This window comes from Dipodomys spectabilis, unplaced genomic scaffold (genome assembly GCF_019054845.1).
Source record: "Dipodomys spectabilis isolate Male_0828 unplaced genomic scaffold, ASM1905484v1 ptg000128l, whole genome shotgun sequence".
Taxonomy (NCBI): domain Eukaryota; kingdom Metazoa; phylum Chordata; class Mammalia; order Rodentia; family Heteromyidae; genus Dipodomys; species Dipodomys spectabilis.
Genome location: NW_024870805.1, coordinates 1,186,059 through 1,257,807, shown reverse-complemented (window position 1 = coordinate 1,257,807; position 71,749 = coordinate 1,186,059). Strand labels below are relative to the sequence as shown.

General features: G+C 52.9%; 1 protein-coding gene across 1 annotated transcript; it reads left to right on the top strand.

Annotated features, from left to right (window-relative positions):
* Window positions 1-44,136: 44,136 nt before the first annotated feature.
* Window positions 44,137-66,172, top strand: LOC122116224 (basic proline-rich protein-like). Its single transcript, XM_042689887.1, is given in 8 exon segments — window positions 44,137-44,176; window positions 44,462-44,610; window positions 44,894-45,021; window positions 63,118-63,332; window positions 63,493-63,711; window positions 63,783-64,368; window positions 64,370-64,753; window positions 65,470-66,172. Coding segments are annotated over 8 exon segments (2,424 nt in total).
* The last annotated feature ends 5,577 nt before the right edge of the window (window positions 66,173-71,749 follow it).

The following is a 71,749-nucleotide window of genomic DNA, read 5'->3' as shown; positions in this document are numbered from 1 at the left end:
TGTCCTTGGGAGCTGGGCCATGCAGCACATCGCTGCCTGTGCTCAGTCGGCCACGTGCTCTCCACCGGTCCAGTGCGAGGCCCTGCTTCTCGGGAGCTGACACTGTATGGATGGCCCTGCTTTGAAGGTCACTTACATCCTTTCTTAAAAGTAACGCAATGCGAAACGTAAGGGTGAACCCCACCCTAAGACTTCACCACCGAACCTTTGTTTGGGGTTTCTCACCAGGAGGGGACTTGTGAGGGAATTGACTGGTTTGGTTACTTCTCCTCACCATAAACAGAAAGAGGGATTTCAAATTGGTGTGAGAACTACCGCAAGGGTCTGTGTGGTCAAATACAAAACACTACTACTCTGCTCACATCATCCAGTGATCTCAGTCTGCTGAGCTGAGGCTGTAGACGGCCTTGCCGGTGTACTTACCCACTCTACAGGAATGAGGCTCGGTCTTACAGGGATACTAGCAAGCACCACCCACCTGCAGCAGATCCCGCCGGCCGAGCCCTGGCCGCCAGCTTAGTGAGCTACTCCAGGTGAAGATAACATTATTTCATCTTTGAACACAGATGCCTTTCTCTGCTTTGCCCTTGGAAGGATCCTGCAGTGCTTACAGCTCACAGCAAACATGTTACTGCTTCTGGCAATACCAAACTTTAATTCTAGTGATCTGAAAGCAATGGTACACAGTCCAGAGACATTCTGAGACCAGACCCAGTACTGCCTTCCAGATGCTGTGCCTGCATCCAAGATGGTACAGACCAGACCCGGAAGCCCAGCCCAGAGAAGGCCTTAGACACAGCTTGGAAGATCCCCAGACTCCATTGTGACAAAGAAAAGCCAGAGAATTGGCAGGACAATTGTCCTTCTGCTGCACACTGTGGGCAGTGGTACAGAGCTGTGCTGTGTGCTAGGCAGGAGACGCTGGAGACTCACACACTGCTAAGTTGGCTCCTCCCCGCTTTGCTTTCCCCCACTCCTGTCCACCGCCTCACAGTGTCCAGTCTCTGGGCCCCATCCACCGGCAGGCCCCCTTAGATGGAGCAGGGATGGAGCTGAGACTTCAGACAGCATTCTTCCTCTTCCCTGATTTCATGAGCAATGTAAATGTGATTTTCATTCTCAGTGTGTGTCTTATTTATAACTGACACGTGTGCTTTTAAAGCAAAGTATATGATTATTTTGAATATATTCTAGATGGCTAGTAAGCTCACACAGGTATTCAGTAAGGTTTTGTGGCTTTGTGAAAAATTGAATATAGGTTCATCATGCTTGTGTGGAAATGACCTAAGAAAAGTATCCGCAAAGAGTAAATTGGCAGTAAAAAGAATTCCACTATCACATCTACCTCCTTGGCATAGATATAAAAATTAATACTCAGTCTTCAAGTATGAAAGGAATTTAGAAATGGACCATGGAGAGAAGAAAGCCGCTGGGCTGCGCAGCACTGTTGTCTGAGCCTGGAAGGTGTTCTGAGTAATGCAACGCTATTTAAAAGTGGGGTACAGTAATTTCATGAGTACAGGGCAGCCAGGAAGAACGGATCCACCCTGGGTCCGGGGAGTAAAGTGACGCCCTCTCTAACAGGAAAGGGTGGTTGTTAAACTCGAGTGGAAATGATTTATTCTGCAGAGCTCCGCCCGACCCCTTGCCTGGAATACATGTGACCTGGATTAAATGTTTCTTTCTGTGTAGTTAGAGATGAATACTTAAAGCAGAATGAAAGTCACTTCGTAGTTTCTTGTAAGGACTGGGGGACCCTGCGGGCCTGCTTAGACCCCAGAAACTGAGGAGGTATCAGAACTGTCCCCGAGGGAAGAAAACTCAGGTGTACAGCCTCCCCAGGGACTGTCCACCAGCCTCCCCAGGACTGTCCACCAGCCTCCCCAGGAGCTGTCCACCATCCTCCCCAGGACTGTCCACCAGCCTTCCCAGGACTGTCCACCAGCCTCCCCAGGGACTGTCCACCAGCCTCCCCAGGACTGTCCACCAGCCTCCCCAGGACTGTCCACCAGCCTCCCCAGGGGCTGGCCACCATCCTCCCCAGGGACTGTCCACCAGCGTCCCCAGGACTGTCCACCAGCCTCTGCTTCAAGGCCATCCCAGGATCGCTCTGCCACCCTGAAGGTTCAACTGGACGGATCCTGAGCTCTAGAAGGGAAAGTGTGAAAAGGGACCAGGAGGGCAAACCACAATTCCATGGGCATGGTTGGAACTTCCCCTGCACGGCCCTCCTTGCATGCACGGCCCTCCCCTGCATGCATGGCCCTCCCTGCATGCACGGCTTTCCCTGCATGCATGGCCTGCATGCACTGCCCTACCTGCATGCATGGCCCTCCCTGCATGCACTGCCCTCCCTGCATGCACGGCCCTCCCTGCATGCACGGCCCTCCCTGTATGCACGGCCCTCCCTGCATGCATGGCCCTCCTTGCATGCACGGCCCTCCTTACAGGCACTGCCCTCCCTGCATGCACTGCCCTCCCTACATGCATGCATGGCCCTCCCTGCATGCACTGCCCTCCCTGCATGCATGGCCTTCCCTGCATGCACAGCCCTCCCTACATGCATGCACGGCCCTCCCTGCATGCACTGCCCTCCCTGCATGCATGGCTTTCCCTGCATGCATGGCCCTCCCTGCATGCACAGCCCTCCCTACATGCACGGCCCTCCCTGCATACACTGCCTTCCCTGCATTCATTTCCCTGCATGCACTGCCCTCCCTGCATGCACTGCCTTCTCTGCATGCACGGCCCTCCCTGCATGCACAGCCCTCCCCTGCATGACCCTCCCCTGCATGCACAGCCTTCCCTGCATGCACGGCCCTCCCTGCATGCACGGCCCTTCCTGCATGCACTGCCCTCCCTGCATGCACAGCCCTCCCTTGCATGCACTGCCCTCCCTGCGTGCACTGCCCTCCTAGCATGCACGGCTCTCCCTGCATGCACTGCCCTCCCTGCATGCACAGCCCTTCCCGCATGCACTGCCCTCCCTGCATGCACTGCCCTCCCCTGCATGACCCTCTCCTGCATGGCCCTCCCCTGCATGCACTGCCCTCCCTGCATGCATGGCCCTCCCCTGCACGTGTTCTGTGTGTGTTCTGTGTTCAGTGTGTGTGCTCTGTGAGTGTTTGTGGTCTCTGTGTGTAGTGTGTGTCTGTGTTCAGTGTGTATGCTCTGTGTGTGTTTGTGTTCTCTGTGTGTAGTGTGTGTCTGTGTGTAGTGTGTGTGCTCTGTGAGTGTTTGTGTTCTCTGTGTGTAGTGTGTGTCTGTGTGTAGTGTGTGTGCTTTGTGAGTGTTTGTGTTCTCTGTGTGTAGTGTGTGTCTGTGTTCAGTGTGTGTGCTCTGTGAGTGTTTGTGTTCTCTGTGTGTAGTGTGTGTTCTGTGTTCAGTGTGTGTGCTCTGTGAGTGTTTGTGTTCTCTGTATGTAGTGTGTGTCTGTGTTCAGTGTGTGTGCTCTGTGAGTGTTTGTGTTCTCTGTATGTAGTGTGTGTCTGTGTGTAGTGTGTGTGCTCTGTGAGTGTTTGTGTTCTCTGTGTGTAGTGTGTGTCTGTGTGTAGTGTGTGTGCTCTGTGAGTGTTTGTGTTCTCTGTGTGTAGTGTGTGTCTGTGTTCAGTGTGTGTGCTCTGTGAGTGTTTGTGTTCTCTGTGTGTAGTGTGTGTTCTGTGTGTAGTGTGTGTGCTCTGTGAGTGTTTGTGTTCTCTGTGTGTAGTGTGTGTCTGTGTTCAGTGTTTGTGTTCTGTGAGTGTTTGTGGTCTCTGTGTGTAGTGTGTGTTCTGTGTTCAGTGTGTGTGTTCTGTAAGTGTTTGTGGTCTCTGTGTGTAGTGTGTGTTCTGTGTTCAGTGTGTGTGCTCTGTGAGTGTTTGTGTTCTCTGTATGTAGTGTGTGTTCTGTGTTCAGTGTGTGTGCTCTGTGAGTGTTTGTGTTCTCTGTATGTAGTGTGTGTCTGTGTTCAGTGTGTGTGCTCTGTGAGTGTTTGTGTTCTCTGTGTGTAGTGTGTGTTCTGTGTTCAGTGTGTGTGCTCTGTGAGTGTTTGTGTTCTCTGTATGTAGTGTGTGTCTGTGTTCAGTGTGTGTGCTCTGTGAGTGTTTGTGTTCTCTGTGTGTAGTGTGTGTCTGTGTGTAGTGTGTGTGCTCTGTGAGTGTTTGTGTTCTCTGTGTGTAGTGTGTGTCTGTGTTCAGTGTGTGTGCTCTGTGAGTGTTTGTGTTCTCTGTGTGTAGTGTGTGTTCTGTGTTCAGTGTGTGTGCTCTGTGAGTGTTTGTGTTCTCTGTGTGTAGTGTGTTCTGTGTTCAGTGTGTGTGCTCTGTGAGTGTTTGTGGTCTCTGTGTGTAGTGTGTGTGCTCTGTGAGTGTTTGTGTTCTCTGTGTGTAGTGTGTGTCTGTGTTCAGTGTGTGTGCGCTCTGTTAGTGTTTGTGTTCTCTGTGTGTAGTGTGTGTTCTGTGTGTAGTGTGTGTGCTCTGTGAGTGTTTGTGTTCTCTGTGTGTAGTGTGTGTTCTGTGTTCAGTGTGTGTGCTCTGTGAGTGTTTGCGGTCTCTGTGTGTAGTGTGTGTCTGTGTTCAGTGTGTGTGCTCTGTGTGTGTTTGTGGTCTCTGTGTGTAGTGTGTGTCTGTGTGTCAAAGGCATGTGACAACTTAACCACATTAGCTTTCATACTCTTCCAACCCACACTAAATCATCCATTGTTATCCTGCCTTCTTGTTTAGCCAGATTTCGTCTTGACATGTCAAACTTATTAATTGCAGATTGCATCTTCTCTCTTACAATGTGGCCTGTTTTCTCTGTCTTTTCATGAGGTAGTTTCCGTCAAACATGAATGTAGCCTAAGCTGGGGCTGTTGAAATTCTTTTCCTGGGAAAACCACTTGTCTGCCTGCACCTGGGCGTGCGCATTTGGAAGGCATCCCCTACCCCTCCCTCCGCTGTGTTCTAGAAACATTCCTGCACAGCCACACAGCCTCCCTTCTGCAGAGTGGGACCTGCTGCTCCTGGACAGCCTTTGGCTGGCATTTCTGGCATTTTCTGACATCACCAGGGATAGGGAAGGCAGGGGCTCTGGGGTGAGAGGACTGACCGGCTGTGGGTACTGCGACCCAGCACAGAGTCAGGTGACTGTAGACAGCCCCCACATGGCTTGCTCACACACATGACTACACACACACATTCCATGGCTCCCCACACCCCGCCCTGGCCCTAGATGGAGTTGCGTTCCTCACAAGATGACACACGTACGTGTGTCAGAGCAGGGAGGACCACACTCCCGCCCACAGCCTCCTCGGCCTCCTGCCTCCTGGTGTTCGGAGTCAGGGATGGAGCAGCGCTTGCTGGCTCGGCCCCAGGGCTGACACCGGCACCTGGATACAGTCTCTGGGAAGCTTGGGCTGACCGCCAGGGAGACTGGGCTGTGATTACCCTGACTCTCTCTGTAATTTTTCTTTTCCACTCGCATGCTCTAATGCTGGGCCCATGTCTTTGTCTGAACACAGGTCTTTCTCCTTTGGTCTATTGGAAAGATGTCATCTTAGTTTTAACCAGTGTGCGAGTAAGAATCAACTCAGTTCTGCTTTAATTTCCTTTTTTAGGTTTTTTAAGTTTTCATCGAAAAGATCCTTCACTTCTTTGGTTAATTCCTAAGTACTTTATTTTTTGTGGGGCTATTACAAAAGGAGATGCTTTCCTGATTTCAGCTGTGCTCTTCTCATTGTTGGCATACAGAAAAGCCATTGATTTTTGAGGGTTAATTTTATACCCTGCTACTTTGCCGAAGTTTCCACTCAGCTCAAGTAATTTGGGAGTGGAGTCCATAGGATTCTTTAAATACAAGATCATGTCATCTGCAAAGAGGGAGAGTTTTACTTCATCTTTCCCTATTTGGATCCCCTTTATGTTTGCATCTTTCCTTATTGCTGTAGCTAGGCATTCTAACAGTATATGTCTAGGTCAAGCAGAATAGGTAAAGCTATGTACATATGACCGTATAAGATGATATTAAGTGAAATGAACCCCAAGATAGAGACACAACTTTTTTTTCTTGCTTGCTATTGGTTGCAACATATTTTAAAAATGTACTATGTGATTTTTCTTTTTCTTTTTTATGTTCTTCACCCATGGTATGACCCATTTTCATTGTATTTGATTCCAGTGCCTGTATCTTGTATATACATTTTTCTAATTTGGGGAGGGGAAGAGAAATAACAAAATGCTGAAATAAGGATACAGGTTGACCCATTGCAACAACGAGATGTACAAGACACTATGTTGAAAATGAACTTTACAACTTGGTGGGGGAGGAGTTGGGGAGGTGTGGAAAAAATGTTAGGGGAAAAACAAAGGAGGAGTAACAATGCTCAATAGGAAATGGACTCATTACCTTACTCATATAACTGTAACCCCTCTGTACACTATTTCTACAATAAAAACATTTAAAAAGAGAATCAACTCAGTCAACACTGCAATGACTATGCCAGACACAAACCCCTAGAGTGCTGACTGGTGGCTTACTAGACAGAGTAAATACCAACACAGATGAACACTTTCCAAACATCCATTTGTGGGCTGGGTTTGCAACCTGTTATTCATATTTTCCTATCTGGCTATCATTATGGATAGATGAATGATAGACATATAGATACAGATAGATAGATTTAGATAAATTCCTCCTTCCTTCCTCCCTCATTCAGCCAACTTTAGAAGGCATAAACATTATTTCCTTAGACAATTTCTCTTCTCCCTGCATCTCTATTTTTTTCCATTTTAAAATGTTTCAAAACCCTGCCAGTATTCTGCATTTGGGAAACCTGATAGTTCTTCTTGTCTCTATGTCTGTCACCTTTGGACCCTGCCTTTGTACGGTGTACATCACTCACCCACTCTGTTTAGTAGTGGCACTTAAAAATTAGCATGTGTGCTAGAACCAAGCGTGACCCTGGAGCCCCAACAGGCGGGGGGTGGGGCACAGATGCCAGAGTCTGGCTCACAAAGCACTGTCGAACACACTAGACTGCCGCAGGACTGGCTAGTGTCCAGCTTCCTCCAGCACCTGAAAATAAATCCCGAAGGCCCAACACGACTTACACAGAAAAGATGGCCGTGGAGATAATTGTGCAGCCGCTGGGAACTTTGACTGCACTTGGCTGCTTTTTGTTGGCATGTTTAATTTGTGTATCTGGGGACCAGGCAGGGAACCTATCTAGTAGCTAGCATTACAGGCTGAAGTCACCGGTGCCCAGCTTCCTTCTCTTTTCTTATCATGCAGATTGCTTCACTGGGGTCAGGAGCCCCAAGCCTCTGACTGTGCCAGGTGAGAGGAGGAGAGCGGAGGGAGGGAGCATGTGGGACAGGGCAGGGCGGGCACCAGGGCGGGGCAGGCACCAGGGCGGGGCGGGCGGGGTGGGCAGGCCTTCACTCTGGGTGGGACCCGCCCCTCTTTACAGTATAAATGAGGTCCCAGTTGGTGTGGGGGGTCTGTGGGTGTCAGTCCTTTCCCTGTGCCCTGCAGACACCCTTAGCAAACACCACCAGCAACATCTCCAGGCCCTTCCATCACTGACTTCACCCCAAGCCTCCAGGGGGAAGGAGCCAGGCCAGACGGGACGCAGCCACCGCAGGCACAATCGCACAGCATCAGGACCACATGCGCCCACCCACGGCTTAGGGTGGCTGGCAGGTGTTTTCTTCTTCTAAAACCCAATTTTATTATTACTAAGGAGTTGTATGGCAGAGTCACAATTCCACAAGTCAGGGGACAAGTACAGGTCCTCGGGACCACAGCCCTGAGTCCTTGCACAGTGCTCACTGAGTCCCCGTACAGTGCTCACTGAGTCCTTGTGCAGTGCTCACTGATCCCTTGCTCAGTGCTCACTGATCCCTTGCACAGTGCTCACTGATCCCTTGTACAGTGCTCACTGAGTCCCTGTGCAGTGCTCACTGAGTCCTTGTACAGTGCTCACTGAGTCCTTGTACAGTGCTCACTGAGTCCTTGTACAGTGCTCACTGAGTCCCTGTGCAGTGCTCACTGAGTCCCTGTGCAGTGCTCACTGAGTCCTTGTACAGTGCTCACTGAGTCCCCGTACAGTGCTCACTGAGTCCCCGTACAGTGCTCACTGAGTCCCTGTACAGTACTCACTGAGTCCCTGTACAGTGCTCACTGAGTCCTTGTGCAGTGCTCACTGAGTCCTTGTACAGTGCTCACTGAGTCCCTGCGCAGTGCTCACTGAGTCCCTGTACAGTGCTCACTGAGTCCCTGTGCAGTGCTCACTGAGTCCCTGTGCAGTGCTCACTGAGTCCCCGTGCAGTGCTCACTGAGTCCCCGTACAGCGCTCACTGAGTCCCTGTACAGTGCTCACTGAGTCCCTGTACAGTGCTCACTGAGTCCCTGTACTGTGCTCACTGAGTCCCTGTACTGTGCTCACTGAGTCCCCGTACAGTGCTCACTGAGTCCTTGTACAGTGCTCACTGAGTCCCCGTACAGTGCTCACTGAGTCCCTGTGCAGTGCTCACTGAGTCCCTGTACAGTGCTCACTGAGTCCCTGTACTGTGCTCACTGAGTCCCTGTACTGTGCTCACTGAGTCCCCGTACAGTGCTCACTGCATCCTCACTGCGCCTCCATGCTCTGGGGACTTGGGGTATGAACAGGGAAAAATTCTAAGATTTTACTCCAGTGCTTTGCATCGCCTCGAGTTTGGATAAGTCGTTTGTCTTATTCCAGATTTCTGGGTGAGCCGTGTACCATGTTCTTCTAACATTTCTGTTCATACGGCCCTTTACCACGTGTGTACTGCCACGTTTTCACAGAATCCTGAGTGTAGGTTTTTGTATGTATCTTTATCCCCATCATTTTCCTGGCATTTTCTCATTAGTTGGCTGTGTAATCGCTAGAGTTACGATAGTGATATTAATTGGATGATATGCCGATAATGTAATATTCATGCTTCTCTTTGGGAAAGGAATGCTGAATTGTAAACACGCCTCCATTTATTTAAAATGAGACTGTGCACCCAAAATGACTCGGAAAACATTTTGAATAAAGTTATTAAAATTAACTATTGGTTTAATTTCCTTCTGGAAATTAAAAAAAATCTTTTTTGCCAGATGGTCTGGTAATCAGTTGTGGATCGGAGCGTGTGTCTGCCGCTGGCACCGTGTGCCGCGTAGCTGGGACAGTCAAGGTAGGTATTTCCCTCCTTTACGCGGAATGCTTCGGTCAGCGCAGCTTCCCCGGAGCCTGGAGCGCGAGTGTCGTTCCTGACCCCCTGTGTTCAAGTCCATGTGAGTATCGATCCTGACCCCCAGTGTTCAAGTCCGTGTGAGTGTCATTCCTGACTCCCCGTGTTCAAATCCATACCAGTGTCGTTCCTGACCCCCCGTGTTCAAGTCCATGTGAGTGTCATTCCCGACTCCCCATGTTCAAATCCGTGTGTCGTTCCTGACCCCCCGTGTTCAAGTCTGTGTGTCGTTCCTGACTCCCTGTGTTCAAGTCCATGTGAGTGTCATTCCCTACTCCCCGTGTTCAAGTCCGTGTGTCATTCCCGACTCCCCGTGTTCAAGTCCGTGTGAGTGTCATTCCCGACTCCCCGTGTTCAAGTCCGTGTGAGTGTCATTCCTGACCCCCCCGTGTTCAAGTCCGTGTGAGTGTCATTCCCGACTCCCCATGTTCAAGTCCGTGTGTCGTTCCTGATCCCCCCGTGTTCAAGTCCGTGTGTCGTTCCTGACTCCCTGTGTTCAAGTCCATGTGAGTGTCATTCCTGACTCTCCGTGTTCAAGTCCATGTGAGTGTCATTCCTGACCCCCCGTGTTCAAGTCCATGTGAGTGTCATTCCTGACCCCCCGTGTTCAAGTCCGTGTGAGTGTCATTCCTGACTCCCCGTGTTCAAGTCCATGTGAGTGTCATTCCTGACTCTCCGTGTTCAAGTCCATGTGAGTGTCATTCCTGACCCCCCGTGTTCAAGTCCATGTGAGTGTCATTCCTGACCCCCCGTGTTCAAGTCCATGTGAGTGTCATTCCTGACCCCCCGTGTTCAAGTCCGTGTGAGTGTCATTCCTGACTCCCCGTGTTCAAGTCCATGTGAGTGTCATTCCTGACTCTCCGTGTTCAAGTCCATGTGAGTGTCATTCCTGACCCCCCGTGTTCAAGTCCATGTGAGTGTCATTCCTGACCCCCCGTGTTCAAGTCCGTGTGAGTGTCATTCCTGACTCCCTGTGTTCAAGTCCATGTGTCGTTCCTGACTCTCCGTGTTCAAGTCCGGAAGGCAGCCTGGGGAGGGGCGGCCTGGGGAGGGGGCGGCCTGGAGAGGGGGGGCCTGGGGAGGGGGGGCCTGGGGAGGGGTGGCCTGGGGGGCGGCCTGGGGAGGGGCGGCCTGGGGGGCGGCCTGAGGAGAGGCGGCCTGGGGAGGGGTGGCCTGGGTAGGGGTGGCCTTGGGAGGGGCGGCCTGGGGAGGGGGGGCCTGGGGAGGGGCAGCCTGGGGAGGGGGGGCCTGGGGAAGGGGGAGCCTGGGGAGGGGCGGCCTGGGAGAGGGGCGGCCTGGGGAGGGGCGACCTGAGGAGGGGCGGCCTGGGGAGGGGCGGCCTGGGGAGGGGGGGCGTGGGGAGGGGGCACCTGGGGAGGGGTGGCCTGGGAGAGGGGCGGCCTGGGGAGGGGCGGCCTGAGGAGGGGCAGCCTGGGGAGGGGCGGCCTGAGGAGGGGCGGCCTAGGGAGGGGCGGCCTGGGAGAGGGGCGGCCTGGGGAGGGGGGGGCCTGGGGAGGGGCGGCCTGGGGGGGGCGGCTTGGGGAGGGGTGGCCTGGGGGGGCGGCTTGGGGAGGGGTGGCCTGGGGGGGCGGCTTGGGGAGGGGTGGCCTGGGGAGAGGCAGCCTGGGGAGGGGGGGGGCCTGGGTAGGGGCGGCCTGGGTAGGGGCGGCCTGGGGAGGGGGGGCCTGGGGAGGGGGGGCCTGGGTAGGGGCGGCCTGGGGAGGGGCGGCCTGGGGAGGGGCGGCCTGGGGAGGGGGGGCCTGGGGAGGGGCGGCCTGGGGAGGGGCGGCCTGGGGAGGGGCGGCCTGGGGGGGGCCTGGGGGCACCGCACAGACGCCACTGCTGAGTGTCCGTGAGCAGGGAGAGCCGAGGTGGATGGGCACGGAGGACGCGGGGCACTGGCCGCGCAGGCCTTCGGGGAGGGGGAAGGGAGGGAGGTGACATCCGCAGAGCTGCCCGGGAGACAGCAGTGTCCCAGTGTCCGTGTCTACAAGTGATCAGTGCAGGTCAGCGGCCGAGTGTGCCCACGGCGGAACGCGCGAAACACAGGCACACGCTTACACAGCTATTCAAGTAACACCACAGCCATCAACACACACTTGACCTGTCCAAACGGGGGAAACGGGCAGAGGATGCACATGTTTGAGCCTGCAAGTACAAGACTAATAAATAATTTCTCATTGTTTCCCCCGTGTTCCTCTGTACACAACGGAAAATTCAATTTATCAATAGTAGTTCACTTCACATTAGCAAAAAGTTGCTAAACCCTTCTGGGGTTCTGAAAGCTGGTCACTGGGGAATCAGAGCTAGCATTCCTACAAGAATCTAACACAACCACATCTCTCCAATGCGAAGTCTGGACTGCTCCCACTAGCCGACTCCATGAGATGGAAAGGCATAGTCGCTCCGGGCAGCTATAGCGGAAGTGGAGGAGGTCAGGTGAGGCTCGGGCCGAGGGAGGCCAGGGAGAGAAGAGGAGGAGGCCTGGACAGAGGCCTTGCCGATCCAACTGAAGGACTCCTGAATTAGAATAGTGTGGGCCAGATGTTGCAGTGCATGCCTGTAATCACGGGTTCTCCAGAGGCAGAGGTAGAAGTAGGACAATGGGAGGCTGGCGCTAGCCAAAACCCCAAGACCACAGATGACAAACAAAGCACAAAGGACGGAGGGTGTGTCTCCTGGTGGCTGGCTCATCTAGAAATCACAAGGCCAGAGTTCAAAACCCTGGTACTGCCAAACGATGGGATTAAATCGAACTTTTCAGTTCTGCTTCCCTCTAAGAAATATACCCAGAGCAGAGCCCCCTTGGCCCTGGCCCCTGACGGGGGTAAACCCAGGTCCCCGCGGCCAGGGCTGCCCTTTGTCATCCGCCAGGGGTGCAGGGCTGGAAGCCCTGGAAATGCCTGGTGCCTCTCGCTCCCCAACCTGACGCTGAATGTGGAAGGCAGACTTGCCCCATTACACACTGCAGATAAATCCCTTTCCCTCTCATTTCCCCCTGCATGGAGGAATGAGGGTCCCGGGGCCAGGCCCTACGGCCAAACCTGAGGGGAATCGGGAAGCCCGCAAAGGGCTGCCATCCATGCCCCAGACGGGAGGAGACTCAGGAAGGCAGAGCCAGGTGGACGGCAGCCTGAGCTCTGCAGGGGTTGCTTCAAGCCTGTGTGCAATACAAGGCCTGGTCCAAACGCTAGCGGGCTTCGCCCAGGGAAGGCAGGGTCGGGAGCAGGGGGTCGGGAGCAGGGGGTCCTGACCCCACTTCAAAGCAGGCTCGGCCCCGCCCCTCTGCTTCTCTGCCCGAGGTCTCTCTTGTGTCACCATCCCGACAGTGCTAGCTTTGTCATCATCTCCTGCTCTATAAATGACTTTACCAACCTGAGGCTCCAAAACAAAATCCACCATGATTATATTAGAAGAGAACTTACAGCTACACTTTCACAATGAAGACAAAATAATAAAAGAAAAATCTAAGCTCCGGAAGTAGCCATCTTTCCAATCATTCCACACTGTGTCTCTAAGTTTCCAATCATCATTTTTTCCCCTGGACTACTTTAAGTAATCGATAAAGTTCACCTTTCTGACGCGCAAAGATCAATGCAGGAGGCAGAAGGCCCATTGGTTACCTTGATGGATCAATGAGTGGCTGGAAAGGCAGACATGAAAATCATTGAACGCCAGATATTCATTATAAACATTAATAAAACAGCCGCTACCTAACAAGAAAACACAGCCTTGGAGTTTATCTTTCTGAGATATTCTTTACAGAGAGTTCTGATTAGCTTTCATTTGACATACATTTGAATGAGTACGACATTTTGTACATTGTCTTTGTAAAAATAAAGTTTTCCACAGTGATTGGTTTGCCCCCTCCACACCCCCGTTTCTCCACCCTGTTAGTTGTTGGTCCCGGCTCGGACATGTCAGACGCGGAGTTTACTCACAACACGCTGCCAGCACGCTGCCAGCGGGGCTTGGGCCTCCTGCTGTCTTCCTCTACTTCCTGATTTTCTTTCTATTGATGACACAAAGTAAAATAAAACCCATTAAACCCTTTATTTACATGAAATCAGGGCACTTGTTCAGACTCTGCATGTGGTCTGAAGAGAAAGTTACTCAGACGCGCACACATCCATTTTTCCTGATTGCACAAGCAATTTCTTTTGGAGGAACTAGGAAGCTGTTGAAAGCCAGGAAATGGGGGATTTCAGGCAAGGCCCTCTGTGGAAGGGGTGCGGGCGCCGGAGCTCCGGGATGGCGTCCAGTCCGCAACAGGAGCCAACTTCCTTCTTACGTTTCCCAGGTCCCGTGTGTCTCATGCAAGTTAAAAATGAGGCGCTCGCTGCACGGCGTGGATCAAGGAGGAAATGCCCTCCTTGGACATCTCAGAGGAGCCTCCCTGTCAGTCTGGGGAGCTTTGAAGTGGACGTGGCTGTGGAGACCTTTGTGCCAAGTGGTGCTCTGCTGACAGCAGCAGGGAAACCAGGGCTGAGCAGCCAGCCCCGCGCCCAGGCCGCTCTCCAGGGCAGAGGTCAGTCGGGGGCTGTCCAGGGCCACGTGGGGGGAGGGGGCAGCCCAGAGACCTGGGACGCAAGGCCTGAATTTCAGAGGAACAGCACTGAGTGCCGATATGGCGGTTAGAAATTCAGCACATGGATAAATATACCCCCAAAGAGCCATACTCTTTATCTCAAGTTAGTAAAACAAAAATCCTGTCCTATTCAATGCCCACTCACCTATATGTTTGTCAACAATCCTCCTAGGTGAGTTTTGCACATATGTAAGTCCTAGAGTGTCTCCACACAAGTGTGTGAGAGATCGTCACCAAGGATCATCACAGAGAGCATGTTTCCCCACGGTTCAACAACTTTAAATGATAAAGAGAAACTAGCTGAATCAAATTTTGCAACCAACTTCAAGACTTGATTATCCTGTTTTCAACTGATGCCTCCCAGCGTAGTGTGTCTCTGATTTATCTGAGATGCGTTATGTAACTCATGGAATGCCCCAGACCTCACAGTCTGTGTATGGAGAGAAGGATGTTCACCATTCAGGCCCTTGCGGAAGTCTTACCTCTTACCACGGGTGGGGAACTGAACGCAGGAATCGTATTTAAGGTTAGCCTGGCACAGACGCTCAAGCCTGTAACCCTAGCTATAAGGAAGATGGAGATGGCGGTTCAAGGCCAGCCCCAGCCAAAGAGATGTTCTCGAGACTCCAATGTCACATTTCGCAGTAAAAGTCAGCTGGTGATTGGTCAGAGACGCCCCTCGATGTCTCCATCCCCGGATGGAGCACTCACCACCCTGGATGGAGCACTCACCACCTCGATGGAGCACTCACCACCCCCGATGGAGCACTCACCACCCCGATGGAGCACTCACCACCCCGATGGAGCACTCACCACCCTGGATGGAGCACTTGCCACCCCCGATGGAGCACTCGCCACCCTGGATGGAGCACTCACCACCTCGATGGAGCACTCACCACCCCCGATGGAGCACTCACCACCCCCGATGGAGCACTCACCACCCCGATGGAGCACTCACCACAGTGGATGGAGCACTCACCACCCCGATGGAGCACTCACCACCCCGATGGAGCACTCACCACCCTGGATGGAGCACTTGCCATCCCCGATGGAGCACTCGCCACCCTGGATGGAGCACTCACCACCTCGATGGAGCACTCACCACCCCCGATGGAGCACTCACCACCCCCGATGGAGCACTCACCACCCCGATGGAGCACTCGCCACCCCGGATGGAGCACTCGCCACCCCCGATGGAGCACTCGCCACCCCCGATGGAGCACTCGCCACCCTGGATGGAGCACTCACCACCCCCGATGGAGCACTCGCCACCCTGGATGGAGCACTCGCCACCCCCGATGGAGCACTCGCCACCCCCGATGGAGCACTCACCACCCCCGATGGAGCACTCACCACCCCGGATGGAGCACTCACCACCCCCGATGGAGCACTCGCCACCCCCGATGGAGCACTCACCACCCCCGATGGAGCACTCACCACCCCGATGGAGCACTCACCACCCCCGATGGAGCACTCGCCACCCCGGATGGAGCACTCACCACCCCCGATGGAGCACTCACCACCCTGGATGGAGCACTCACCACCCCGATGGAGCACTCACCACCCTGGATGGAGCACTTGCCACCCCCGATGGAGCACTCACCACCCCGATGGAGCACTCACCACCCCCGATGGAGCACTCGCCACCCCAGATGGAGCACTCACCACCCCCGATGGAGCACTCACCACCCTGGATGGAGCACTCACCACCCCGGATGGAGCACTCACCACCCCGATGGAGCACTCACCACCCTGGATGGAGCACTCACCACCCTGGATGGAGCACTCACCACCCCGATGGAGCACTCACCACCCTGGATGGAGCACTTGCCACCCCCGATGGAGCACTCGCCACCCCGGATGGAGCACTCACCACCTCGATGGAGCACTCGCCACCCTGGATGGAGCACTCACCACCCCTGATGGAGCACTCACCACCCTGGATGGAGCACTCACCACCCCGGATGGAGCACTCACCACCCCGATGGAGCACTCACCACCCTGGATGGAGCACTCACCACCCTGGATGGAGCACTTGCCACCCCCGATGGAGCACTCGCCACCCCGGATGGAGCACTCGCCACCCTGGATGGAGCACTCACCACCCCGGATGGAGCACTCACCACCCCGGATGGAGCACTCACCAGAGCTCCTCCTCCAAGCTCACAGGTGCAGTGCTCACACCACAATTCCACTTGGCAACTACTAGAGGAGTGTTGCTTCCCTGTTTCTCCCGTTCCTACCATAAATAAGACTATGCTTCTTTTGTCTCGCAGTGCTAAAGAACCTGAGAAACTAACCTATCACTAAAACATGCACAATTTGGCTACTGAGATTTCCAACAGTTTGCACTTGGAAAATGTAAAGTTCTGATCATGGCCAGACTGTGGTGTTTGGTCCACAAATAGCAATGTTCAGGTTTGTTTCAGTGTCTTTCAGTTCTGTTTCCCAGTGGTCTGTTTGCACCTGGAATGTCCACAGGGGAAGAATCCTGGCTGCCTCCTCTCACCTTCTCGGTCAGTTTTTCCATTTGATTATAAACGTGTCATGTATACAACGAAAGTGTGCACACGTATGTTGTATAAAAATGTGTGGTTTGCTCAAGTAACTTTTTTTTGTTTTCTTCATGTAAAAGAAAGACCCATTACTAGGAAGAAACAAACAGAAAAGAATCTACAATTTAGAAAGTATCAATAAGGCCAGATAGGTCTTTCCATATAAGAAATAACATTAATTCCTTTGGAAACCAAATTCCGAGGCACGCTCTCTATTTCGCATGCTTCACTTAGCCATAAACTTAAAAGACAAAAGGAGACAGGTTTTGAATCAATGCTCAGTCGATGCGCATTAGCTCTTCTCCTGGACATCTGTCCCACTGTTCCCAGCAAGTACCTATTTCAGCAAGGTTAATGGTTTCAAATGGAGTTTTTCACCCAAGTTGCTAGAAATAGAGATTTTTATCAGGAACTGGGAATTTAATTCTGTGTAGAAAGAAAAAGTACGTAAGGTTTATAGATTGCCTTTTCACATAAAACGACAAAGAAGTTCCTTTCTCACTGAATAAGAGTAATAAAACATACTTTTGTACTTTATCTTCTACAGGACGGAGAGTTAGGGCATGCTGCACACTCTTCTGGTTGGTTAATGATGGTACTCTGACATGAAAATTAACACCACTTAGTGTAAATCACTCACAGAGGGCACCACACAGAGTCCAGGACGCAAGCCCCTGAGATGTGTGCGCTGGGCCTGGTGTCCACACTGCCCTTGTCCCCGCTGCCCGCAGGCCCCGGCCTCCGCTTCCCCGGGAGCCTCCCGTGCGGTTCTGGCCGACCCCAAGCACCCGTTCCAAGTCCCAAAGGCCGCGGCTCTGTGAAGCCCACTTGACCATCCTGCTTGGTTCAGGTTGCCACGAAACAAAGGCCCCGGAGCCCGGCAGCAGCACAGGGGACCCCACGCTGTCTCACAGCTCAGAGGCAGACGACACCCCTGCGGTTCAGGGGCCTCCTCTGGCCTGCTCTCCCGAGCACACCACCACCCACGTCTGACGGCCGCCACCGCCTCGGGAGGGACGGAGCAGGAACTGGCAGCAGGGACAGCACCAGCAAGGTCAGCCGAGAGTTCACTGGCGCTGAGCGCCCAGGGAAAGCCGAGCGTGAGGACGGCAGACGAGACCCCTCCATGCCCCCCGTGGGTCTCCTGAGCCAGTGCTTGGCGGGAGGCTGGCGGGCTGGTGACCGGGGCCGGCTTCCGGACCTGCCCGCGCCGCGCCTGCGCTTGCACCGCCACCGCCACGGCCACACAGCCACGGGAACAAAAATGACTTCTCAATGCCGGTGACCGGTCCTTCCACGTCTTGTGTCTTTGTTGCCGCGCAACAGAGCTGGCGCACTTGCTTGCATTTTGGTGACCTTTGTGCTGCTTCTTTATAAAGAACGCTCGATCTCTCCGCACACAACGCCTCGGGTCTTTCCCGGAGCTGCAGAATGTCAGGTGGACGGAGCGGGGTCGGGGCACATGGTCCGATCGTCAGGTGCTGGTCCTCCATGTCTGACTTTTTGTTGTTGTTTGCCAGTCGTGGGGCCTGGACGCTGTCCCTCAGTTCTTCAGCTGAAGATGAACTCTACCACTTGAGCCACAGCGCCACTTCTGTTTTTTTTTCTGTTTATGTGGTGCTGAGGAATCGAACCCAGGGCCTCATGCATGCAAGGCAAGCGCTCTACCACTGAGTCACCTTCCCAGCCCCTCCATGACTGACTTTTGACAAACTCAGCTGAAGTTGCCCAGCGGCTGTTATAGTGGAGACATGCCAGTGAGGATCTTAGCTCAGAACGGCAGCCACAGATCAGTGCTCAGGGAAAGCAGCGAGAGATGGCTTTGCCAGGCACAGAAGCCGGAGCAGAGGACGGGGAGGACGGAGGGCTGCTGTGAGCTTTGAGCGTCATGGGAGTGGGGATGCGGTGGGGCTGGATGCAGACAGAACTAGCACAGGGCTGGGTGAAGCAGTGGGAGATGCGGCCGGGAGGAGGAAGCGGGCGCTGCACCTGCATTCCAGGAGAGATTTGACCCACCAGGAAGAGATTCCCGGGCACACTGGACCCCAGACCTGATGAGTCAGGACTCAGCCACCACCTTCCGGCACCCCGCTCCTCTGCCCTCACCAGAGACACCCCGGCCTCAGAGCCTGACACACTGCCGTCCAACCAGAGACACCCCGGCCTCAGAGCCTGACACACTACTGTCCGACCAGAGACACCCCGGCCTCAGAGCCTGACGCACTACTGTCCGACCAGAGACACCCCGGCCTCAGAGCCTGACACACTGCCATCCAACCAGAGACACCCCGGCCTCAGAGCCTGACACACTGCCATCCAACCAGAGACACCCCGGCCTCAGAGCCTGACACACTGCCGTCCAACCAGAGACACCCCGGCCTCAGAGCCTGACACACTGCCGTCCAACCAGAGACACCCCGGCCTCAGAGCCTGACACACTGCCATCCAACCAGAGACACCCCAGGCCTCAGATCCTGACACACTGCCGTCCAACCAGAGACACCCCGGCCTCAGAGCCTGACACACTGCCGTCCAACCAGAGACACCCCAGGCCTCAGAGCCTGACACACTGCCGTCCAACCAGAGACACCCCGGCCTCAGAGCCTGACACACTGCCGTCCAACCAGAGACACCCCAGGCCTCAGAGCCTGACACACTGCCATCCAACCAGAGACACCCCGGCCTCAGAGCCTGACACACTGCCGTCCAACCAGAGACACCCCGGCCTCAGAGCCTGACACACTGCCGTCCAACCAGAGACACCCCGGCCTCAGAGCCTGACACACTACCATCCAACCAGAGACACCCCGGCCTCAGAGCCTGACACACTGCCGTCCAACCAGAGACACCCCGGCCTCAGAGCCTGACACACTGCCATCCAACCAGAGACACCCCAGGCCTCAGATCCTGACACACTGCCGTCCAACCAGAGACACCCCGGCCTCAGAGCCTGACACACTGCCGTCCAACCAGAGACACCCCGGCCTCAGAGCCTGACACACTGCCGTCCAACCAGAGACACCCCGGCCTCAGAGCCTGACACACTGCCATCCAACCAGAGACACCCCAGGCCTCAGATCCTGACACACTGCCGTCCAACCAGAGACACCCCGGCCTCAGAGCCTGACACACTGCCGTCCAACCAGAGACACCCCAGGCCTCAGAGCCTGACACACTGCCGTCCAACCAGAGACACCCCGGCCTCAGAGCCTGACACACTGCCATCCAACCAGAGACACCCCAGGCCTCAGAGCCTGACACACTGCTGTCCGACCAGGGTTCTGAAGTATCTCTGTTTTGAAAACAAATAAATCTCTCTGCTGCCAGCCTTTAAGTTTTTGCCAAATGCAAACAAGCAACTTGTTTACTGTCATGAGCTCCAAAAAAAACAGCCTCCACGGCTTTCATGTGGCGTCTTGCTACGCCTGTCAGTCTCCTGAAGTTCCCGGAAGCTCACGGCTGAGCCTCTGCTCCTGCCCCCCAGGGTCTCCAAACTTTGGTGAAAGCCTGCCCTCGACCGCTGCCTGCGTGTGCAGTCATTCTTGTGTTCGCCTCTGTGCGGGGCTGAGCCTTGTCCTTGCCCCTGGCTGGTTGCTGCCCTGCGTGCGTCCAGAGAGAGGCTCCGGGGCAAGGAGCGGCCGGTGCACACCCCGGTGTGTCTGGGTGCTGGGAGGAGAGAGGCCCAGGCAGAGCTGAGGGAGGCGACTCTGGGCTGGGGGGTCAGGGGGGCATCATTCTTGGTGGAACCATTCGTGAAATGGCGGGGAGCTGGTGTGCGGGCTCCGCTCTAGGCCAGAATCCCAGGGGTGGGCTCTCAGACCCCATCGCCAGCCGTGACTGTGCCTGGCAAGCCTCCCCGATGTCCCTAGAGTCTCAGAGCCCTGGTGCCTTGCCAGGTGGAGGCTCTGACACCTGGCCTTCGGACTCAGCCCTGCCTGAGGCTCCCCTGTGCTGGAAGCCTTTGCCCACTGGCTCTCCTGCCCTCTTCTGCCCTCTTCTCCTTCCGCGGCCACAGGAAGATGGGAGGCTCTGCAGTTCTGACCTGCGGCGTGCCAGGGCGCCAGCCGTCCCTCTCCTGGAGGGAGCCGCTTCTCTGGCTTTGTCTCTCGGTTCCATGGGGATCATGGTCCTGGAAACCACTGACTCTGCAGCTCAGCGATGCTCCTGGCAGAGGAAGGCGCCAGAAGAGCGGCGGTCACACAGAGGCACTGCCAGAGGGGCGGGAGTCACTGCCTTTCCCAATGCCGTCCTCCATTCCATCAGGAATCGGGCCAGAAAAGAGGAAGAAAAGACGCCGGCACACTTACCTTACAGGCTGTTGGCTTCTTCGTGTTTGAGGACATAACTTTATTTTTTTTTTACTGTCTGCTAAAGTTTTATTTATATTCGCTTTGAGTTTCTTTGTGCCCAGATGGCTGGCCTCCCCTGCCTCCCCTGCCTCCTCGGCCCCCCCCCCGGCCTCCCCAGCCTCCCTGGCCTCCCCGGCCCCTCCGACCTCCCTGGCCTCCCAGGCCCCTCCGGCCTCCCCGGCCTCCCCAACGTCCCCAGCCTCCCCGGCCTCCCCAGCCTCCCCAGCCCCTCTGGCCTCCCTGGCCTCCCCAGCCCCTCTGGCCTCCCCGGCCTCCCCAGCCTCCCCAGCCCCTCTGGCCTCCCTGGCCTCCCCAGCCTCCCCAGCCTCCCCAGCCTCCCAGGCCTCCCCGGCCCCTCCAGCCTCCCTGGCCTCCCCGGCCCCTCTGGCCTCCCCAGCCTCCCTGGCCCCTCCGGCCTCCCCGGCCTCCCTGGCCTCCCCTGGCCCCTCCAGCCTCCCCGGCCTCCCCGGCCTCCCCGGCCCCTCCGGCCTCCCCGGCCTCCCCGGCCTCCCCGGCCTCCCTGGCCTCCCCTTCTCTGCCCCTGTGTGCTGTGTCGTCTCACTGCAGGTGATGCAGCTGTGGCTGAATACCAGGAACTCAGCACTTATTAAGAAGATGCTCCTCACTTATGGAAGCTGGGAAGTCCAAGATTCTAGGGGCCCTCTGTGACTCTTAAATTGTGGGAGAAGATGAAAGAGAGAGACAGTCACCGGAGTGAAGGGGGGAGGAGGTAGGGGGGACAGAGCGGGGACAGAGCGAGGGAGAGAGCGAGGGAGAGAGCGAGGGAGAGAGCGAGGGAGAGAGCGAGGGAGAGAGAGGGAGAGAGCGAGGGAGAGAGCGAGGAGAGAGCGGGGACAGAGCGAGGGAGAGAGCGAGGGAGAGAGCGAGGGAGAGAGCGAGGGAGAGAGCGAGGGAGAGAGAGGGAGAGAGCGAGGGAGAGAGCGAGGGAGAGAGCGAGGGAGAGAGCGAGGGAGAGAGCGAGGGAGAGAGCGAGGAGAGAGCGAGGAGAGAGCGAGGGAGAGAGCGGGGACAGAGCGGGGACAGAGCGGGGACAGAGCGGGGACAGAGCGGGGACAGAGCGGGGGACAGAGCGGGGACAGAGCGGGGGACAGAGCGGGACAGAGCGGGACAGAGGGGGACAGAGCGGGGACAGAGCGGGGACAGAGCGGGACAGAGCGGGACAGAGCGGGGACAGAGCGGGGGACAGAGCGGGAGAGAGCATGACTCTTCCTTGCTTACTTACATGTCAAGCCCCTCTCCTCACAGGAGTTAAATCACCAGCACCCCAACTCCAGGGATGCATCCACACCGCAGCAGCTCAGGAGTTTCGTGGGTGTGGTGTGAGATGTGTGCACCGCCATGTAGCCCACACACACTTCAATATCAGCGCGTGTGAAAGCAATACCCACATCCGTAGCCTTTCGAGCAGAGCCACGTGATCACAAACACGCGTGGAGACAGCCTGTGTGGCTGAGGAATCCGCTGGAAAATTGCCATTATTCTCCAACCCTGTATTAAAATATACAGTTACTGAAAGAAACTCCTGGTTGCTATGGTAACATGAATAGATTTTCCCATTTGTACATCACGCATATTAGAGTTGAGTATACACACTATATTTCTATTTTTATGTATCCAAATTAAAACATTTTCCAGCCAAAAGTCTTCTCCCTTCCTGCCTCTATCATGCAGGAGAAAATGAAACTACTTTTAAAAATTAGAATTAAATGATCCTCTAAATTATCAACAGAAGAAACACAAGTAAGGCGATCACTTCCGGATATTCATTTTCCACGGGAGACCATCACCAGTGCCGCACGTGAACTCGGCTGCCCGCATGCCTGTTGGGAAGGTTATCAACGTGAGCCCTGCGCCCCTAGCCCCCAGCTCCATCTCACCCAGCTCCGATCATTCAGACCGCAGGACAGGGCGCGGGAGCTCAGGTTTCCTGAGCTTCCTAGGTTTCTGATAAAGGTCTGTGATCTGGCAGAAAACAGGATGTTCCGAGCGCTTCTTGATGGAATTTCAAGTCAAAGGAGCACGTGACACCAATAGGTCTGCATTTCAGTCCAAGCTGTGGTCCTTACGTCTGAGTGCGTGCGGATCTGTTTCTTCAGTTGTAAGATGGGATTGCTAACCATACTGAACTCAGAAGGCTGTACAGTGGACTAAAGGAGGAGATGCGTGCCGGTCTCCCAGCCTGCACCACGGCCGGCGGCAAGTGCTCATCAGACTGTGCGCAATGTCCCCTCGATTCGAATATTCAGAAACCACAGGCCAAATTAGTATCCTAATGCCGGGTCATACATGTTCACACGGATACAACAAATCACTTTAGGCCTCTTCTTTGATGCCAACCTGAGGAAACAATGTCTGAAGATGGGAACACGCTCGTAACATGGAAGAATGAACTATGACAGCCCTCTCCACGCATCCGGAGAGTGAGACAATGAACTCCACAGTCGGCCAGAGCAGAGAGCAGGCGTGTTGGTCACAACCTGGCACAGGAGCAGAGATGGCACATCAACCCAGGAGCCTAATTCATCACCCACAGTGCACACAGGACTTTCCTTCACTTCTCCATGCATCAAGTGCCTGTAACAGATTTAAAAGACTCAAGGATGGCAATACCCAGGTGGGCTACAGGATAAATAACACCGGTAGGAAGGAAGAGGGGCCTGGGGCAAGGACCTTTGAACTCAGCATGGACAAATGGTGTAGTGGCACACAGAAGACCATGGGAGAGATCCAGTGAGAGGATCTGACTCCATTCTCATTCCACGCGGCTGCTTTTTCCCAAAAAGTGACGGAGAGGGCTTCCTGAGCAGGGGCCGTCACGGGTGCAGGAATATCTCTTAAACGTAACGGCAAATCTGCACAGTGTGTTTTGCACCATCTCCACTGGTTTATATACTCATAGCTAAACTGTTTTTGCTGTACTCATCCCTTCAAAGTCATTAGATTAGGAATCATAGCTTAAAGAGTGACTGTTGTCTATTTCAATACATACATTGCTTAACATGCACCAGACGCATTTCAATGCTCTAAGGAGTAATTAATGGGAATTGGATGCTGCTATCCTATGGGACATTCGTATAAGGTATTTTGCCCTTGTAACGCCTTGTTAACATGTTCGTTTTTATTTTGAGCTCTGCAAATGTACCAGAAGAATGTGATCTGCACAACTTGAGACCTTTCCTTCACTGGCTTGCAAGTTGTTCACCTTCTGAGCCCAAGTAAAACCCACAGAAGATGAGACTTGAACCCAGACTCTTAACTCCGTGGAAAGAATTATTGTGCTTCAGTTTGCTCTGGCTTTACCAAGCCCCTGGCAACTGGAGCCTAAATGTCTGAGAAGGCGTTATAAAGTGCTCAGAGTCCGTTGGAGTCCGGGTGGTCCACATGGGGCTCACACCCAGCTGCAGAGCTCCCTCCTGCCAGGGCGGTGGGAACCCCCCAGCCCCAGGACCCCACCATGTAGAGCTCCCCCCTGCCAGGGTGGCGGGAACCCCCCAGCCCCTGCACCCCATTGTGCAGAGTCTAAAACAGAAAAATCTGACTTCAAAATGAGCTCTTCAAAGCCTCAAATATTTGTCCTGGACATCTTTTTAAAATCGTGTGTTTCTATCTCCAATTTTCCATAATGGACCATTAAATTCAAATGCTTTAAAACTACCTTGGGCAAATCCATCATTTTCAACCAAAGGAACTCTGTCCATTCTCTACATTATTTCACAGAACAGTCTGTGAAAATTAATCTCAAATGAATATGAATTTTACCCGATAAGACAAGCATTATCAGCAATCAACACTTGGGGGGAAAGATTTAGATGAAATACAAATGCTTCCGGGTGCGGTGGCCCGCAGCTGTAATCCTAGCTACTCAAGAGGGTGAGATCCGAGGATCTTGGCTAAAACAGCCAGGGCAGGAAGGTCCATGAGACTCTTATCTCCAGTTAACCACAGAAAAAGCCAGACATAGTTTCCATAGCTCAAGTGGTAGAGTCTTAGCCTTGAGCCAAAGGAGCCTAGGGGCAGTGCCAGGCCTTGAGTTCAAGGCCCAGGACCAGCAAAAATCAAAAATCAAACAACCACTTCCAGGCCACGCCTGGGGATTCTCTGCTCCCAGCTTCCCCGTCTGTGCTCTCCGCCACAAAGGGTGACTCTGCAGCCGTGGCTGGAAACAACGCCGAGGATTTCTCCATCATCCCACAGGGGAGTGTCGGCTTATCTCGCAGCCCCCAGTGTGGCTGGCTCAGTCTTACACCCAGCGCCATTCCTAACCACAACGCGGTGTAGAGCTGAACGCTGAAGCCCTGTGCCAGCAGTGAAAAGTGACTATTACCCCATTCTTAGGAACAAAATCAAATGGGAACATGAAGGGTTTTGTGGGGGGAGGAGGGGTATTTATTTGTTTTCTTTTCTCCTTGGTTGCTGTTTTTGTTTTCCGCACCTTGTGTCTTGTTTGTACGTTTATCTGTTTGGGGGAAGATAAGGGTGGTGCGCAGAAACGGAGGGACATGGTGAACAAATGCAACACTGGTGCTCACTAGACACCGTGTTGCAAACAAACTGCACGGCTTGGTGGGGGCAGGAGCAGAAGTCTGAGAGAGCGTGAGGGGGGAGGGAGGGGGAGGGAGGGGGAGGGAGGGGGAGGGAGGGGGGAGGGGGGAGGAGGAGGGACGGGGAGGGAGGGGGAGGGAGGGGGAGGGAGGGGGAGGGGGGAGGGGGAGGGACGGGGAGGGAGGGGGAGGGAGGGGGAGGGAGGGGGAGGGAGGGGGAGGGGGGGAGGGGGAGGGAGGGGGAGGGAGGGGGAGGGACGGGGAGGGAGGGGGAGGGACGGGGAGGGAGGGGGAGGGACGGGGAGGGAGGGGGAGGGAGGGGGAGGGAGGAGGGGGACGCGGTTCAGGGAAATGCACACTCCACCTGTTTCATGTAACCTGACCCTGCACATCACCTCTACAATAGCAATGTTTTATAAAACGAACACAAAGTCAAAATCTTTAACAAAGGAACAAGTTGAACCATAAAAGCCATTTCTTGTCACATCTTCCAGCTGCCTCTTCATTGTCTTAATCCCATGAGCATGTGAAGAATTTCAATTCCTAGTCCTTTCAAAACAAAACAACAAAAACACCCAATCCTGCGTGTCGGCTTCCCGTGGGTGATCTCGCTGTGGTCTCCTCTCTCCGTGTGGTTATATTGTATTAAACAAACAGGGAGATGCTTCTCTGAGCAGCAGGAAGATGTGGGACCTCACCAGCGCCGCCTCCTTCTTCGTTTGCTAAGGGGAATCTCGTGTTTCCCAGCAGGAAGGGCTCTGTCACGCACCTCGTGCACCTAGTCTTTTGAAAAGGAAGAAACTTGAAAAAGAACTGGAACCCAGGGTTCCATATCCACTAAAGCTGAGCGAGGGGGGCAGGGCTACCTTCCAGCACCTTGAAGATTGGGACTCTGATATCAACCATCATATTAATAGACTCCGGCTACCTTAAATGTATTGCTATCAATTGAAAGAAATTTACACACTATTTTAGAACAAAATGCCAAGTTCTAAGCAAAAAAACAAGCCTACCAGCCTTGGCCTTTGGTGTAGCAAGCTTGCCATCTACTGATCAGTGTGGGGTGTGCTTTTTGTTGTTTTTTGTTTTGGGTTGTTCCTGCTGCTGGTTTTATATGTGTGTGTGTGTATGTATATATATGTATATATAATATATAAGGAAGTTTTAACTATGATGCATTACATGTAAAAAGCAGATACTAATATTTTTTCAAGTAAGCCTATTCAATGTGCAGCCTCTGTTCCGGAGCCTGGCTGAGCCCTGGGGAAGATACAGAGTGGAGTGGCTCTGTGCTACCTGCAAATTACTATTCTGTGAGGCTACTAAGACACATGCAGAAGTTCGTCAGGAAAACCAGGGAAGACTGGCGGAACACATTAGGGGCAGAAATGGTGCCCTGTCGGCCTCTCCCCTTCATCCGCCAGCCGTGGAAGGCAGCCCGCCCCACTGTGGCTGCCAGAGAGGTGGGGTCCCGTGGCCATGGCGGGGTCCCATGGCCGCGGCTGCTGCACAGTCCCGCCAGCCCCTATCCAGACCCCCTTCCTGCCTCTGAGAGTGGTCTAAGGGTCAATCTACAGGCAGGCGGAGATGGGCTGGCTACTACTCAGTGCTCAGTGCTCTGATGATTGAAACACCAGTGACCGGCACCTCCAAGCCCATGTTCTCAGGAGTGGGACACTGGAGATGAGGAGGTTCGTGGTTTGAGGACAGTCAGACCACAGGTTGCTGAGACTCCATCTCCGTCAATAAGCCAGGCACGGTGGTGAAGGCCTGTTACCCCCGCTGCTTGGAAGCCATCCAGGAGAGGATCACCATGCGAGGCCAACCACAGGGAACGCCACAAAACCATTATCTGAACAGGACAGCACAGGCCAGGAGTATGGGCTCCAGTGGTAGAACAGCCTGGAAGGCACCCAGGCACTGGATTCAAGCTCAGTCCCACCGAACTAGGCCGGCAGACCACACGTCAGAAAATGACAGCCATAACCAGCTGGCTTTCCGAACGTAAAGCTAAACCACTCGCATATGCAGGCTCTTCAGAGACTCAAGCTCTTTGGGAAGTAAGAAGGCACTTTGGTTTGGAATAAAATTCTAAATTAGCAGGTGCTGGTTTAAAAGGAAAAAAATAACATGATTTCCCTTTGAGAGTAAGTTCATTTAATTTGCAAATCATATTTATGATGTTTCTAAAATCATCTTATTTCTATCCAAGATGCCTTGTAGAGAAGAACACGGTGGAAAAATAGGTGAGGTCTAAATCCCCAGGGCTTTTCAAACCCTGGCCTGTGAGGCTCTCGGGGCCGGGCCGGGCCAGGCAGGGGTGTGGAGTCAGGCCTGCTCCACGCCCAGCCTCCTTAGATCCTGCCTACCTGACATCATGCTGTCTAATGCGGAAATCATCTTGTGAAGCTTCATGGAAAACAAAGCAAGCTCTCTCTTGCTCCCTCCCTTCCTCCTTTCTCTTCCCTCCCCCCCCCCACTTCCTTCTTCCTCACCTTCCTCCACACTGCTGGTACCCAGGAGACACTGACCGGGAGGCAGACACCGAGGCCCAACAGCTCTGCCCACAGACCGCCCTGCACACCCGCAGAGAAGTAGTCAGGAACATCAGAACCGATCCTTTTTTAGTGAACACTCCTTCAGGCCGCTGGAAGATCACACCGGGTCCACCTGAACTCTCATCCAAATACACTGTGCGCGTCCGTTCCCCAGTGCTCCGGAGACTCTTCCCAGGGCCCGTGCTTCTCGGAAGACAGCGCTTCGTGCCCCTGTGGGTGGCGCGGCTCACCTTCGGGTGGCCGCTCGGCTGCCCTCCGCTCTGTCGGGGCTGGCAACAAAGATGACCAGCAGCAAAGATGATGTCCAGTGTCCTGGCTGGGTTCCAGGTTTAAGGCCGTCTCAGGCCACGTTTGCTCAAATACCTTCTGTCTCCCGTGAGCTTTGGCCGCTGCCAGATGGTGCTGAGGTTGGAAGTCCTGGGCTGGCGTTGCCTGGCCTGTTCTTCCCTCTGGGGCGGGCCCAGCCCCCGGGGCGTGGCTTACAGGGAGGGCAGGCGCCGTCCTGCACGGAGACAGGACCAGGCCTCGGCCACGCCGCCCACATGCCCTCTCCACACCTGTTGCCCGCAGCCTCGGCCCACGGCCATGATTCCCCAGCTCTGCGCAAAGCCCTGGGCAACCAGCTCTTAGCTCCGACGCCTTTGATGGCTTCTGGGGCTCTCTGAGAGCTGCTTTCTTAACAACTCGAGGCTGGAACTGCAGGAGGGAGCACCCTGCGGGGGGACAGACCGGAGTTAGGAATGCCCAAGCCATCCGAAGTAAGGGAAGGAGGCTGTGGATGCTCTATTCCAGGCAGCCTAAGAGAGAATTCCAGGCAGAAAGAAAAGTCCTTTGGTCAGCAGAGGGAGGTCTCCACTCGCTGCCCGGGACTTGCCAGGGAAGAGAAGGTCCGGTCTCCAGGGCTTCTCGGGGTGAGTAGGAGCCCTCCGCCCAGCCGAGGGAGGAGGGCAGGCCCGAGGGGGCCTCTCCACTCAATGACAAGGACAAGGCGGCCAGGGTGCACGCAGGAGACAAGACGACAAATGGACTTGGCCCAGGGTTGGCAATGGGAAGAGAGTGAGGTAAGAGAAGGAAGAGTAGAACAAGGAACGTGAGAGACAGACAGGCAGAGAGAAAGGGGGGGGGGTCAGGCAGGGAGGGGCTTCCCCCGACCAAAGTGTACGAAAAGACCAAGTGCACAAGGCGACCACGACAGACCGATGGGTTTCACTGGGGAGGAAAGCCTGGGAAAGGCCGGGCTGAAGGGAACGGTGCACCCCTTGCAGCAAGGGCCCCGTTTATCAGGCCGAAGGCGAGGCCTCCGCCGTCTCTTGGCCCAGCTGAAGGCGACTTGATTGTCCTCCCAGGTTTCATTCCTACAAAAAGACCCTATTGGCCGGGTGCTGTTCGTCCTTCTGCTTTCTTCTTACTGAGGTGACCCCAGGCCTTTGGTGCGGGAGAAGCCAGGGCAGGCGGCGCTGTGGAAGACCTCCGCCCGGAGGGGAGAGGGGGCTGAAGTGTGACTGAGCAGTTCTTTCATTCATTGCTTATTTCCTCAGGGCACAAAGGACAGGGCCAAACAAAATAGGTTTGGAACTCTGAACTGCCAAACAAAATAGGTTTGGAACTCTGAACCGCAGAATAGCACCCCACCCCTGGCCAGGAAAGTGCACCAGAGAGGAGGAAGGAAGAGACAGCCCTTCACGTTAAGCTGTGAAACCCCAAGAATAAATTTTAATATCTAATCAAACTTTACTTACATGGCACTTTACTATGTGATAAAGCTTAGGCGGCATTTGCTGTTGCTAAACCTTCCGAGTATTTTGTACATACCGACTGACTGATTTGGATAACCACATTGGATAAAAAAAGAAGATGCAGCTCCAGTGTGGATGGCGTCCCCAGGTGGTGAAATGGTAGACAGGAGGGCAGGAGACGCCCCCGGAACGCTGCCTCTGCCCTCCGGCCTCCCCATTCTCTCAGAAGCCATTCGGCGCTGCAAGCCTTTGCTGAGCCGCCCTGGACAGCGGTGCAAAGGCCGGCTCATTGCCGCTTGTGCATGTCTAGCGTCGTAGCTGCCCACGTGGGCACCCAGACCCAGTGCGTGTGTGTGTGCGCACCCAGCCTCCTGGCGGCGTGAGTGCACCTGCATTACACAGTGCCTCCAGGTGTCCCACGCTGACCCACAGCCACGGTGCAGTGCTCGGGCAGCTGCAGGCTCACGGCGGTGTGGGATTCAGGCGTGGTCATTGGTAATTAAGAAACAGCATCCGTCTTCCTGTTTACCTTTCTGAGAACAAACACTGAATCAGACACTTTTCATTTTTCTCAAAATCAGACTTGAGTTTCTTATTATCTTACGTAGTTGCACAAAGGGATTTCAGTTCAACCTGTCAGGCTGGGAGCACAATGCACCTCCATCGGTGCACCCTTCCACCCTCTCCCAGCCCACAGCCCCTCCCGTCCCTCAGGGGTTTTGCTTCTATTTTCATCCATCTCTATATAAACATATAGACAGACAGACAGACAGACAGACAGACAGACAGACAGACAGATAGATGAACCTTATAGCTACATCTGCCTACTCTTTCTCTCTTCAAAATCAGACTCCAACTTGTTAAAGCTTCAGAGCCCGCGACCCGATGATAAGTTGCCTGTTTGATACTTGGTGCTCGCATTTTATAGAGTGCTTCTTGTACATTTCTAATCCATCTGCACCAGTCACCACACGAGGCCCCAGGAGAGGACGCTTCGTCCTGCGCCCACGCCTGCCGCTGTCCTCCCGCATGACGTCTCCCTGTCCCCACGCCTGCCGCTGTCCTCCGCGTGATGTCACCCTGTCCCCACGCCTGCCGCTGTCCTCCCGCGTGACGTCACCCTGTCCCTGTCCCCACGCCTGCCGCTGTCCTCCGCGTGACGTCACCCTGTCCCCACACCTGCCGCTGTCCTCCCGCATGACGTCACCCTGTCCCCACGCCTGCCGCTGTCCTCCCGCGTGACGTCACCCTGTCCCTGTCCCCACGCCTGCCGCTGTCCTCCCGCGTGACGTCACCCTGTCCCTGTCCCCACGCCTGCCGCTGTCCTCCCGCGTGACGTCACCCTGTCCTGTCCCCATGCCTGCCGCTGTCCTCCCGCGTGACGTCACCCTGTCCCCACGCCTGCCGCTGTCCTCCCGCGTGACGTCACCCTGTCCCCACGCCTGCCGCTGTCCTCCCGCGTGACGTCACCCTGTCCCCACGCCTGCCGCTGTCCTCCAGCGTGATGTCACCCTGTCCCCACGCCTGCCGCTGTCCTCCCGCGTGACGTCACCCTGCGCCCACGCCTGCTGCTGTCCTCCCGCGTGATGTCACCCTGTCCCCACGCCTGCCGCTGTCCTCCCGCGTGACGTCCCCCTCCCTGTCCCCACGCCTGCCGCTGTCCTCCCGCGTGACGTCACCCTGTCCCCACGCCTGCCGCTGTCCTCCCGCGTGACGTCACCCTGTCCTGTCCCCACGCCTGCCGCTGTCCTCCCGCATGACGTCACCCTGTCCCCACGCCTGCCGCTGTCCTCCCGCGTGACGTCCCCCTCCCTGTCCCCACGCCTGCCGCTGTCCTCCCGCGTGACGTCACCCTGTCCCCACGCCTGCCGCTGTCCTCCGCGTGACGTCACCCTGTCCCTGTCCCCACGCCTGCCGCTGTCCTCCCGCGTGACGTCACCCTGTCCCCACGCCTGCCGCTGTCCTCCCGCGTGACGTCACCCTGTCCCCACGCCTGCCGCTGTCCTCCGCGTGATGTCACCCTGTCCCCACGCCTGCTGCTGTCCTCCCGCGTGATGTCACCCTGTCCTGGCCCCAGGCCCAACATGCTTACAGAAAGCAACCCAAACTCTAAACAAAGTACAATACGCTAGAATTCGCTGCAGGAAATTAAAACGTCATGATTATTCAGTCTTCCAGGAAGCTAAAGCAGAACGCATCTTTTAAAAGAATGAAAATATTGGTAACATTTTCTAAGTAAAATATCTGTGAGAAACAGATCAACAAGGGAAATCTTCATCTTAGCCATGTTGGAAATCTGTGTCTAGAAAAAAAAAAAAGACAAGAGTTACTGCTGTCCTCTCAAAGTGGCAAAAGTAACTTTAAATGTTTGACTATCTAAATAGCTGCAACCTGTAAGCCAGGTTTGTTGCAGTATTATTGTGCAATATCCCAATGCTCACGCATTCTTCCGTTAAATTATGTGCAGTTGAATCTACGTGTGGTAGTAGGCAATGTTTAGCAGATTAAATTGGACAAAAGAGAGCTTTAAATAATTGTGAATGCCAGAGGCATTTTGACACAGACAAGGTTGCACACTAATCAGATTTGCCAAAAAGAGCCCTCCCAGATATGTATCTCCTCAATTGTTAGGGGCATACAAAATAGTCACAGACTATCAACGCATACAGTCCCCGAATAGAAAACACACACGGAAAAATTAATGAAGGCAGACCATCAGGCACGCTTGGTTTGTGGGGACAGAGAACTGTTGAACATTGTAATGCCACTTCAACTATTGCTAATTACAAGTCAGGAGCAGGAAGGAAAGTTTCTCATTGTAACACATCAACACCTTGACAGCAAGCTGCAGGCCACCGATGAGCTTCCTCCTGGAGGAAGCCCTCCTCCTCCTTCCGGAAGGCAGACAGACACCCTTGCTCTCTGCCTCGAAGAGGGCGAAACTAGAAAGCCAGAGATGCTGGAAGACACAGACCCAGACAGAGCAGACCCACAATCTCCTGGCAAGACCCACAGACACCAGACACCAGATGCCAGAAAGAGCAAGCACCACAGGAAACGCAGAAAACTGGGAAAATCTCCCAACCGAGTCGCCAAGAGGGAAGCACATGAGAACAAGAGGAGGCTAGGACCAAGGGCAGTCGGCAAAGACGCCCTGGGCCGGGCCTTGGGCAAGCCCAGGAATCTCCTCGTAGTAAGTGATAACACTGCTGTGCGCGGCGTCTGGACTGTATTACACGTATGCACACGACACGGACACGTGTCAGAGCATACGTGCTGCCGAACGGTACTGGGCCCACTCACGGCTCTGAGCCCCACTCTCACGACTAACAATGTGCCTCGTTCTCAGAGCACAGGGACCGGAGCACAAAGATACACTGTCACCTGTGCCAGACACAGAGAGCATCTATCACAGAACATTCTACATAATGATAGGATTAAACTAGAAATTATAAAAGGAAAGACACCTGAAAAAGATCATCCAAACTATAGACTACCCCACAAATATTAAGAAAGTAAACAATCTACTGTTTTCCCAAAAGGAATAAGAAATATTTTCAACTAAATGAAAATGAGAACATAACGTATCACGTTTTATGGAATGCCACTAAAATGTTACATAGAAGAAATTTTATAGCATGACATTCTTAAATTTTATGAAAAGAGAGGTCTCCAATGGGCAATATAATCTTCTATTTAGAAAGCTTAGCAAATTAAATTCATAGCTAGCACAAAGAAATAAACAATAAAATTATGAGCACAAAAACACAAAATGTCAAAAGAGAAAATGAAACCAAATGTTTTTGTTCCTAAAGAACAGTAAAAATGATGAATGTCTAATGATAATAAACAAGAAAATTGCACAAATTGGCAATATTAGAAATTAAAGTAGAGCTGTCACTTTAATATTCCAGGCTGAGAAATAGCTAAGTCCTTTGGTCCAGTCAGGTCTGAGAGAACTCAAAGGTGGACTAAATATACCAGCTCCTTCCAGACCCACTCAGAAAAACGGTCAAAACATGATTCTAATCTCTGGAACAGACTGGATTTGTGCCCACAAACCTCTCCCACACAAAACCTGCGTATGTGGTCATGGTAGTCACATATTTAGAAGAGAAATAATACCAACACTATAGGCTCTCTTGCTCAAATAAAAGGGCAAAGAGCTCATTCTAGGAGGCTCATTGGACCCAGCAATGTGTAAAAGAGAAAAAAAATTATGACTTAGAGTATCAAATCCAGAAAAGCAGGACTCACCTATAATTAATTCTCTAAAGAAAAAAATGGCATGGGTATAAATCCATATGTAAATACATAGTAAAAATGGACAATATCCCACATCTGTACATTATAAAACTCTCTGCCTGGAAACTGGTTAACTACATGTAGAAAACTAAACCTAGATCCTTATATATCACCCTGCACCAGAATCAACTCCAAATGGATCAAAGACCTTGAACTCAAAGCAGACACTCTGAAAACATTACAGGATGGAATAGGAGAAACCCTGGGTCTCCTTGGCTCAGGCCGAAATTTTCTGAATAGAGACCCGGAAACACAACAAATCAAAGAAAGGTTGGACAAATGGGATTGTATAAGGTTGCAGAGCTTCTGCAGGGCAAATGACATAGCTAGCAAGATCAATAGAAAGCCCACGGACTAGGAGAAGATCTTTACTAGCCATACAACGGACAAGGGTCTCATATCTAAAATATACTTGGAACTCAAAAAATTAAACCACCCAACAACAAATCCTCAAAGAAACAACTGCCCAATAAGTAAGTGGGCTAAAGACTTAAAGAGAAGCTTCTCTGAAGAAGAAAGAAGGATGGCCAATAGACACATGAAGAAATGTTCAACATCCCTAGCCATAAAAGAAATGCAAATCAAAACAACATTGAGATATCACCTCACTCCAGTTAGAACGGCAAAAATCAAGAACTCTAACAACAACAGATGCTGGAGGGGATGTGGACAGAAAGGAACCTTACTTCATTGTTGGTGGGAATGTAAACTTGTTCAACCACTTTGGAAAGCAGTATGGAGGTTCCTCAAAAGACTCCACATAGAACTCCCCTATTACCCAGCAATCCCACTTTTGGGCATTTACCCTAATCTTTACAAACAAGACCACACTAAAGCTACCAGCACAACTATGTTTATTGCAGCATTATTTACCATAGCTAAGATATGGAACCAACCCAGATGCCCCTCAGTAGATGAATGGATCAAGAAAATGTGGTATATATACACAATAGAATTCTATGCCTCCATCAGAAAGAATGACATTGCCCCATTTGTTAGGAAATGGAAAGGCTTGGAAAAAATTATATTAAGTGAAGTAAGCCAGGCCCAAAGAAACGTAGGTCCCATGGTTTCCCTTATTTGTAATATCTAGTATATGTATGAGTCAAGCGGAAAAGGTCAGATAATGTGATGTCAGGAAAATGAACCCTTAGATGTGTATTTTAATGTTTTTTTTCTTTCATGCATGTGTTTCTAACACATTTATAAGATTATCTCTTTGTTGCTTTGTATGTCCCTCCTCCACAGTATAACCCCTGCTTTCACTATATTTGATGTCAGTATAACTTGTGGAGGAGATGGGGAAAAACCAGTTGTTTAAGGATACAGGTGGACCTGTTGCAACAATGAGAAGTACAAGTTGTCATGTCCAAAACGAGCTTTACAACGTTGGTGTGTGTGGGGGGGGGGAAGGAGAAGGATTGGGATTAGGGGGGGAGGGGGGAGGCTGGGAAGGGATGTGAAGGATAAACAAAGGAGGAGGCTGCAATGCTTGGTAAGAAATGTACGCATTATCCTGCCCATGTAACTGTAACTCCTCTGTACAGTATGTTCACAAATAAAATTAAATTAAATATAAAAAAAAAAAACTCTCTGCCTGGTAAGTAAGAATAAAACTCCATTTGTGACTTTGTCCAGAGGCACTAAGAACACCTTCATTCCTGGGGAAGACCTGCCCTTCCTCCTAGCACAGTACAGGCTGAAGAAAAGACATTTACCGTCCTCACAGAGAACCCAGCTGCTGAGACAAATCAAGAAAAAGAAAAAGAAAATCCAGATCGGAAAGAAAGAAACTTTCTGTGTACAGACCGCATATTATTGCCAATGTAGAAAAGCCCCAAACATCTACGAAGCTCTCCTAGAAAGAGAGAGCCAACACGATCACATATTGGCAATGAAGACTGGCAGTTAGAATGTGTTGTGTAAATACAAAAACAAACTGTGCAAATCTCCAAGTATGTGCAGGAATTTTATGAACTCCTTCTTATTCGACTAATATATGCTAATAAAAAATACTAAGAAAAGATATGTCCAATACCACATTCCATTCACGTACAAAGATCACAAGAGACTATCAAGAAATTAGACGGAAGAAAGGAGAGAGCAAGACAAAGATATTACGTTGGCTAACTAGGAATAAGGAAGGGAAAATGAGAAAATGATCGTGACATAGAAAGCAGGCATTAGAATGGAGGCTGGGGGGGGGCAGGTGAGTGGTGAGTGGGACCTGGCAGAGCGTCACGGGCCGGGTAAGAAGCTGGTGGCAGGCCTCTCCCAAGTGATGCCGGAGTGCAGTGGTTCATTCACCCTGAGTGTCATGCCGGGGTCAGATGGCAGCATCCGGGCTGGTGCAGGAGACAACGTGAAAGCGGCACTGGAAAACCCATCGCCTCCCAGCTGTGCTTCTTCCCCGGGGAAGCACCGGGCGCAATAACGTTTGCTCTACCACACTTAGTGGAAAGTTGCCGTCTAGCTGCAGGATTTACAGTATCACAAAACGCGGCGTGGGCATAGCCTGGTTATCGTTTACATTATGCTTTGCTCATGACAAATGTATCTCAAAATCACTTCATTGTTGCAGTCACAGATGCCATTTCTCAGGAGAGGGGTGGCACCCCGTCCTCCCACGGAATGAAACGCGGGAACTCTGTTGTGATCACACCGCCGGAGGACAAAGCCTCCCGGTGGAGTCACGCTGTCACTCGGAAGTGCGGCCTCCAGTCTGAGTACAGACCCTCTAATTCAGAAGCCCTGGAACGGTAAACTCATCGCTGACCACAAACAGCCCCCAGGTGAGATCCACTTGTGGTCATACCACAGTGTTCAATCTTTTCTTTCCACACCTTCTGCAAACATGGGGAGTCAATCTGTATTTTTGCCACTATCAATTAGTTAAGATAGTTAAAACCTTCCACAGCCTTGGACAGAATATTTTATGGTGTTACTGTTTTCTTGCAGCTGAATAATACCATATAAAGAGCACCTCCCTACCACACACCAGGCCATTTGGTCACAGCTACATAGCACTTTACCTAGCACAGTGCCTCAGTTGTGCAAATCCTTACTAACCAATTCCTAACCCCAGCAGGATCTGTCTGTCCCTGCGGGTTTTATACCCCAATTAAAAGTGAGAATGGTCAGGTGTGATTCCAGGGTTCAGGAGGTCGGGCTCTCTTCAGACACACACAGCAGGTGGGCAGGGCAGGGGCTCTACCACTTCCTGTGTTGGAAAAGAACAAAAGCTCTTAGGAGTGAGTGACATCTCAGGGCAGGGGTGTTCTCAGGGAGCTCTCCTGAGGGGTAATAACATGTTTCCGTTCTTGGGCTAGCGAGCTCAGGCCGGCCTCACAGCTGCTCCACCCAGGAGCTGGGCTGTGGCCTCACACAGTGGCGTAGGGCTTCCACAGCCACTGAATTAGCAAACAAGATGTGTATGGCTGCCTTCACTGCGGCCCTGGTCAGGGCTCCTCCCAGCCGTACTTGCCTTTCTCTTTCAAAAGAGCCAATGTGGGTGTGCATGGCGGTGCATGGAACACGGTTGAAAACCATGGTGGCTACTCTGGGTGCCAGCGTGGCGTCCTGTGACACCCATCCCAGGGGATGGGCAGCGTGGCGTCCTGTGACACCGTCCAGGAGATGGCCAGCGTGGCGTCCTGTGACACCGTCCAGGGGATGGGCAGCGTGGCATCCTGTGTGACACCGTCCAGGGGATGGGCAGCGTGACGTCCTGTGTGACACCGTCCAGGAGATGGCCAGCGTGGCGTCCTGTGACACCGTCCAGGGGATGGCCAGCGTGACGTCCTGTGACACCGTCCAGGGGATGGCCAGCGTGGCGTCCTGTGACACCGTCCAGGGGATGGGCAGCGTGACGTCCTGTGTAACACCCGTCCAGAGGATGGCCAGCGTGGCGTCCTGTGACACCCGTCCAGGGGATGGGCAGCATGGCGTCCTGTGACACCCGTCCAGGGGATGGTCAGCGTGGCATCCTGTGACACCGTCCAGGGGATGGGCAGCATGACGTCCTGTGTAACACCGTCCAGGGGATGGTCAGCGTGGCGTCCTGTGTGACACCGTCCAGGGGATGAGCAGCATGGCGTCCTGTGTGACACCCGTCCAGGGGATGGCCAGCGTGGCGTCCTGTGACACCGTCCAGGGGATGGCCAGCGTGGCGTCCTGTGACACCGTCCAGGGGATGGGCAGCGTGACGTCCTGTGACACCGTCCAGGGGATGGGCAGCGTGACGTCCTGTGTGACACCCGTCCAGGGGATGGCCAGCGTGGCGTCCTGTGACACCCGTCCAGGGGATGGCCAGCATGGCGTCCTGTGACACCCGTCCAGGGGATGGGCAGCGTGGCGTCCTGTGACACCTGTCCAGAGGATGGCCAGCGTGGCGTCCTGTGACACCCGTCCAGGGGATGGCCAGCGTGGCGTCCTGTGACACCGTCCAGGGGATGGCCAGCGTGGCGTCCTGTGACACCGTCCAGGGGATGGCCAGCGTGAGGTCCTGTGTGACACCCATCCCGGGGGACGGCCAGGCAGTGAGTGCAGGAGGTGCCCGGGTGCCCTGGCCTTCGGGGTGTGGGGCAGGGAAAGCGGACGGTACTGGCCTTGCTGCACACCTGAGAGCCCTAGAGTGTGAAGATCAGCGATGAACAGCAAGGCGCGGAACCCGCTCAGAACCGGGAGGGAAGACAGACAGACCTCCACTTTACTTTTATTCAGGAGCCTCCATACGAGCGCGGCAGTTGCCTGTCACGGTGACTGGCCCAGAGGCGTTGGCTGTCATCGTATTCATAACCCCACCAGCCCGAGAGATCTCGAGAGCGAGGGCTTCCCCGCCAGCGGCCTTCCTTGTAAAAGCTGAAGGCTGCCCACGCCACTCCCCGTCCGGGCCCTGGGAGAGTCTGCTGGAGAAAGTGTCAAGCAGCAAGAGAGGAGCAAGAAAAAGCCTTCAGGAATGGGCAGTTTCTCTTTTCTTGTTGCAGGGAGTTGGTGCATGAATGGTGGACACGGATTGTGGAAAATTGCGTTAGCACTTGGCTCATCTTCCCAACGAAGATGTCCCAGTGAAGGACAAGAGGTCACGAAATGGAGAGAAGACTGTGAGTCCTGCAGCTCTCCTGCCTCCATCCGTCTGTCCAGCTCTCCTGATGAATGGACAAGACCGCCGGAGCTGCTTTTCTGCGTGTGCAATGCTGGAGGTCGTGTGTGTGTTCATGAGTTCCACCTGACACTCCACACCTGCTCACAATGTGCTTTTCAGTGCTTTTCTGCGTGTGCAATGCTGGAGGTCGTGTGTGTTCATGAGTTCCACCTGACACTCCACACCTGCTCACAATGTGCTTTTCAGTGGTTTTTCTGCGTGTGCAATGCTGGAGGTCGTGTGTGTTCATGAGTTCCACCTGACACTCCACACCTGCTCACAATGTGCTTTCTTTATGTTCACACTCTTTCCCTCTTTTGCTCTGGTTTTTCTTGAAAGCTAAGTGACTATCAATCAAAGCATTTCCCCACATAAATTCCACTGCACTCATCTTAGCGAATCTCTCAGAGACAGGTGAGGATACCTTATAAACAGAACAACTAGATCTGGCTAAATGAAACATTACATCTAAACAGAATCACACCTCTTTTTCTCCGCTAGCTCACTTTTCTGTTTGTTTGTTGTTGTTGTTTTAAATTCAGATGTTATGAAGAACCAAACTTTGTGCTTCCAAGTATTTATTAATGGTGACTTGTAAAACCATGTCATAATGATAGTGGGAAAATAAGAATGAAAGTAGGAGAATTTCATCATGGAAGAGGACAAAGCCTTTTATTTCCTCTGGGCACTTTAAACATCCATTTCTTTAAAAAATTCAATTATGTTTTTGTTTTAATTATATTCTTATTATCTTTAAGCAGTCGTATAAAGGAGTTACCATTCAGCAAATCAGTTTATGAATACCGCGCATCTTCACTGATATTGCCCCCTTAGTTTTTTTTGGGGGGGGGTGTCCAGTCGTGGGGCCTGAACTCTGGGCCTGGGCGCTGTCCCTCAGCTCTTCAACTCAAGGCTAGTGCTCTACCACTTGAGCCACAGCACCACTTCCGGCTTTTTTCTTTTTGCTTATGTGGTGCTGAGGAATCGAACCCAGGGCCTCATGCATGCAAGGCAAGCGCTCTACCACTGAGTCATCCTCCCAGCCTCCTTAGTTTCTTATATTAGCAGTCTAGTCCTGTCTGTGCCTCAGTTTCTCAAGGCTAATATGCCTGACAAACAAATAAGCAGCCAGAGGGCCAGAAAGCAAGGAGAGCACTAGCCACCTTACTACAGGCAACCCAAGTCCTACCGGATAGGATACGGTTCTCCCCAATCACTAGTCGCAGCTAAAGAACAACCACCAGAGAGGTGTGGAAGCCAGGTGCCTGAGCCAGACTTGCTTGAATGCTGGAATAATCTCATGTTCTGGGACCTTTGTCACCGCGGCATGGCCCAGGAGCCTCCGCACACAGAATCCGCAGCCCAAGAGACCAGACCCACCCCGGGGCCTCCCAGCCCCAACTCTTTCACTGCAAAACCTCAAGGTTCATGTCCATCCTGGGCTGCGTTTCATTCAATATACTCAAAAATAAAGCAAAGGATTCCAAATGAGTTCCAGATATCACCGATGATCATCAGAGACCAGGCCGGTTTACTGCCCACTGAGCATAGAATTAGCTAGAGGAAATAGCTTCGTTTCTACATCAAATGACCTCACATCCCCCATTACCAAGTGCAATGCAAGCTCTTTTCCATATGTCTAGTTGTATTTGAATCTTGTTTCTTTGCTTGATTTTTGAGGTCAGCAAACTATCTCGATTACAATTCAAGAAAATGTATTATTCTATGATAATATATTCCAACTGGAGGAAACCAATTTCTCTAGATGCAAAACTCAAGCTGGTCTTCCCATAAAGATGTAAGAATTACAGCATCTATGCTATAGACATATTTCCCAAATAACATTACTAGGTATGCTGTAATTGAAGTTGTCAGTATTTTTCCACCATTGAAGCAGCCCATAATTAACTATATAATTAACTACTCTTCTCCACATCACCTAGATTACTGTTAAATATTATTTCTACACTATCATTCCAAAAATCATTGCTATTTGAATCCGTGTGAATGAAGTATTATTACTCAAAACTAATTCTACCTCCAAATGAATGTAGAAAGTCACAGCTGTCCAGAGAACTCCCTGTTCTTACTGGGTGTCCTGTGAGATCCGGGGTGTCTACTGCTCCTCATGAACTGCGTCTGGAGGAGACCAGAGAGCTCCTTTGTCCTGAGCGCTGCCTCCCTGGCAGCACCGAGAAATGACACAGGACAGAAGGGCAGATTCTTATATAAAATCATTCCAACATTAGGAGCATGCATGCTATACTGTGGTAAACACATGAAAGGAGCAATGATCAGGACTCAGTATAGCTAAAGCATGGGTCATTCTCTCGGGAGCCTGATAAGCACAAGAGATTACTTTAGGTAAGACTCGGCTGTCTGCTTTTATCGGCCTCTTGATAGGATGTATGGGGTTCCCTAGAAGCACATATGATGTATTGTAGTGTTTGTTAAATTTCTACAAGTCATCCTCTACTTTTTCTGACTGGTATACCAGCTATTTCTTAGCATATCTCCCCCACTTCCCTTCCCCTACCCGAAGCACATGTGGGCAGAATGAATGCTGTGTGTTTCCACCAGCAGAGACTGAAATTTTGCTCCCACCTAGAAAATCAAAGGAGATCATGATGGGGAAATGCAGAAGAGGGTGGAGGAGAGATCCTGTGATGGCCTGCACTGTGGAAAGCTGTTTTATTGCTTTGGCCACAACCAGCAGAGGCTGATGCATCAGGCAGACCCATCGACCCAATATAAAATTATGCACTATTGATCTATAAAACTTACAGCAGAGAATTAAAAAGCACCATGCAAAGGAATGAAAACTACCAGCAGGTTAAGGAGCCTTACCCATGCATCTACTGTTACATTTCTGAAATATTGCTTGAGCAGGCCAGTTCCTTTTCCCCTGTCTATGTATTTTGTTTTTATTATTATTAATTTTACTGGCATGTATTAGTTGTACAAGGGAAGGGGTTTAACTAAGGCTTTTCTACACGTGCTTATTGTGTATTTAGTTCTTGTTCAGTCTGTGATGCTTTCTTTTTCTCTCCTCCCCTTTCCCACTTCCTCACTTGTAATGTTTCCTTTTACTCTCATAACCCATTTTGCCTTAAATTCACTCGGTGAGAGGAAACATGTGTTTGGCATGCATGTTTCATTTACCATAGCAATCTCCAGTCCCGTCCAATTAAACCTTTAATTCTTTAACCAAAGAATTTAATTCTTCTTTCCAGCTGATAAAACTGCATCGTGAATACACCAGTATTTTTTATTCATTCATATGCTGATGTGCACCTATGCTCATTCTGTAAATTGGCTGTTGTGAACAACTCAGGAATAAACATGCACTTGCAGATTTCTCTGTAGTAAACTTTGATTCTGTGGAAATACACTGAGAAGTGAAACAGATAGATACTATGGAAGCTGTATTTTAAATACTGAGGTTTCTACCATAAAAAGTGCTTGAAATCATAGCAACAGCAATAAGGCCAGGATGAAATAGTGTACACACAGAGAGTGAAATTAATGGCCTTGATAAGAGTAATTAATAAAGCAAAATTACCAAAACCACATGGATTCATTTAAAATCCAGAGATCAAAGGTTTTAGGGCAGACATCAGCTCTTTGGGATTGACGAATAAAAAACAGGAACTGTTTCTGAAATCTCACACAAGTCATGAACAGCAGTTTCTCTCCACAAAAAGGAGCAGGCTTCAGCACGATCTAGTGCAAAGGTGTGATACTGTGAAGAGGTACAGAAAGTGCCCACAGCACTGCTGAGGAAGCATGAGCGTTCGTGGGGACCGCTTAGACGTGACACACTCCCACGATCGCGCAGATCGCATAGGAGTTATCTACGCAAAGCTACCATTCACAGACACTTGGAGGTCAAATCCATCCTGGTGGCAAAAATACTAAAACACAGGCTAGTTGAAATGCGGATCCATTTTTAACTTTGATGAGTGGGGGGGTTAAATATCATCAGGAAGCGAGCTGAAGTGTGTCACGAATACTCGTTCCTACTTGTGAGCATTGGTTGTACACTGCTCTCCAGCGTGTGCCCACCAATCTCTAGACACTAACTGCGTCCACGTGGAAAACCTCATAACACTCAGGACGTGATATTCGCACCCGCACTGAGCTCACCTCCCCCCTGCCTCACAAGAGCAGTGGCGTTTGCCGTCCGTGTGATGCATCCCAAAGACAGTTCATGATAGTTCTCAAACTGTGAAAGGAAACCCGCAAAGCTGGTGCTTATGTCCACGTGCGAAGGGTTATGAGCAACGTCTTCCTCAGCCTGGGCTGCTGGAGCGCAATGCCAATAAGCCGCACAGCTCGGGAATGAAGGGCCATTGTCTGCCAGGCCTGGGGGAATCACGGTGGAACAGCGACACACAACCCACGGCAGCCGGGAGGCAGAGCAGAGCGTGGCAGGAAGGAGCCGGGGCCGGGCCCAGCCCACGGGAACAGAGCCCCAGTGTCTACTCCCTCCTACCGTGCCCGCTGACCACTGCTCTCCCAATGAGTACTCAAAGATCCAATCTATTCTCTGCCCCTGGTTCATCTGTCCATTGGGCCAGAGCCTTCCCGATCTAGTCATCTCTGGAAACTTCTTCACAGACTCGGCCAAAGGTGAAGTTGGCTCATCTCCTCCTCACAATAAAGCTGGTCTTCCGGATTAACCCTTACAGTCACTACACCAACCCTACCCCACGACCACCCCTGATCAGCACGCTCCAGAACTTTCCATCACTGAAACATCAGACAACGTTGACATCTTTGTGAAGGAACTCCACTCTTATAAAAATGACCAGAGATTGGGAGATATCTTCTAACACTTGCATGAATTATTACATACATATTTTTAGAATTACATACATGTATAACGTGATGTGCTACAAATAAAATGACAGATTGCTTCGTCTCACCTGCTCTGTACCCAGACACTGAATACACAGCCAGCCAGCACTGGTCTGGATGCCTCTTCACTGGCTCCTGTCATTTGGAGTGGCTTGTCTTCCGCTGCACTCCTGAGAGTTGCGTGTGCCCGCGGGGCCTCGCGTGCTGCCCGCGCAGAAGACTGTGCGAGGCTTCTCACTTTCCAGGCTGACCGCAGACACCCGTCATGGAGCAGAATCAGCCCTGGGATAAAGCCGCACTCGCAGGTAAGCCTAAGACTCACCTGTAAGACTCCCATACTCCCCCAGCCCGGTTCCCAGCCTGCCCTGTTCCTCCCGCACACCCAGCATGCGGGCTTCTTTCTCTTTGCTCATTTGATCAGAACACGAGCTGCTGTATGAATTAACCTTTAATTAACTTCTCAAATAATAGCTGGGTTTATCTTTCAAAATCTGCCAGGAATATGACAGGGAAGATTAATGAGATGTGTTTTTGATAGCTACCACATTTGGCATTGGATAAAATCCTTTAATTCGTCTATTGCCACAAAGCGACTGACCGCGGGGTCACTCCGGCCGCACACTCTGTGGAGGACAGCGCGGCCACCAGGCTGCAGCTCCACGGCTCCCTCCTGGTCCCACACCACCGGAGTCCTCCAAATGCTCTAACTGGAAAGGAACTAGATAACACTTTACAAAGAGTGCGGCTGAGCACAACGCAGAAATAGCCGCACCTGCTCAGAAAGCAGGTCAAGACCACTGGAGAGGCCTGTCCACCTCTGGGCAGGACCCAAGGCCTCCTCGCCCCTGCTCCCCACAGTGGCCACGGTGACGGGCCTGTGCAGAACCTGCCCCCCAATTCCTCACTCCATTCCAGGCGCGACCATGGCGTTACCCGCGTGGAGACACACGTCCCACGGAGCAGGGTAATGCACATGCAGCCAAGCCGTTCTTCAGTAGACGTGACTTCTCATACACCCATAGCCGCCAAGGCAGCCACCGGCTCCCCACGAGCTCCATGCCGCTGCTCTGCTCATGTCCCTATGTTGCTTCAAACAAGCTATGAAGTTCCACGGGAAACCACCTACTCATCCCAAGGTTGACACCCGCTGGTACGGCCTTGAAATTCCCTCCAATGCTGAATACCTAATGCTACCATCAACTCCTATGATGCTTATGCTGAATTCCAGTCAGTGCCAGTGTATTCTGAATACTTGGGCCTATTCAGTAAGACTGAGATGGTTTTTCTAAGTGGAGGATATCCAAGGCAAACCCAAAGAAGACATCTCTGAAAGTGTGTGTGTGCATGTGTGTGTATGCATGTGTGTGTGCATATGTGCGTATGTGTGTGTGTGTGTGTGTGTGTGTGTGTGTGTGTGTTCTGGTTACTGGAAGTATCCATTTCTGCAATGAGAAGGCTTTGGTCCATAGTCTATAACTGCAATAGGTGTAGAAGGCAGGCTTCGTATTACAAATGCCGTCGACACAGAGTCTCATGCAGCATTAGAAAGCAGACAGCTATGTGAGGTGCTGGCATCACAGCTGCAGTAATAACACTGGCTTCTGCCACACATCTCCGTATGCACCCCTGGTGCATGCCTGCAATCCTAGCTACTCAGGAGACGTGTGCAGTCATGGTGGTTTGAAGCCAGACGTGGCAGAAAAATCTAAGAGGGTCCATTGCTACTTAACCAACAAAATGCCAGGCTGGAGGCATGGCTTGTGGAGTACAGCATCAGCCTTAAACAAGCAAGAGGAAGGAGAACAAACCTGAGACCAAGCCCCAATACTGCCAAAAAACAGAGAAACACAGAGAGAGAGATGAGAGATGAGAAAGAGAGAGAAAGAGAGATATGAGAGACAGAGAGCAAGAGAATATTCTACCGTATTTTCTCCGCCACACTGACCTTTGAAACATGCACGGCCTGCGTCTGGAAGGAATACCGGCTTAGAAGGAAGGACTGTGATGTGATTGCCAGCCACAGCTTGTGCTCACAGCCCGTCACTGCTGCCGGTGGAAGTGGGGAGTGGCCACGTCTCCAGGGTGCGCGTCGTCACCCGGGACGCTATCAGAGCTCTCCCAGGAAGTGAGGTCCCAGGGGCGCTCATGCCCCATTTGCTGAGGGCACAGCCCCCCCCCCAGCGGTCACACTCGCGAACACACAGGGCTCCACTCCAGAGCCCCGCCCACATCACGGTCACACCTGTGAACACCATGAACGTGCGGTAGAGGAATGGATCAAGAGGATGTGGTATATATACACAATGGAGTTCTACACTTCCATCAGAAAGAATGACATTGCCCACGCATAAGGAAACGGAAAGACCTGAAAAAATGATATTAAGTGAAGCAAGCCAGACCCAAGGGAAAGTAGCTTGCATGGTTTCCCTCATTTGTAAGAACTAGAATGTGTCTATAGTATTATTATTATTATTATTATTTTGATCGTGGGGCCTGAACTCTGGGCCTGGGCGCTGTCCCTCAGCTCTTTAGCTCAAGGCAAGCACTTTGCCACTTGAGCCACAGCACCACTTCCCATTTTCTGGTGGTTTATTGGAGATAAGAGTCTCACGGTTTTTCCTGACTGGGCTTTGAACCACGATCCTCAGATCTCAACCCCCTGAGTATCTGGGATTACAGGCATGAGCCACCAGTGCCCAGCGTCTGTGATATTCTTAGCAGGTGATCTCAATAGTCCAATTGCTAAGCACATAGGACCATGTATAATGAAGCATGTCAACATGGACTCCAAGAACTGGAAACAGGAGGGTCTTATTATATATTGTTTGTAGTGCTTTCTATTTTTCTTTTCTGTTTTGGTTCTCTGTACCCTTTGCCTTGTAAGTAAGTTGATCGGATCGGTGGAAGGGAAAGGGAATCACAGAAACAGTAAGACAAGGATGAACTAATGCAACCATGATACTCCCCTGACACTGTGGAACTGAACTATACAACTTGGGAGGAGGCAGGGGAGGGGTAAGTGGGAGAGAGTGAGGGAGAGGGTAGCCATGTTGAAAAGAGATGACCTCATTACCTTACTTATGGAACAATAATCACCCTGTTCATCACCATCACAATAAAGATATTTTTTAAAAAGAAAGAATTTGTCCTTCAAGCAGTGGCTAACCAATTCAGTTTGAGCTCATAGTCTGACATTGATTTGCATGAAGAATATGGTGCTGTGACTGTGTCTAGTAACATCCGAGCTCCCAGCAATCACATCGATGCAGTGTCTTCTCCCACACTCACGAGGTGTAAATGGAAGCTGTGTTCCATTAAGAGAAAGTTGAAGTTGTTGGGAAAATCCATAAATGTCATTTCATATGGCGTATATCATCATAGACTATTATGATGGATGTATAAATAAATCACTAGAGAAAAGATATGAATAAAACATGCTCAATTAACATAAAAGATTCAGCAATGAAGGGAAAAGAAACAAAGGACAGAATATAGAAAAGATCCAGATGGTAGATTTCATTGTAACCATATTATTCTAATCATAATTACATTAAATGTGAATAATCTAAAGTCACTAATTTATAGAGAAACTGCAAAAGAGGATAGCTTTATTTCTTTCTTCTCTTGCTAGGAGTTCCTTTGCCATATTGATTATAGAGGAAATAGTTTTAGGTTTTCACTATTAAGTATAAAGCTGGCTGCAGGTTTATTGTAGACAGCCTTTATTATACTGAGGAATGTTCCATGGATTCCTAGCTTCTCCAAGGCGTTTGTCACGAAGAGGTATTACATCTTGTGAAAAGCTTCTGCTGTGTCTATTGAAATGATCCTGGGGTTCTTGATACATTGTATCATATTTATTGGTTTACATCTATTGAACCAGCTTTGCATCCCTGGGATGAATTCTGTCTGTTCATAACGCATGATGCTTGGGGCCAGCTATAGAATTCAGCTAGCCAGTATTTTATTGGGAGGTTTTGCAACAATATTCATCAAAGAGATAGGTCTATAGTTCTCTTTCCTTTGAAGGGTCCCTATCTGGTGTGGGGATGAGTGTCATGCAGGCTTTATAGAATGAGTTTGGTGGTGATCTTTCCCTTCCTATTTCATTACAGAGTTTGAGGAGTATTGGTGTTCGTTCTCCTTTCAAGGCCTGATAGAATTTGGCTGTAAATCATCAAATCCTGGGCTTTTCTTGGATAGGAGGTCTTTCGTTGCCATGTCAGTGTCCTTGTTTGTTATGGCTCTGTTTAATTGGCTTGTGTCTTCTTGGCCCAGTTTAGGAACGCGGGTGCTCTCTAGAAATGAACGTATCCACGTCTGCCAAATTCTCCAGTTTGTTGGTGTAAACATTTGCAAAGTGTTCCTTTATAATACTCTGAGCAGGTGACACTGATCAAGCACACTCTCCTCATAAGCTGCTTGGGTGAGTGGCAACTTCTTTATACTAAAGATAATAAAAGAATTCTTAAAAATAGAGAAACCATAAGACTGAATAAGGAAGCAAATGCAGCTATATATAGTCTATAAGAAATCCACGTAAGTAGAAGACATATGTAGTTTAAAATAACATGGTGGGAGAAAGCAAACCACGTAAATACAAACCTCAGCTAGAACAGGGCACAGAGAAAGAGTGTTTGGAGAAAGAGGAAGAATACCCCATAACAACCAACCAAGAGTACAGAGCAGCCTCTGAGAGGCTAGTCGGGTTTGTGGTTGAGCCCAAACTGGCAACCACGGGACAGGCACAGATTTATCTCCAATCGCTCCTGGTACAGAGGCTGAGAGCGTGTTCTGTGGTGACGGCTTCGTTACTTCAACAGCCATCATTAGGGAGAAATCGCAGGCTGGTTCCTATGTTTGAAGTTCTCTCCTAATTATTTGTGTGCCATATTCACACACGAATTCACAGCATGAATCTTCTAGGGGCTATTTGAATATCAATGAGTTTGGTTTGCACAACTAGATAACTAGTTAGTTAGAAAAAAAAAATCCCACCTAACTTCCAAGTTTGGGAGGCTCCCTGGGATATGCATTCCTGCGTTGGTTTGCAGATTGTTTTTTCAGAGGTATAAAAGTCACAAAGGCCTGTTAATTTCCCAAGCCAGTAAAAGTTCTATTATTAAATCCATCGTATAGATAACTAGTAGCACTGATAGTAGTAGCAGATTTTTGTTTTATTTAAGTAAGTAGATGATAGTTAAAGTCCACTTGACTTGAGAGAAGTCTTGGAAGTATTATAAATAATTTAAATTGTTCTTTCTCTCTGCAGATAACTTTCTGCCCTCCTTGTCTTCTAGTGGGAGCAACTTGAGACGCTTCTCACATCTCCCAGTGTGCCTGCTGCACAGATCAGTGTCTTCCTGTCTAAGCAAGCCCCAGCAAAACAGGACTTGTCCCAATTTTTCTTAATGGTGAGCTTAAAAAGCACATGACTCGAAGTCTACCGTGTTGACTGTTTTCAAGTGCACAATGCAGCAAAATCGTGAGCTCTAGGATCTGGTGAGAGGAGGAACACGTCTCCAGGGCAGAGCCGTGTGTAGAGCCCTGCACTGATGCTGGTGAGACCCGCAGTTCTGTGTCAGCCCTGCACTTACGCGGGTGAGGCTCCCTCTCTGTGGCTCACACCGGCTCCCTTCGGAGCCATTTCCTGCCCTGCCTGAGCTGGGAAGCCTGGCCGGTGCCAGCTGGAGGAGGAAGTGGCTGGCCACAGCTTTGAAATCACTGCAGGGGCGTGTTTACTTGCACGTCCCAAATTCTAGGGCAATGCACGAGCCACCGTAACGTGTACTAAACATTTGCCACACAATTGGATTTGTCCAGCAGCTGTGAGTAGCTGTTGAATAATAAGGGGCTGGGGAAATGGGAAAAGAGGGTGAGCAAGGGGTCAATCTGATTAAAACACTGAATATGCATGTGTGGCCGTCCACGGTGCAACCCCCTAGAATAATGAACATGCAGGAATGACAGGAAGGTAGCACAGGTGGAGGGCTGGTTCTAATGGGAGGAGTGAGGGTGAGCAGAGAGGGCAAGCCAGAGAGAACAGTCAAAATAATCAGGATTCTGTGATTGGGGAGGGGCGAGGCGAGGGCTGGGCTTCGGAGGGAGAGTCATTGTGCACACACACAGACATGTCCAAACAAAAGCCTCTCCTACAACTGACAGATGCCAGTCCAAAGGTGGACCACACTGACGCGTCCCACAATCGCAGCCTCAGGCCAGGTCGCTGCTGCTCCTGACACCACAACATCTTGGCCAGAGGCAAACAACCTTTCATGTTCCGGAGGGGTTGTGAGGAGGCGCCCTGCTGTGTCCTGGACCCAGGGCTGCCCACATCGCGGACCCCGGGGTCACAAAACAACTTGGAGGTCACCAAAAGCACTGCATTTGTAACACATGAGGAGATGATCAAACCCACTCCTGTCTCCTTCAGCCTACAGCCAACGGCCCACAGCTCACAGTCCAGAACTCACAGCACACAGCTCACAGCTCACAGCTCACAGCTCACAGCTCACAGCACACAGCTCACAGCTCACAGCTCACAGCTCACAGCTCACAGCACACAGCTCACAGCTCACAGCTCACAGCTCACAGCTCACAGCACACAGCTCACAGCTCACAGCTCACAGCTCACAGCACACAGCTCAGAGCTCACAGTCCAGAACTCACAGCACACAGCTCACAGCACACAGCTCACAGCTCACAGCTCACAGCTCACAGCTCACAGCTCACAGCTCACAGCTCACAGCTCACAGCACACAGCTCACAGCTCACAGCTCACAGCTCACAGCTCACAGCACACAGCTCACAGCTCACAGCTCACAACACACAGCTCACAGCTCACAGCTCACAGCTCACAGCTCACAGCACACAGCACACAGCGCACAGCTCACAGCTCACAGCTCACAGCTCACAGCTCACAGCACACAGCACAGAGCGCACAGCTCACAGCTCACAGCTCACAGCTCACAGCTCACAGCTCACAGCACACAGCACACAGCGCACAGCTCACAGCTCACAGCTCACAGCTCACAACACACAGCTCACAGTCCACAGCTCACAGCTCACAGCTCACAGCTCACAGCTCACAGCTCACAACACACAGCTCACAGTCCACAGCTCACAGCTCACAGCTCACAGCTCACAGCACACAGCTCACAGCTCACAGCTCACAGCACACAGCTCACAGCTCACAGCTCACAGCACACAGCTCACAGCACACAGCTCACAGCTCACAGCACACAGCTCACAGCACACAGCTCACAGCTCACAGCTCACAGCTCACAGCTCACAGCTCACAGCTCACAGCACACAGCACACAGCGCACAGCTCACAGCTCACAGCTCACAGCTCACAACACACAGCTCACAGTCCACAGCTCACAGCTCACAGCTCATAGCTCACAGCTCACAGCTCACAACACACAGCTCACAGTCCACAGCTCACAGCTCACAGCTCACAGCTCACAGCACACAGCTCACAGCTCACAGCTCACAGCACACAGCTCACAGCTCACAGCTCACAGCACACAGCTCACAGCACACAGCTCACAGCTCACAGCACACAGCTCACAGCACACAGCTCACAGCTCACAGCTCACAGCTCACAGCTCACAGCTCACAGCTCACAGCACACAGCTCACAGCTCACAGCTCACAGCACACAGCTCACAGCTCACAGCTCACAGCTCACAGCTCACAGCTCACAACACACAGCTCACAGTCCACAGCTCACAGCTCACAGCTCACAGTCCACAGCTCACAGCCCACAGCCCAAAGCCCAAAGCCCAGTAGCTTTGACCCAATAGAAGAAATGATTTTTTAAAAACTTCATGTATTGAACCAAACAACAAGAACAATAAGAAACATGTACGTTAGTAACTGTCTTCCTCAGCAGCCACTAGCTGCTCTGCCTCTCATTCTCACCCAGCTCTCTTTAGCCTGTGGAAGGGTGAGCGTGCATCTCTTCCTGCATGGAATCCTCCCCAACACTGCACCATAGCCTGTGAGTTCACAGTACGTCTTGTGGAGCGTGGGGTAGCTGGACTGTACAGGTTACTAACTCAGTGTGACCAAGATCAGTTCTGAGCGCACTGAGAGGAAAGCGAGGTTGGCCCAGTTACGGGTGACAGCGAGTGCACAGCCGTCTACGGTTGTTCAGACTTCTCATGTGTGCCCTGCTGTGTCTCCGTGGCGCGGTTGAGTTCACACCATGCTGGCACTCATCCTGGTGGTACTTGGCCCTGGGGAGGCTGGGTCCCTTCTTCAGTCCAAACCTCCTCTGCTGTGTCCTTATCCAAAACTTCCTAGAAAGAAACGTACTTCAGAACCTCATTGATTCCGACAATGAGCCAAATTATCGCTTGTGGCCGCAGTCCCTGGGTTCTGCATGTCTTTCCGAGTGCCTTCAGTGTGGGCATTTCTTTTCCCAGGTCTGCTCCAAGCCTTTGAGCCAATTACACAAAGCATTAGATGTCCCTTTGAATAATAGTCATGTTAGCAATTGTCTTAAATAATTTACTGTTGACCACGGTCGGCAAGTAGACCCAAACTTAAATTAGGATTGGCTACTATTGCTTACAGGGCTGTGATCTAATTCTTGACGGAAGGAGTAAATGGAAGTGTCGGTTCCTTCCACATGCAGCCGTGGCTCTGATTTAGTGAAGTTGGTTGAATTTCACTTCTATAAATAGAGCCAGTGTTTCATATAGTGACACTTTACAATGCACTTGAGTAGAATTGTGTGCAGTAAATGTTTCTTTGATGTATAGTACAGTTAGAAATTTAAAAAATTTATAAATATTAATTACCATTGCATTTTTCCTACGGAAGCACCAATTTGTTGCCATTTTTCAATATGCAGAGTTACATGACCATATGAGCTTAAAATGTGCCAGAAAAAGTGTTATTTCTTTGGTTATCTAGAATGATAGGCATTTTAAATAAGAGATCTGAAGAGAATTGCCTATTTTGTTATTTGTGAGTTAACTATTAGCAAAGGCATTGTCATTTTTAAAACTAAAATTATAGTAGTGCAGGAATGCTCTCCAGTTTCATCTAAAATCCTTGGCTATAATCACAATGTGTGTTTCTTCACATTAAGCTCTCAAATATATTACTTGTTCATTTTAGGAGTATCTCTCAATGAATGGCAACAGAGAGATTCAGGAATTTAATAACCTGCACAGACAGTCTCAGTGCTTCCTTTCTTGTTTAGCAGATGAAGTATGGTGACTTTCTTCCTTTACTTACATCTTAAACCAGTAGGAAAAACAATGACCGGAGAGACCTGTGCATCAAGTAACAATGGACTGTGATTATGCTGTGCTGCGTACCTGCATGATCAGAGCATGCATTGCATACCTGCATGATCAGAACATTGCATTACATACCTGCATGATCAGAACATTGCATTACATACCTGCATGATCAGAGCACTGCATTGCATACCTGCATGATCAGAGCACTGCATTACATACCTGCATGATCAGAGCACTGCATTACATACCTGCATGATCAGAACATTGCATTACATACCTGCATGATCAGAGCACTGCATTACATACCTGCATGATCAGAGCATAACATGCTGTGTACGTGCATGAGCAGAGCACCACACTGCTGCATACCTGCATGATCAGAGCACTCCATTACATACCTGCATGATCAGAACATTGCATTGCATACCTGCATGATCAGAACATTGCATTACATACCTGCATGATCAGAGCAATGCATTACATACCTGCATGATCAGAGCACTGCATTACATACCTGCATGATCAGAGCATCACATGCTGTGTACGTGCATGAGCAGAGCACCACACTGCTGCATACCTGCATGATCAGACCACTGTATTACATACCTGCATGATCAGAGCACTGCATTACATACCTGCATGATCAGAACATTGCATTACATACCTGCATGATCAGAGCATCACATGCTGTGTACGTGCATGAGCAGAGCACCACACTGCTGCATAGCTGCATGATCAGAGCACTGCATTACATACCTGCATGATCAGAGCATCACAATGCTGTGTACTTGCATGATCAGAGCACTGCACTGCTGCATACCTGCATGATCAGAGCACTGCATTACATACCTGCATGATCAGAGCATCACACTGCTGTGTACTTGCATGAGCAGAGCACTGCACTGCTGCATACCTGCATTATCAGAGCACTGCATTACATACCTGCATGATCAGAGCATCACACTGCTGTGTACTTGCATGAGCAGAGCACTGCACTGCTGCATACCCGCATGATCAGAGCATTGCACTGCATACCCGCATGATCACAGCATCGCACTGCATACTTGCATGATCAGATCATCACACTTCTGCACACCTGCATGATAAGAGCATCACACTGATGTGTACCTGCCTGGTCAGAGCACTGCACTGCTGCATACCTGTATGATCAGACATCACACTGCATACCTGCATGATCAGAGCACCACACTGCTGCATACCCGCATGATCAGAGCACTGCACTGCTGCATACCTGTATGATCAAACATCACACTGCATATCTGCATGATCAGACCACTGCACTGCTGCATACCTGCCTGATCAGAGCACTGCACTGCTGCATACCCACATGATCAGACACCACACTACATACCTGCATGATCAGACCACTGCACTGCTGCATACCTGTATGATGAGAGCATTGCACTGTATACCTGCATAATCAGAGCACCACACTGCTGCATACCTGCATGATCAGAGCATTGCACTGCATACCTGCGTGAGCAGAGCACTGCATTGCTGCATACCTGCATGATCAGAGCACTGCACTGCTGCATACCTGCATGATCAGAGCATTGCACTGCATACCTGCATGATCAGAGCACTGCACTGCTGCATGCCTGCATGATCAGAGCACTGTACTGCTGCATGCCTGCATGATCAGAGCATTGCACTGTATACCTGTCTGAGCAGAGCACTGCACTGCTGCATACCTGCATTATCAGAGCACTGCACTGCTGAGCCAATACCACCAGTGCTATGCCAGAGCTGTTCTCTTTTGCAGACTGAATGCCAGTCCTCATGCTCTTGGACAAGTTCCATTTTTAATGTGGTGTGCCTTTGGCTTCCCAAAGTCATGCATTCCATAAACACACATGGTGTGCTCCCTCATCTCAGACTAGATGGCCTAATTCTAAAGAGTGAACATCAATGGCCACCAATTAGAGTCCAAAATACAATGACTAAGAAACACATGTAGGCATTTGAAACCCAAATTGCACACCATGCAAAAGCGGTAGCTCTGCACATATTTGACCATGAATTAAGTAGGCAAAGGCAACAGCTTGCCTTCACAGCTAGGTCTTTTGAGATATGTCAGCAAAATTCCCTGACAGGCACGAAGGCTATGAATACAAAAGAGCTCTTTCATCTCGTGTTGAACCTGTCTTCTGTTTCCCATTTCATGGCTGTTCTGGATAATTTAGGATGCTGTTTAGAAGGATGCATATAAGTTTGGCTAGTGGATGTCAGCTGAAGATAAAGCAGAGGAAGCTTTCCTGGTGGGTAAGGATTGCTGTAAGTGTAAGAAGCCTGAATAGAAAATGCAGAACGGCATTCAAACTCAGAAGGGAAATGAGAATTTTGCTAAAGAATTTCTCAAGCATGTGGGGAATAACTCTGAGAGTCTTTCTTTATTCCAAGTTTGAGATTCAACTTTCAACTTTTCTGCACATAAAAATCAGCACAAAATGTTCCCACACTGAATAATAAGCAGACACCACAGGGGCCAATCAGAGCCCTCCAGAGCCTCCACAGCAGGAGTGGCCGTGGGAAAGCGGGCCTCGCACTGTGGCTGTTGGAGAAAACTTCTTTGGTGTCCTTACTTCCTCTTCATTTGTGCTCTTTTGGAGCATATATTTTCTAGTACAAAGTTGACACTCAGGACAAAGGAATTCTAATTGTGACTCAAGAATAGCTAATGTTGTTTGGGCTTTTACACTTTTGAGTCTCATGAATGAATGAAAGTCCATTTCCCACATATACATCTTTGGGAGTTGTTAGTGCTGTGACTGAGGTTGGAATGAATATTAATACCTCCCTCATCCTTAGAAACTGACCGCTGATTATGCCATGAATGTCGGTGTGCGTATTTCAAAGTCCCACTTGCACGTATCTGCTTCACCAATTCCACGCCTTCAACACACCACTTACCAGTGTGGACCTTTAGCTATTTATTGTTGTTGGTTGATTGATTGCTTGATTTGCAGTGCTGTGGAGAGATCTTGTTGCTAACTGTAACCTGAGGCAGCACAGAGGGACATTGGAGCCAAAGAAAATTAGAAAAACACAGAGACACTGACAGACAAAGGGACGGGGAGCCAGGGGTCCCGAGGCTCTCCGGCACTCAGGCCCCACGGCCAAGTGTATTTATTTGAGCTCACACAGGGATGGTTACCATGGATACATGCAAAAATAAAGTATCTATATTAATATTTTCATCAGAGCCAAAAGAGAGCTTGTGAGAGGCACTGGCTCCCTCATTCTTTTGAGACAGGAAACTGTAGCCCAGGGACAACCCACACATGAGGTCTAGGGTCTAGAGGTCTAGTTCAAGGTTAAGTTGTCAAGGTCTTTTGTCCAGCCCACAAGGTCCCCAGCACAGGCTTGGCCTAAGGAAAGTGGGGTGACACTCCAGTCTCTTCACCTTCTCCGGAGCTGTCCATTTAACCCTTCCATGGCCAGCGCTCAGCATTCCAAGTGCTGTCAGGATGGTGTTCCAACCTCAAACCTTCTCCAGGTTTCACAGCCCAGCTTCAGAATTCCTACAGAACCCAAGGCCTGGCCCATGTTGGTGCAAGCTCTGTGGCAGAGCTACAGCCCAACTCAACACCCAGCTCAAGGTTCGCTTCTAGACCTTCACGCATGTGTATTCCCCATGTCTGCTTTTACCTCCTGCCATCAAAGCCTCTTCTACACCCGGCCAGGTCACGGAGCTCAGTGATCTCCCTCCTCCCCCAGAGTGTGTTCCACCCCTCCTCATGTACACGGAAGGGAGTGCTTTGTCTTTGTGGATTTGATGGCAGACATGACAAACTACATTATTTGCTACTAGGTAGTTTTCTAATCTCATATTCTTTATTATCCTTCTGATCATTATTTGAAAAAAAGGTCTGTTTGCCTCTTTTTCTTCTTCAATCTTTATTGGAAGGGTTTGGAACAGCATTCAGCCAATCTTCTCCATTTCTTTTTTTTTTTTTGTCAGTTGTGGGGCCTGAACTCTGGGCCTGGGCACTGTCCCTCAGCTCTTCAACTCAAGGCGAGCACTTTAGAGCCACAGCACCACTTCTGGCTTTTTCTGCTTATGTGGTGCTGAGGAATTGAACCCAGGGCCTCATGCATGCGAGGCAAGCACTCTACCCCTGAGCCACCCTCCCAGCCTGATCTCCATTTCTAAGACTCCGCTCATTCCACACACACATCCAAATCTCAGCGATGGGGTTCAGAAATCTCATGAGGGCATTGGCTCCCCTAACACCTGAATCCCAGTGACCCTTCCTTCCAGTCCCTCCAGAGAGCTACAACACACACACACACACACACACACACACACACACACACACACACACACGATGAAAGCACAGCTGAAATATCAGGAGCCGCTGCAAACCCACAGCTCTGTCCAAGCTCTCTTTCCTCTGCGTCTGTTCCATCTCACAGAGTGCCCACGTGATCCCCACCACCACAAATTGGGAGTGCAAATCTTCCTGAAAAAGTAAACTGAAGTCACACGCAAGCACCACTCTACACTCACCATTACAGTAAAAAAGAACAATCCAAATGCGCACCACCCAGGCTGACCGACTCAGGAGAACCGGAAGTCAGAGACATGAGACTCTGCAGGAGCAGTCCTACCAGGATGCACACAGAGCTCTGCTGGAACATTCTCAGCCATTCAAATACACCATGCCTTCAGCCCAATGGTGTGGCTCCTACTTGAGAAGAACAAACGCCCACATCCACGACGACCTGTGCAGGAGCATTTGTTGCAGCCAGCCTGAGAAAGGCGTGGGCACAAGCAGTAGGGTGAGCAGACACCTGGTGGAGAGGAACACACTGATGCACAACCAGCTGCTGGCCCAGGAGCGAACACCGAGCAATCCACCACGCTCTGTGTACCCTTGTCAGACTTCTCAATGGCAACACGTCCTGCAATTTATGTGTAGATTTAATTAGTGTTCCTCGCTTATCTCTCATAAAAGGAGGCATGAAATTAATTTGTCATAATAAGTTATGTCTTAGAACTATGCATGTATCTGAGCTGACTGTGAGGAATCACAGTGGAAAGGAAATAGATAAGAAACACTTGTGTCTCACCCACAAGGTGCATTGGTTTACCACAAAATACAACAGACGATAAAGCTCATGTTAGAGAAGGTAATGAAACATTGCTACCCCTGTAAAGACAGAGACAAAAGCGTACCACATTCATACTTAATGACCCAACATAGCTCAGGGTAAGTTAGATTTTTTTTTTTCAGTCATGGGCTTGAACTTGGGCCTAGGCACTGTCCCTCAGCTCTTCAGCTCAAGGCTAGAGGCCTAGGCACTGTCCCTCAGCTCTTCAACTCAAGGCTAGCACTCTACCACTCCACAGCGCCACTTTCAGTTTTCTGAGTGGTTGATTGGAGATAAGAGTCTCACGGGCTGTCCTGCCCAGCCTGGCTTTGAACTGATCCTGAGAGCCTCAGATCTCAGCCTCTTGAGTAGCTAGGATGACAGGCGTGAGCCACCAGTGCCCCACAGCTAGATTTTTTTTTTAAGCTTACAGAATGCTAGTATAGTTCTTAGTTCCACAATTATCTCTTCTGTGACTGAGTCACTGTCAATACGTAGGAAAGGAGAACACTGCTGTTTGCAGTGAGCAATCAGGAGAACTGACCTGGCATAGAGTTTACTGACACTGACACACTGTAGTAAAAAGCAACGCTTTCACCCGAGCCTGCACAGCATCAGCTGTGTATGTGCAAACCCAGGGGTATTGGACATCCATGGCCCCTGTGTGGTATGCTGAACACTGACCACTAACTTCAGTTGGCAGCATGCTTTTGCCTCTTGAAATGAACAATTACTTGTTATGCTTTCTACAGCCTGGAATGGTTTTGCAATGTTTTTCACTTAAAACTTTGCAAATACTACTAAAAATATATCCTACAGACTTTAAAGGAAATACCTGTGTTGTGTGCCCTTAACTAATACTCATTTCAAAACACTAAAATTTTAAATAGAGGTTTTTAAGGAACCCAAATGTCCCAAATTGTGTTATGGTGATAGGACCGAATTAAAATTAACAATTAGCCACTTGAAGAATTGTTTGCTGCTTCCTCATTTGAAACTTTTCCTGGGAGGCTGGGAGTGCCACCGTCATGTTGTTTCTGTCTCCTGAACAAATTAATTGTAAGGTTTTACTCCCAACATATGTGATTTGAATAGATCGGTTAATTCTGTTTCACTACAGCTCTAATTTTAATTTATAACTGAATAATTGAATAATAAAAATTCCTTTACTGAGACAGTCAGCTCCATCCTTAATTCATAATGTTTTTAATTCAACAATGTATGAGTTTTGTCTACTAACTTACTTATTAAAATTAAGTGGAATTTCTAGACAAAGAGTATGCATATATTTGCATAGTTAAATTGGCTTTTAGCAAAACATTATCATGGAAATAAAGTAAGAGTCAATGGGACTAACTGATTAAAGATTTTAATTTTTTTATTCTTAGAAATAAATAATGGCTGAGTCTATCAAGCCCAAGAAGTAGCTTGTGGATTAGAGGGTGCTTACGTATTCAAGAATCAGAATGTTGCTTTGCTAAGTTTACGGTGGGAATGTATTCCACTGGAATACATTGAAATGCAACTCGGTTCAGCGTGTGCGCAGTTTCAGGTACTGAGAAGTGAAGGAGGGCCGGTGCTGTCCTGGAGGCATTCTGCATTGGAACTGCTTCCTTGTGGCGGTAGTTATAAAATCTTTGGGGGTTCTCAAGATGAACGTGTGCCGTGGCCTCAGCACCGTGGCTCTGCTGGTGTGTGGGCTCACAGTGGACCCCAGGAACCCCTCTCTGTGGAGCAGGAGAGGACCACCAAGCACAGTCCAGATGAGGCCAGCTGGGCCTTCTCTGTCTCGAAGTGTCTCTGTCATGCATCCTGAGATGTGTGACCTCAGACACCACAGGGGAGGAGGCCAGATTTGTTCAGTATTACATATATGTATGTGTGTGTGTGTGTGTGTGTGTGTGTGTGTGTGTGTGTGTGTATATGACCTCCCAATCCTGTCAGGGGTGCTGTCACCTGCTGGAATCCTGTCCACTCCCATAGCGTAGGCTAGGAGTTACTGTACTCTCAGAACGGCACCAGTGAAACAACAGTAAACTTTCCAAGGTGGAGAAGAATTACAGAGCAGCAGCGGCCACTGCCAAGGAAACACACTCACTGGGCAACAGAGTGTTTTCTTGCTTGCTGGGTTAGAATGCACGGGAGCAGCCCTGCCTGGGGCTCCTGCCCAGCTCGGGATTCAGTCCCAGTTGGTGACTTTGAACTTGAACGTTAGACTCTGCCATCACAAGCCTCACTCTGCTGGGCCAGGTGTCCAAGCCTCCCTGGGCCGGCCTCCACCTCCCCGACAGAGGCCGCTCATAGGGCTGGGGCCTCCTGGCCATCGCAGGAGCCCGTCCTGCGGACTTAGAAGCCAGCTCGCTCTGCACTGCCCCTCGCTCCGCTCAGCTGCGTGTTTGCCATCACCAACATGGTCTAGAGCTCATGTGCCCCTGAAGGCGTGAGCGGAGAGCGGGCAGCAAGAAGATGCACGGCCCTGCCTGCCGGGATGGGCCGGGGCCTCCGTGGGCCTGGCCCCCCGTCAAAGCCTCCAAGCTGCACTCACTGCTCCAGGAAGGCTCCCTCGTCCTCAGCAGGCCTCTCCACGCTCCGCGGGTGCGGATTGTGTTTCTCAAAAGGGGCTGAAGAAGTGTCAGGCGTGGCCTCAAGAAGTCTGGTGTCCAACCAAGAAACGCTGGTGAAGAACAGCGCAGACGGGGCTGAGCGCGGAGACCCCTCGCCTCCGCGGCCCTCCCTCCGCGGCCCTCGCCTCCGCGGCCCTCCCCTCCGCGGCCCTCCCCTCCGCGGCCCTCGCCTCCGCGGCCCTCCCCTCCGCGGCCCTCGCCTCCGCGGCCCCCCCTCCGCGGCCCTCCCCTCCGCGCCCTCCCCTCCGCGCCCTCCCCTCCGCGGCCCTCGCCTCCGCGGCCCCCCCTCCGCGGCCCTCCCCTCCGCGGCCCTCGCCTCCGCGCCCCTCCCCTCCGCACCCCTCCCCTCCGCGGCGCTCCCCTCCGCGCCCCTCCCCTCCGCGCCCCTCGCCTCCGCGGCCCTCCCCTCCGCGCCCTCCCCTCCGCGGCCTCCCCTCCGCGGCCCTCCCCTCCGCGCCCTCCCCTCCGCGGCCCTCGCCTCCGCGGCCCTCCCCTCCGCACCCCTCCCCTCCGCGCCCCTCGCCTCCGCGCCCTCCCCTCCGCGCCCTCCCCTCCGCGCCCCTCGCCTCCGCGCCCTCCCCTCCGCGCCCTCCCCTCCGCGCCCTCCCCTCCGCGGCCCTCCCCTCCGCGCCCTCCCCTCCGCGGCCCCTCGCCTCCGCGGCCCTCCCCTCCGCACCCCTCCCCTCCGCGCCCCTCGCCTCCGCGCCCTCCCCTCCGCGCCCTCCCCTCCGCGCCCTCCCCTCCGCGGCCCTCGCCTCCGCGGCCCTCCCCTCCGCACCCCTCCCCTCCGCGGCCCTCCCCTCCGCGGCCCTCCCCTCCGCGGCCCTCCCCTCCGCGCCCCTCGCCTCCGCGGCCCTCCCCTCCGCGCCCCTCGCCTCCGCGCCCCTCCCCTCCGCGCCCCTCGCCTCCGCGGCCCTCCCCTCCGCGGCCCTCCCCTCCGCGGCCCTCCCCTCCGCGCCCCTCCCCTCCGCGGCCCTCCCCTCCGCGCCCCTCGCCTCCGCGGCCCTCCCCTCCGCGCCCCTCCCCTCCGCGGCCCTCCCCTCCGCGCCCTCCCCTCCGCGGCCCTCCCCTCCGCGCCCCTCGCCTCCGCGGCCCCCCCCCCGCGGCCCTCCCCTCCGCGGCGCCCCCCCCTCCGCGGCCCTCCCCTCCGCGGCCCTCCCCTCCGCGCCCTCCCCTCCGCGGCCCTCCCCTCCGCGCCCCCTCCCCTCCGCGGCCCCCCCCCTCCGCGGCCCTCCCCCTCCGCGGGCCCTCCCCTCCGCGGCCCTCCCCTCCGCGCCCCTCCCCTCCGCACCCCCTCCGCGCCCCTCCCCTCCGCACCCCTCCGCGCCCCTCCCCTCCGCGGCCCTCGCGTCCGCGGCCCTCCCCTCCGCGGCCTCCCCTCCGCGCCCCTCCCCTCCGCGCCCCTCCCCTCCGCGCCCCTCCCCTCCGCGGCCCTCCCCTCCGCGCCCCTCCCCCTCCGCGCCCCCTCCCCTCCGCGGCCCTCCCCTCCGCGGCCCTCCCCTCCGCACCCCTCCGCGGCCCTCGCCTCCGCGGCCCCCCCCCCCCGCGGCCCTCCCCTCCGCGCCCTCCCCCCCCGCGCCCCTCCCCTCCGCGGCCCTCCCCTCTGCGCCCCTCCCCTCCGCACCCCTCCGCGGCCCTCGCCTCCGCGGCCCCCCCCCCGCGGCCCTCCCCTCCGCGCCCTCCCCCCCCGCGGCCCTCCCCTCCGCGCCCTCCCCTCCGCGCCCCTCCCCTCCGCGCCCCTCCCCTCCGCGCCCCTCCCCTCCGCGGCCCTCCCCTCCGCGGCCCTCCCCTCCGCGCCCCTCCCCTCCGCGCCCCTCCCCTCCGCGGCCCTCCCCTCCGCGGCCCCTCCCCTCCGCGCCCCTCCCCTCCGCGCCCCTCCCCTCCGCGGCCCTCCCCTCTGCGCCCCTCCCCTCCGCACCCCTCCCGCGGCCCTCGCCTCCGCGGCACCCCCCCCCCCGCGGCCCTCCCCTCCGCGCCCTCCCCCCCCCCGCGGCCCTCCCCTCCGCGCCCTCCCCCTCCGCGGCCCTCCCCTCCGCGGCCCTCCCCTCCGCGCCCTCCCCTCCGCGCCCTCCCCTCCGCGCCCTCCCCCTCCGCGGCCCTCCCCTCCGCGGCCCCCCCCCTCCGCGCCCCTCGCCTCCGCGGCCCTCCCCTCCGCGCCCTCCCCTCCGCGCCCTCCCCTCCGCGGCCCCCCCCCCCCGCGGCCCTCCCCTCCGCGCCCCTCGCCTCCACGCCCCTCCCCTCCGCGGCCCCTCGCCTCCGCCTCCGCGGCCCTCGCCTCCGCGGCCCTCCCCTCCGCGGCCCTCCCCTCCGCGGCCCTCGCCTCCGCGGCCCTCGCCTCCGCGGCTCCCCCCTCCGCGGCCCTCGCCTCCGCGGCCCTCCCCTCCGCGGCCCTCCCCTCCGCGGCCCTCCCCTCCGCGGCCCTCCCCTCCGCGGCCCTCCCCTCCGCGGCCCTCGCCTCCGCGGCTCCCCCTCCGCGGCCCTCGCCTCCGCGGCTCCCCCCTCCGCGGCCCTCGCCTCCGCGGCCCTCCCCTCCGCGGCCCTCGCCTCCGCGCCCTCCCCTCCGCGCCCCTCGCCTCCGCGGCCCTCCCCTCCGCGCCCTCCCCTCCGCGCCCTCCCCTCCGCGGCCCCCCCCCCGCGGCCCTCCCCTCCGCGCCCCTCGCCTCCACGCCCCTCCCCTCCGCGGCCCTCGCCTCCGCGGCCCTCCCCTCCGCGGCCCTCGCCTCCGCGGCCCTCGCCTCCGCGGCTCCCCCCTCCGCGGCCCTCGCCTCCGCGGCTCCCCCCCTCCGCGCCCTCCCCTCCGCGGCCCTCCCCTCCGCGGCCCTCCCCTCCGCGCCCTCCCCCTCCGCGCCCTCCCCTCCGCGCCCTCCCCTCCGCGCCCTCCCCTCCGCGCCCCTCGCCTCCGCGGCCCTCCCCTCCGCGCCCTCCCCTCCGCGGCCCTCCCCTCCGCGCCCCTCGCCTCCACGCCCCTCCCCTCCGCGGCCCTCGCCTCCGCGGCTCCCCCCTCCGCGGCCCTCGCCTCCGCGGCCCTCGCCTCCGCGGCTCCCCCCTCCGCGGCCCTCGCCTCCGCGGCCCTCCCCTCCGCGGCCCTCCCCTCCGCGGCCCTCCCCTCCGCGGCCCTCCCCTCCGCGGCCCTCGCCTCCGCGGCTCCCCCCCTCCGCGGCCCTCGCCTCCGCGGCTCCCCCCTCCGCGCCCTCCCCTCCGCGGCCCTCCCCTCCGCGGCCCTCCCCTCCGCGCCCTCCCCTCCGCGCCCTCCCCTCCGCGCCCTCCCCTCCGCGCCCCTCGCCTCCGCGGCCCTCCCCTCCGCGCCCTCCCCTCCGCGGCCCTCCCCTCCGCGGCCCCCCCCCGCGGCCCTCCCCTCCGCGCCCCTCGCCTCCACGCCCCTCCCCTCCGCGGCCCTCGCCTCCGCGGCTCCCCCCTCCGCGGCCCTCGCCTCCGCGGCCCTCCCCTCCGCGGCCCTCGCCTCCGCGGCCCTCGCCTCCGCGGCCCTCCCCTCCGCGCCCTCCCCTCCGCGCCCTCCCCTCCGCGCCCCTCCCCTCCGCGGCCCTCGCCTCCGCGGCCCTCCCCTCCGCGCCCCTCGCCTCCGCGGCCCTCCCCTCCGCGCCCCTCCCCTCCGCGCCCCTCGCCTCCGCGGCCCTCGCCTCCGCGGCTCCCCCCTCCGCGGCCCTCGCCTCCGCGGCTCCCCCCTCCGCGGCCCTCGCCTCCGCGGCTCCCCCCTCCGCGGCCCTCGCCTCCGCGGCTCCCCCCTCCGCGGCCCTCGCCTCCGCGGCCCTCCCCTCCGCGGCCCTCCCCTCCGCGGCCCTCCCCTCCGTGCCCCTCCCCTCCGCGGCCCTCCCCTCCGCGCCCCTCCCCTCCGCGGCCCTCGCCTCCGCGGCCCTCCCCTCCGCGGCCCTCCCCTCCGCGGCCCTCCCCTCCGCGGCCCTCCCCTCCGCGGACCTCGCCTCCGCGGCCCTCCCCTCCGCGGCCCTCCCCTCCGCGGCCCTCCCCTCCGCGCCCCTCGCCTCCGCGCCCCTCCCCTCCGCGCCCTCCCCTCCGCGCCCCTCGCCTCCGCGGCCCTCCCCTCCGCGCCCTCCCCTCCGCGGCCCTCCCCTCCGCGCCCCTCGCCTCCGCGCCCCTCCCCTCCGCGCCCTCCCCTCCGCGGACCTCGCCTCCGCGGCCCTCCCCTCCGCGGCCCTCCCCTCCGCGGACCTCGCCTCCGCGGCCCTCCCCTCCGCGGCCCTCCCCTCCGCGGACCTCGCCTCCGCGGCCCTCCCCTCCGCGGCCCTCGCCTCCGCGGCCCTGGTCTCTGCGGCCCTCCCCTCCGTGGCCCTGGTCTCTGCGGCCCTTACATCCGGGGCCCTCACATCCGGGGCCCTCGCCTCTGCGGCCCTGGTCTCTGCGGCCCTTACATCCGGGGCCCTCACATCCGGGGCCCTCGCCTCCGCGGCCCTGGTCTCTGCGGCCCTTACATCCGGGGCCCTCGCGTCCCCGGCCCTCGTCTCCGCGGCCCTCGCGTCGTCCGCGTGCCACACCACCGAGACCCCGCACCGGTGCACAGTTCCTTCTGCCAGCAACCTGAATTCACCGGCTAAATAACCCGAGTCTCTCCAGAGGGCACCGTGAAGGGCGGCGCAGGAGCGGCGCTACCTCCCTTGGGGAGATCTCACCGCGAGCGTCCCGCGAGCTGCGGGGCCCGAGCCCCTCGCGCCCCTCGTCCGCCCGCCGAGGCCTCCCGGGGAGGCGGGGCACCTCGGCGCCCTGAGGGTCCCCGAGAGGGCCTCACGGGAGAGCTGGGCCGTGGAGAAACGCCACGGGAACGGAGCCTCCCGGGGGCTCCTGGAAGCCCGAGGGCTGGGCGCTGGGCGCGGACTCCCCGAGCAGGCCGAGGCCCGCACCGGCTTTGCGGGCAGCCGCAGGGTGAGCCGGGGACACACAGGGTCTCAGCACCCGGGCAGGAGGAGGAAGCAGCGGTGGGCCGCCGGGAGGCTGCTCGCGGGCACCGCGTCTAGGGGCGGACGCGGCCTGAGGCGCGGGCCGGACCGGCAGACGCAGGGCTGTGGCCGCGGCCCGAGCGCGCAGAGCGCGGGAAAGCACCTCGTTGCAGAGCGCGGGAAAGGCGGGAAAGCACCTCGTTGCAGAGCGCGGGAAAGCACCTCGTTGCAGAGCGCGGGAAAGCACCTCGTTGCAGAGCGCGGGAAAGCACCTCGTTGCAGAGCGCGGGAAAGGCGGGAAAGCACCTCGTTGCTCTTTGCGCAGAGGATAGCCTGCTTTTCTTCCAAAACCTCACTCCTGACGGCCGTCTCCAGGACGTTGGCTGGCGGACATTGAATAAATGCGACTTGTGACTTGTGGTCACTGTGTCAACTGCAGGACAGCCTAGAAGGAGGGTTCCAGACATCGCTATAAAGATCAACTACTTTTCAGCTGAGACATCAGTGGAACAAGGCAGGAGCTCAAACCCTTAGGTTAATTTGGAAGAGAAAAGACGGGATTCTGCACATGAACTTAGAGGCCCAATGCGCGTGCATGCCCGTGTGTGTCTCTGCCGATAGAAATGAGAATAGGCAATAGGCCTGCTTTAGCTTTCACAAATTAGCACATAATAAATGTTCAGTAATGTTCACATGACTCCAGCAGCCCTAAAATATTCATTTGCAAATTCAATAAATAATCAGTATTTTCCTTCTGCATGCTGAGCCAGAAAATGAATAAGTATTCTGAAGAGCTAAGAGAAAGAGAAGGACAAAAGCAAGCAACATCTTCGCAAAGAAAGGTAAATAAAACTTCCTGTCAAAATACACCACTGTTTACAGTCACTAATCCTAAATGCTAATAGTTCGATTTCAATTTCCTATTCCTTTGAATGTGTGTGGAATTAAACCTCTTTCATTTCATGCACATATTTTATATCATATCATAATGACTGAATACTAAATGTTGCACTCACTTGGCAAAAATTATCATATACTTTACAAAATGCCTTTCCATATAAATGCCACCCACCGTTACTCGAGTTTTTATTTGGGCCTTGAGAATTTCTGCATAAAATCTCGTCAAAACCCAGTGATTTCCTTTGCATTTTTGGCGCTTATCTGAAAGCACCTACAACAGGCTGCCTTTTTATGTCAGGAGATGAAGATAAGGGACCGGGTCTACCTGGGCCTCAGGCACACTGTGAGAAGCCAGTCCTCTCTGCTCCGGCCCACACTGCTGCCAGCCACACACCTGGACAGCAGCTGGTCGAAGGTCGCCTACCTCCACTGGACACCAGCAAGGCTCTAGAGCCTCTCCTGCCCCAACTATTCTATTGTTTCATAAGGTTCATCTAAAAGTTATAACTACAAAGAGCCATGCTGCTGATTGAAAGTAGGATTCATGCTGCAGAGATGATTGAATTGCATGGATTTTTTTTATTTCAAGAGTTACCCTGAAACTTTTCCTCCTCGTCTTCAAACACCTTCAAAACCAAGCAGTGGCCAGTGTGGCTGTTGTTCAGGGCTTTCTGGTTCACAAGCTCTCCATCTTGCTTGCGCCTCCAGCTGTTGAGGCTCAGCAAGGTTAGACCGCAATGTCGGTTTTTTCCCCCATGATCCAGTTGTTCTTTTATGTCTCCAAAAACTACTCTGAGTCGCCTAGAGCTGAATATAACAATAAAGGTTAAACAGAAACATTATGTTTTCAAACATTTTTTTCTCTTTGTGCTTCAGGAGTTTAATAATTTGATTCAGGTGAACTATTGCACATTAATTCCATGTCAGTAACTGAACTCTGAAATAAGGAGGAGTTGATAGAAATCATACTTAAACTGTTGTGTGCATCCTACATGGTTGAGACCTGATGTGTTTGTAAGGAATATAATTAATTAATGTGGAATAGGGGAAATGTGAACTGGAAAGAGAAGAAGGGTAGTTGGAAAAGGAAGAATCACCTCAGTAATTTTCAAGGTCGTCATCAACGTGGAAATGCTGATTGACTTCAACAGAAAATCTGCATCTAGGTGACACTGATCACCATGTATTATTCTCACCAACTGTCATGTTGAATTGAACCCCCTTTCACAGATACTCAATGATAACAATCCATACAAGAGTGTGGGGGGGGGCAGGAAAGACCACATGACGTTTTGGTAAAATAGTCATAGGATTTTATTTTTGCTCCGATCTCTGTGTCTCTGTTAGAATTACTTTTGAGGCTTATTAATGAAGAGAATGTCAAAACCACACCAATCAATCACTCAGAAATCACTCGTGGAGAATAATCTCTCATTCTCTTCCCCCTAAAAAAGTAGTCATGGCTCAACCCCATGGTAATCCATATCCATCCAACATTCTCTAGCGTTTCGCAGGGGAAGCAGCAGCGTGAATCTAGAGACAGGTACAGGAGATTTGTTTGGGGTCCAGCAGCTGGGAAGTGCCGTGAGCTGTGATCTGCAGGCTGGAGAACTTGCAGAGCTGGTGGTGTGATTCCTTCTTTGTACGGGCTCCTGACAACCAGGAGCTCAGTCCCAGAGGAAGGAGAAGTTACCCTTTCCTCTTCCTCCTCCTGCCAGGGTCTGAATGGGTAGTGATTCCCACCCACGGTAGCCAGCCCATGCTGTTGTACAAATAGCTGAGATGCGAGCCTCTCTTGTCACCCCTGGCTCAGTCATGGGGACACAGGGACTTGGCTGTCATAGGCCCTGCCTGGCATCAGACCCACACTGTGAGTGCAATGTGCGTGCATGTGTGTGCACACGTGTGCATGTGTGTATATATGTGTGCACTCTGTGTGCACTCTGTGTGTGTATGTTTCATTCCTCTCCCTCCCAGGAGATGAGACCCAAGAAGATGAGCAGGCAATTCCCAGTGGAAGGGATTCTTTCATATCTACTGTACTACCAAAATGAATTATCTCAGAAAACACTGGTTGTCTTGAAAATATGACCAAAGGATAAATGAAATGTTATGAAATGCCAGTGTCATTCCAGGACCGTGTGTACACACAGAGTCCTCTCCACTTATGCTGAGGAAACCTGGAAAATAAAACACTGATGCTGGGTGAGGTTGACTTCAAGGATAATCTTACAGTGTAAAAACATCCATCACTTATCAGATGAAGAATGTATGAGGCATTCTTTGTAAGAAATTTAAAATGTATTCTGTGATATTATAGCATGATTTAAAGTTGCCACAAAACAGGACAGGTAATTGGCTCTTATATAAATACTTGAAAAACTTTTATGAGATGACAGGAAGCATAAGTTGCTTTTCCCATCCCTGCTCCTCCTTTTAGAAAGCTTCCTAAATTTTACCGTGTATTCACGGCATTCCTGCCAGTTTGCCAGGCACAACACGTCCACCAGCACGGGCCCTGCAGAGCCTCTCCGTGGTCCCTCTCTCCTGAGCTCACATGCTGGGCCTCCTGTCCCAGAGGCCCAGAAAGACTGTCTCCTCTGCAGATTGCTCTTTTCTTCTAACTCTGCAAGGCTCACAATGATATTGGGCGTTGGGCATGTTATTAAGATATAACTCAGCTTCCATGTGAAGTCAGAGACCCCAGTATCTGCTTTTATCACCAAATCTTTGGTGCCTGTCTTGGAACAGGAAATGAAACAGGAAGTCAAGCAATTAAGTTGCTTACGCTTAGAGCCATTCCAGAGGTAACAAGACCTGGATGCTTTAGCGGAGACACCCAAGGCCCTGGTGCTGCAGACAACAGCTGGGTGGCCAACCCCACTGCGTTTCCATGCTTTCCGCGCGGGCCTCCAAATCCTCCAAGGCAGACCCTTTCCCTGTGTGCTTCCTGGGCTATGAATTCAGGTCCTGACACTCAATGGTGGACAAATGGATTTTGACGTCTCCCTGGCTTAGCAAGCCCTTCCTGTGCTGGAGCTGGGCAGGCCAAGGACATTGCAGCCTGGATTAGCCTCCTGCTTCCTCAATTGAGACAGACAGACAGACAGACAGACAGACAGACAGACGACAGCTGGGTTCAGTGTCATTACCTCAAGATGTTCACACATGGCTCAAGGCAGAGCTGCAAAAATGAGGCAGTGGTAACCATGTAAGTGGGGGGGAGGCTCATGGGAGGGATCTGAACAAAACCCTGTACCTGAGCAGGAGATGTGGCTCAAGTGATAGAGCACCTGCCTGCAAGCACAAAGCCCCAAAGTCACTCCCCAGAACCTCCAACAAGTTGGAAAAGAAATATGAATGTCATGCAGCTGTATCTACCTCTCTCTACCTCTAGATAGATAGATAGATAGATAGATAGATAGATAGATAGATAGATAGATAGATAGATAGATATCTGAGATACAGGTTACGGGTAGATGATAGAGAGAGAGAGATGATAGGCACTTAGGTGATAAGTAGATTATGATAGTTGATATGATAGATGACAGATCTGTTTCTCTATAGCTGTATCTCCACACACCTGCTCCTATCTTCATTTTCATAAACTTTTATCTCTACATATCTGCATTTTTTTCTCTGCCTCCATTTCTATTCTTCTCCAGCTCTGTCCATTCATCTGTGTCTGCGTCTGTCTGTCTGGTGGCTGCAGTGGGCCGTGGATGGGCCTGGGGTGCTGTGGTTTTTTTCAGCTCAGCCTTTCCCTCCCAGATTGCACCTTCTAGCTCTTACAGCACTGGGCCCGCTTCTCCTGAGGCAAATGCTTGCAGGAAAGAGGGCAGAGCTCATTGCATTCGCTTTTGTAGATTGTTCCTGCCCTGTAAGAATCTTCAAATATTTATGACATGTTTGATTTCTGAGTTTCTAATTGCGTGCAGCACATACCTTCTTCCCACAATAATCTAAGGCCTCAAATTAGACCTTGGACACAGACATTCAAATGCCCACTTGTTTAAACTTCTAGCCTAGTTTTGTGTGCTTTGGCCGGTGGCTGTTTGCCAGCATCCCTTAGAGCCGCCTTCTCCCTCCATCCACACCCCCACAGGACAATTCCTTCTCCGTGCCACGAGATGTCAGGTCTGGAGTGGGCATGCTCCAGCTGACGGGGTGTGGAGATCAGGGTAACACTCTGAGGCTGTTTATGCGGCTCTCCTTGTTATTATTTGGAAAGACATTTCCTCCATCTGTATTTTTTTTCTAATTTTGCTGTAATTCATTCTTGCTCCTTCTCAAACAAAATCACTGCACATGTTTCTTTTATATCTATAATTCATTAAAATATTTCTTACTATCTTTTTTAAATGAACTGTTCAAGTTTTTATTCCCACAACTGACTATCCATTTTCACTTAAATATGCATTATAGTCACAGATCTCACAAGACATTTGGAAGACTCCAATGCTGGGTTGTATGCGTGTATTTCATTAGAACTAGTCTACTACATTAACAAGAAAAAAGAGAAGTTTGGTGATTTGAAATCCATTGGCATTTTCCTTTCAATTATGAAAAAAATATCAAAAAGCATCTTATTACACGAATTTGGGCATAATTTAGGCCAGGAAAACAAGAAAAGGAGCTAATACGTACTGATTGCTTCTGAAATCCACACACGATCTAACTTAATCCTTTCCTTGGATTTCTCAATCCCTCAAGAACCATTAACCTCACTTTGCTGATGAAAAAGCAAGAGGGAGTAGAGACCCGTGGCTGTGGATTTGGATGCTAATAAGTACATTTTGCATCCTGTCCTACTTATAAGGCACAAGGGGAAAATAGTCAGAAGTTGGATATCAACTCTGCTTAATTACCCAGCATCCTAAATATAGTTTGTTATGCGTTGTAGTGTAACTGATTCTTTATAGGGTGATAAAGAGAGCTTTATAAATGCCATGTCACAGCAGGTGGATGGGTCAGGCAATGGTTCTAGTGGCCAGATGGGGGGGGGGTGATTTAATGAGACAGCTGTACATCAGTTAACATGATTTCTAAGGAGCAATAATAAATGCCTAAAATC